The 60,948-nt window shown below is 36.5% G+C and overlaps 2 protein-coding genes and 1 non-coding gene across 7 annotated transcripts; 2 read left to right on the top strand and 1 right to left on the bottom strand.

Annotated features, from left to right (window-relative positions):
• Positions 1–372: 372 nt before the first annotated feature.
• LOC126721045 (RCC1 domain-containing protein RUG3, mitochondrial) lies at positions 373–9,702 on the bottom strand. Of its 2 annotated transcripts, XM_050424010.1 has the most exons (6): positions 9,110–9,700; positions 7,876–8,015; positions 3,341–3,535; positions 1,824–1,952; positions 1,572–1,727; positions 373–909 (listed from the first exon to the last, which is right to left on the bottom strand). In XM_050424010.1, exons 1-6 carry the CDS (start codon positions 9,625–9,627, stop codon positions 716–718), a joined length of 1,332 nt encoding a protein of 443 aa, XP_050279967.1. In that variant the 5' UTR covers positions 9,628–9,700; the 3' UTR covers positions 373–715. The 2 variants fall into 2 exon arrangements, with proteins under 2 accessions (XP_050279967.1, XP_050279968.1); XM_050424011.1 differs by lacking the exon at positions 3,341–3,535 and having other exon boundaries at positions 9,110–9,702.
• Positions 9,703–23,844: 14,142 nt separating this feature from the next.
• On the top strand, positions 23,845–53,978 carry LOC126721046 (WAT1-related protein At5g07050-like). Of its 4 annotated transcripts, none has more exons than XM_050424013.1 (8): positions 23,845–24,249; positions 24,972–25,089; positions 25,761–25,823; positions 25,949–26,065; positions 52,586–52,826; positions 53,177–53,335; positions 53,414–53,565; positions 53,683–53,978. In XM_050424013.1, the coding sequence occupies exons 1-8, from the start codon at positions 24,207–24,209 to the stop codon at positions 53,810–53,812; spliced, it is 1,023 nt and encodes a 340-aa protein (XP_050279970.1). In that variant the 5' UTR covers positions 23,845–24,206; the 3' UTR covers positions 53,813–53,978. The 4 variants fall into 4 exon arrangements, with proteins under 4 accessions (XP_050279970.1, XP_050279971.1, XP_050279972.1 ...); XM_050424014.1 differs by having other exon boundaries at positions 23,847–24,254; XM_050424012.1 differs by lacking the exon at positions 23,845–24,249 and having other exon boundaries at positions 24,510–25,089.
• On the top strand, positions 34,485–34,591 carry LOC126724643 (small nucleolar RNA R71). The gene has a single exon (XR_007655080.1). It is a non-coding gene; the product is annotated as a small nucleolar RNA R71 (small nucleolar RNA).
• Positions 53,979–60,948: the final 6,970 nt, after the last annotated feature.

Here is a 60,948-nt window from a genome sequence, read left to right as displayed (position 1 = left end):
TAGTATTTAAGATTAGGGTTTGAAATTCGAATAGTAATACCTCCATTCTATTCCATTCCAATATGAAAGACATAACCTTGATTTCATTCCATTCCATTATTGAATACCTCCATTCCATTATGGAAGCCTGGTTCCATTCCGTTCCATTATTGAAGACATTACCCTTTTTTGCTATAATTGAAGACATTACCTTGATAATAGTGGTAATCCCCAAAAATTGAAGACATTACCTTTTTTTTTTCTTCTTTTTTTTTTTTTTTTGACTTGCCATTGAAAGTTGAAGTTGACCATAACAAAAACATCCAATTCCGGGGAACCTTGAAAAATACCCAAGGAGAAACCCCATAGCAAAAACACCATATGCAAAGATAATGCCACAGAAAATATTTGGCAATAACATTAGATTTCTAATGTTTGCATCTCTTTGTGTGTCAGTTGCAGTGCAGCATAATTCTGAGACAGATGAGTTTCCATATCCTGTGATGCAGCTCAACATACAATTAGTAGGAGATGCAACCTCTTGCATTACGAAACCAATATCCACCTCAACTCGTCACGGTATTTCTCTCATTTGTAAAGCATTCTGAATTATCTCAACATTAGAAATCTACAAATACATTTCCACCCTTGCTTGCGCTCTGTTGCAAAAGGTTCTTTCCATATTTATTGAAACTTCATATTTTGAGAGAACCTCCCAGCCAAGAGACTATTGTTGTTACGAAGCTGACCTCATAACCAAACACATGGCATGTGATGCACCTACAGCAACAGATAGCACATTGGGGGGTCCCAAGCCATCATCCTCTGTTAAAAACTTAACTTCGACAGGAGATGGTTGTACCTCTGGAAGCCCAGGAACTCCTAACTGAGAATCTTTGGCATTCCCCCACATGTACAACTTCCCTTTATCTGTTCAAATAAACAATGACACCACTCTTATTCCAATATGGTACATAAATTAAAATAATACAACAAAAATAACAAATATAAAATAGTTCAATCCAAAGTCAAAACAATGTGCAATGAGAAACTACAATTTCATGCCCAAGGTACTGTGGACTGCTCCAAACTTAACAATTGGGTTCGGTTCTTTCTGCGTGGGTGTCAGCTCCAAAAAAAACTTCTTATTCTACTACTTTTTTTTGCATTGCACATCAAGCATATTACATGTCCAAAGATTCAGTTTTCAGACAGTTCTGTTATGTCTGTTTGATGTCAAAATTTTAAGTGGAGAATAAAAGACGAAATTTGATGGTAAGGAGACCTCCATAGGAGAGACAAAATGTGTTTTCCCAAATTCCCGGTTTCATTTATTGTGATACATCCTACTTTTACTTGGATTCTTCTACATATTAGTGAATTTTAGTGATTTGACTTAACTTTTTTTACCCAACTTTCGGGCCTGAGCTTATTCTTATTTCTCCTTTTTCTTTTTTCCTTATTTTTTGATGTGTTGTTTTTATATATTCCCTATGTACTTGGGGTTGTGCACCTTGTGGCACCTTTTAATAAATTTTACACTCATCGAAAGAAAGAGAAGATGCTACCAAAGAAGTCAAGCCTCGCCTTACCAGTTACAGCTGCTGAAGATGAACCTCCACAAGCAATATAGACAACATGCTCATCAGATAAAGCCTCTATCACTACAGGTATTTTTTGATTTAGGATAGAAGAATGACCCAACTGACCATGTCTACCATAGCCCCAAGAAAGTACTTTACCATCATCTGAAATTATGCAACATAAATCACTATTAATAGCAAGTAACATATAAAAAGATAAACACTTTCTGCAACAATCACGAGATTAAGTAATCACTTTACCAGTTAATGCAAGGGAGTGATATCCACCACTGGCTACCTGAATGACACAAACATCTTCAAGGCTAGGAATTGGTTTGGGTTTCCAACCACCAACCTTATCACCTCTTCCAAGCTCATAGTTGGAGTTTGCTGTGAGAACAACCAAAAGATGCTACTTATTTGAATAATTTTTATTCATGAAAGTGAATATATAATTTCAGGAAATCTTTTTCATACTCTCTCTCGTTCTCTCTCATATGAAGCAGCCATGGAAAATTAATTTTGTTACTTTGCAAAGTCATCCATCCAAGATTTATTTTATCAGATCAACATGTGGAATCCAATTAAACCAAAAAAGGTAAGGTTCTAAAGGTCAAGTTATAATTAGTCTAGGGTCAAAACAGTTTTTTGTTTAATTTTTATTTAATCGGTAATTTTCAGTTCTGTATTCAACAGAAGAACTGTAATTTTGACAATTCCAGTGAATTAGAGGTATTTTGGTGATTTACTTGAGTCTAGAATTATTTACTAGATTCTAAGTATCTTAGGTTTATTTTCTGTCAGTCCAAGTTATCGTTTTAGTTTATTACCTTATCATGCTTTCAGTTTACTAGTCTTCTTAGGAGTATAAATGGAGACAATGCCCCAGGTCAAGATGGGTTCACAATTGCTTTCTTTCAAACTTGCTGATGTTATTAATTCCATGAAAAATGTATGTTTAAAAAAATCTTAAATCCTACTTTCTTTTTCTGTGGCATTAATTCCTAAAAAAGTGGGAGCACTTGAAGTGAAAGATATTTGAGCAATTAGTCTTGTGGGCAGTGTCTATAAGATTTTGGCAAATGCGCTAGCAAACAGGTTAAAAGGTGTACTGGGCGAGATTGTGTCTAATACGTAGAACCCCTTCATTCAGGGGAGACAAATACTTGATTTATCCTTATAGCCAATAAGTAACAGGATAGTCGTTTGTGGTCTTGTAGGTTGGGGATCTTATGTAAACTTGGTGTGGAAAAGGCTTATGACAATGTTAATTGGGCTGCTTGATTATGTGGTTTCGGGGAAATATGGAAACAATGGATATATTTTTGTATCTTTATAGTCAAATATTTCATGCTAGTGTAGCACACCCACAGGTTTTTTTCTCTAGTAGTTGGAGGTTACATCAAGGGATCCACTTTTCCCTTTAACATTTGTGGTTGTTATGGAAGCACTGAGTAGAACTACATGGTGACAGAATGAAATATGTTAAACAAACACAGCTATAGACATGATTTCAATTCTTTGTGGTGCCCCATATCTGTGATTCAATCCCCAACTTCCCCTTCCCCACTATCTACCTATCAAAAGAAGAAGAAGAAGAAAAAAAAAAAAAAAAAAACCGCTGTAGGAATTAAGGCTTTGTTACGTTGAGATCACTACTTTTCGATCATTTATTTCACTACTTCTTTTAGAACCCAAAAGAACACACACACACATAAACCTAGAAGAATTGTCATAGAGAGAGTAAAAATACACAGAAAAAGAACTTATATTCTCACCTCCCCAATTCCAGAGTTGCCCCTGCTCGGTCAGCGCCATTGTGAAAAAACCCCCACAGAAAACGGCAGTCACAGGTATAGGTAACTCTTTTACTTTGGAAGGAATACTGAGTCCACCTCCTTCATTTGGGCCCCGGTTAGGACCAAGGCCCAATCTACCATCCCCTTCATCTCTACCCCAAGTATAGAGTTCCCCTAAATCCAAAAGAACATTAAATGGATATGTTACAAGTATATATATATAACAATAAAATCTACCAAAACCTCTTCTAATTCAAAACTAATTGATGCAGAGCATGTTTTCAAAAAAAGAAAGGGAAAAACAAAGATAACCCTAGCCTTCACCACCATTCAAAAGAGAAAAAATCTCATAAGAAAATTATCATTCCAAAACAGTTCATGGAGCATTTTTTTTATTGGGCTTCTAGGAAAACATCAAAAAGGAAAGTTTTCTGAGGGTTTCGGGTATGGGTGATCTGATCTTAGGTCAGGTTAACCTTACTGATGATGGGCCATTGACAAAGGGTTCCATGGTGGCTTATTTGATGCATTCAGGGTGCGGGCTTTCTGAGGAGTTTTTTCAGTGTGTATGTGTGTGTGTGTGTGTGTGTGTGTGTGTGTGTGTGGGTTGGGGGGTTGCTGGTTGATTTTGGAAGTTGTTTTTTGCTAAGATTCAGACCCAAAGAGGAGTGAGCTTCAAGGGGGTGGTGATGGACTCCTCTCTTTGTTTGGAGGCAGCAGTAGCTTTGGTGGTGGCAAATATTTTGTGTGGCATCAGGATGTGATATGGTTTTCTTGTGATTTCATAGGGTAAGTACTTCACTTTGAGCAAAGTCATCTAGTGGTCTGGATTTTTGTTTTCTTTCCTGATTGTGGTGGGATGGATTGGTGAGGGACTGACAACTGTGGAGAGCGGCAATTCTAGTGGTTTTGTTGGAAAATAGGACCAGATACCAAGTTCCTGCAAAATATGTTTGCAAAATAAATATGAAAGGAAACATCAAAGAAAATCCTATGGGTTAAGAGTGCCTCAAATTCCAGCAGATTTTTCCAAAGATTGCACAGATTTTTCTTTGAAAGATTTATCAAAGCCCTTATGTCTTATGCATGAGTACTCTACTGACTTTGTCAAAGGTACAAGTTGTCTAATGAGCAACATAGGAGATGCTGAGTTGAAGATAGATGCAAGTGATCCAGGGAAGCTTGAAGTAATGCAACAAGACTCGAAAGAGATGGAAACTGTTGATGAAGTAGTTGAAATTGAAAAGGCAGGGTATCAAAATTACAAGGCAGAAGTGAAGACTATGCGCTCGAAGCATCTTATTGCCAACTTCATGTTGCCTGCCAAAGCAGTTTTCTATTGCCTACACCAACTTTTCAAGATATTGATTTTGTCATTCCTGAAAAGTTTAATGGGTCAATAGAATTGGTGGGTGTATCATTATCATCATTGGTGCCACAAATGAAGAAACAAAAGAAAATGACGTACTTCAAGAATCCAAGATTCTTTTTACTTCAACACTTCAAAACTCGAGGTCGAGTTTTCTCCAACCAAGGGAGAATGATGCAGGAGGCAGTGAGAAGGATTTATTATATTTTATTTGATTTTATGTATCAAGGACAATTTTGTAATTTCTTAATATTTTGGAGTGGGCTGTGTTATTAGTCCATTGGGTTTTATTTAAGTTTAGTTATTTAATTTGGGTTTAGTATTAAAGCCCAAGGAGTCCAAGTCCAAGTCTTATTAGGGTTTTAAGAAATCCTAGTTCTAATAGGATTAGTTTTAGTCTTCTATTTAAAGAGTTGTAGTATTTTCTATTGAAGTGGAGATTAATAATATTTTCAGATTTTTAGAGCTATAAGCTTGTTACAGTTAGTGTGATGTAGAAGCACTGTTCACAGTAACCCAAATCTTAATTTTCACCTTTGTTTTCATTCCTAAAACCCTATTAAACCGTGTTTCCCTTGTCCTATGTCAGTTTGGTATTAGAGCAAGGATTTGCAACATGTTTACATGATAGAGCGTAGGTGATTATGAGCAAGAAAAAGATCATCAGGAGGATGCATTTGATTGTGGAGCTTTTGCTACGGATGACTTGGAGAAGGATGAGGAGGTTACTTCTCTTGTTTCTGTAGTGAGACGTATTTTAGCAGCCCCTAAAGTAGAGGAAGAGGATTGGGGGAGAACTTCAATTTTTTAGATGTTGATTCATTGTGGAAACCAAGCAAAGAAGCTTATTATTGATGGGGGAAGTTGCACGAATGTTGTGTCATCTTCCACGGTTGAACACCTTAAGCTTCCGGTTGAACCTCATCCTCAACCATACAAAGTGGCTTGGATAGATAACACCTCTATTCTAGTAACTTATAGATGCCTTGTTTCTTTTTCTTGTGGTATTTATAGTGATTCTATCATGCGTGATATAATTCCTATGCAAGTTACACATATCCTTCTTGGTTGACCTTGGCACTTCTTTTTCTTGTGGTATTTATAGTGATTCTATCATGTGTGATATAATTCCTATGCAAGTTACACATATCCTTCTTGGTTGACCTTGGCTCTTTGATCAAAATGTCCAACATAATGGGAAAGAAAACACCTATGCTCTAATGGTTGGTGAGAAGGAGGTTGTTTTGAAACCTATGACCTTAGGCAAGATGGATAAATATAAAGTATCAAAGCCAAAAGTTACTGAAGGAAAAGATCTAGAAGCTAAAAATTCTGGTGTAGCAACAATGGCTACCAAAATAAAACCTGGCTCTGATAGCAAGGTTTAATAGGGTTTTAGGAATGAAAACAAAGGTGAAAATCAAGATTTTGGTTGCTGTAAACACTGCTGTGAATGGTAACCATGAACAGTAAATAAATATAAATTCCTAAGAATCACTCCTAGGATTCCCTGGCTTCACACCTAGGAGTAGTCTGCATCACGCAAGCCGTAACAAGCTTATAACTCTAAAAATATGAAAATATTATTAAACTCCACCTCAATAGAAAATACTACAACTCTTTGAATAGAAGACTAAAACTAATCCTAGTAGAACTAAGATTTCTTAAAACCCTAATATGACTTAGACTTGGACTCCTTGGGCTTTAATACTAAACCCAAATTAAATAACTAAACTTAAATAAAACTAAAATAAAACCCAATGGACTAATAACACAGCCCATCCAGAAAACATAAAATTACTAAAATACCCCTAACAGTTAAAACTAATTAAAAGTCTTAGGACACCTTTTATATGTCTTCAATGGTTGCTGCCATGGTCCTCCATCAGCTTGTAATCATACTAAGCAAACAAGAAAAACTCTTATAAGAAAATTATCATTCCAAAATACTCTGCCTAAAACACTACCTGGAGACTTTGTTTTTATAGGGCTTACAAGAATACATCAAGAAAAATACATCCCATAAGATACTCAACAGAATTACATCTCATAAATTCAAATACAGTGTCCCAAAATGGAAAAATCTGAAATATTCCCTAGATAGGAAAATATCCTGGGGGAACCACTAATCCATCCATGTCAAAAAAGAGTATAATTAATGAATGGTACATCAATTTAACTGTCTGTGTTTGTTATCATGTGAGTGGGAATGACTTTGCACACAAAGTTTGTGATCCACCTAACAATAAATCAATGCTAGGCAATATATACAATTTCTTTTTACAAGTAAAATTTCATAAGAAAGCTAGAAGGGCACCAATCATGTACACAGGAAGTGTACAACAGAACACCAAAATTAAATGCTAAAAGTACATCAATCAATCAAATCAAGCAAAGCAGTAAAAGAAAACATCCCTGAAGCATTAATCCACTCAAACAGAGTCTTAAGGAACAAAAGCTTCAGTCAACCCTCTAAAGTCCAAGCATTCCTCTCCCGCCAAAGACCCCACATGAGGCAATGGGGAGCCATAAAATAATCCAAATCTCATTGTTAAAACACCAGCTGAACTTTCCTTATAAAAATAACTAGCTAAAAGCTCCACAACACCTTTAGGCATAACCCAATACACCCAAAGCAATGAAAAAACTACGTACCAAAGCTCTCTACCCACCGTGCAATGGAGAAGTAGATGATCAATGATCAATAGTTACCTAATCCCTCTTGCACACGCAGAACCAATCTAGGACAACCATTCTCTGGTTCCAAAAATTATCACTAGTAAGAATTTTCCCCAAAGCTGTTGTCCATACAAAAAAGCTGACTTTTGTTGGAAACTTGGAACTTTAGACTTTCACAGACTCTTCCAACGGTAGAAGTGATGAGAAGGTGAGCAACACATACATTGATTCAACATCGATTCTAGAAGGCAACCAAATTCAATTGACTTAAAGCTGTAATTCATACATATCCAACTATATTTAAATGGACTCAGTTTAAAGTTATATGGCTATGTTCTCAGCCATAAACTCCCAAATTATTAATTCCCTTAATTATCAAACCAGAACCTCAGATAATAAACTATTTTAATAAAAACATACAAATCACTAATTAATAATAGACAACCAAAGAATTGTTTCAGCTGACCTGATTCCGTGATAGCAGCAGTATGTGTCCCACTGGTTGCAATATGATGTATTTTCCCACTCCAAGAGCCTTCCACCAATCTAGGAAACAGTTCCCTATGATAAACAGAATGTCCAAGTGCACCAAAGCCGCCATAACCCCTGCAAACTTCATGTTTAAATGTAAAATCATCAAGTTACGTAGACCAATAGCAAGTTTAAGCCAAGAAAGCAATCCCAACATAGTCAAAGAGTATTCAAATTACAGTAATGACTACAAGTACAATATTATCATGTCAATCAGTTGCAGTGTTGTCAAACCTATGATGAACACAAACAACAACAGGAATAAAATAGAACATTTAAAGGTCACTGACCCTAATGTTAGTCGTGGAGCTTGTTAATGGTTGTCAGTAGTTGGATATCTGTTGCTGGTTAGTTACATTTCTGTTATAAAGCTGTTATAGCTGTTGGGTTCAGTTAGCTGTTAGAATTTTGTTCCAGATCTTCTTGCATATATAGCAATGCACTTCAGTCAGTCTAATACATTGAAATCAATTCCAATTCTTCAGTAACTTGGTTCATTGATTTCTCTGCATAATCTCTTCGTTAACAAATTTCTTTCAAAGTTTCTCCAATTTGATACTAAAGATTCACAATAAGCCCTTGTATTAGCCAACCATCTTTCACAATGCCTACACAACCACAAGTGCAATACAATTCTACACATTTCCATGATGCAGCCTTTCTGTATTATGCAAGGATTGAATCAGTAAGGTAGACTCATCAAATATCAGGGCAGTTTCAAATCTAATTTCCTAAAATCAAACACATTACTCACAATAACATAGGCAAAGTTTACGAATTGACCAAAATACACTGTTGATCCCTAAACTACTTTAGCACATGAGTGATTTAACCCCTGAAGTTTAAAGTGATCACTTTTAGTCCCTAACAAAGTTAAAGCAACAACATGTCAGTTTTGGCACTAGAATCGTGCTAAATTTTAGAGACCAACAGTGTATTAAAGCCATTTTAAGTTTTCATATGGTTCTCAAATAGTCTGCAATAACATTACCTAAACATGAAATTGCAAAGCCTTATACACCGGCCAATGTGTCAATCACTACCACATTACACTCATATAAACAGTATAGTCAAATCAACATCTAACGCAAACCCCACCAATAAAATCAGAACAGAAATGCCCAACAGTAATTCTAAGCAAAAGGGTATTTTTTTTTATCTGTACACACCAAGTGAAGACCTCTCCAAGGGAGGTGAGAGCAACAGAATGAACCCCACCAAGAGCAACAGACCGAACAGAATCCAAATGGGGGTTCAAAGTGGGCACAAAAAGCGGATTCTCGTGGCCAAACCCGAGGCGGCCACCGTCCCCTTTTCCCCAAATCCAGAGCTTGCCATTAACGAGCAATGACGAGTGGAACAGCCCACAAGAAAGACCCACTTCCCCTAATGGATTTGTGGAGGAGACACGGCGGCCCGGTGTTGGAGAGAGAGCGAATGAGGATTGAGAGACGATGAGATTGGCGACTGGAGTTGGGTACAGGCGTATTTCTTCGATGCCGCCGCCGAGTTGGCCGGAGGCGCCTTTGCCCCACGAGAGGAGCTGAAGGGTTACGGTGTCGGTTTGGTCGTCTTGTTCTGGTTTGTATAACAGAGGGACTTTGGTGGAAGAGGGTTTAGAGGAGAGGTGGCGAGTGAGGATGAAGGTTCTACTTCTGCTGTGACAGTGACGAAGTACGAGGGACATTATTCTAGCAAATGCAAATGCAAGTTAGTGAAACCTCTCACTGACTTCACTTCTCTTTTCAGGGTTTTACACTATTCCAAGTTGTTATAAGCAGTTGAGCTTAATTAGCATCTCGATTAGGAGTTCACAGTGGAATGAGTTTTTTTTTTTTTGAGAAACAAAAATTAGGAATGAATGAGTAAATTATAAAAGAATAGAATTGAATAAGTAAATCATTTAAGCAAAGGAAATGAATAGAAAATAAATTTAAAAAAAATTGAAGAAATTAATTACCTTTATTGGAAGTTTTAAAGAAATACAAGGGATGAAAATTCCGTCCTACTTATTCATTTAAAATTGTTGTTGATTTTGCCTAAACCAATTTTATTCTAATTTTTAATAAAATAAAACGTGCAGTGATTTTTGTTGAGTAAATATATGATTGATTTTTTTTATCTCTTCTCTATATATTAAGAGGATTCAAAAATTTAGTTATGATTTTGAAAAAGTCAAAAATACCCCTTATCTAATTAATAATATTTATTCTTAAAAAATAAAAATAAAAATAGGGTTAAAATTGTAATTCAACCCAAAAAAAAAAAAACTGCCAGAGAAACTTTTTTCCAAAAAATTAGCACACTTTCTATTTAAATATATCTCATGTACGTTTAATACATTTTTTTTTTTTCCCTAAAAACTAACACACACTAAACACAGTAGTTTACTCCATTTCAAATCCTAAATTTTAGTTTCTTAAAAATCCCTTCCTTTGTAACCTCACTAACAGTAGATAAATACAAATTGAAAAATTACATTAAATTCAAAATAAATAAAAAAGAGCAAAAATAAATCCTCACTAGTTAATTAATATTGGACTCTTAATATTTTACACTTATTAACTCACTTGGTACAAAAATTGAAAAACTCAAGTGGACACATGGCACAAAATTAGGCTAGAATTGAAATCTAATTGAATTTTCTCTGAGTTTTAACCTTATATATATATATATATATATATATATTAGTGTATAACCCATCCATATACACGTTACAATTAAAAACATTCATAGATACACACATTTATGTGTTCAAATTATACTTGGTGTAAGAGTTACACATTTTTTAAGTTATAGATGAGTCTCTCTCTCTCTCTCTCTCTCTCTCTCTCTCTCTCTCTCTCTTTTAGTTTTTTTCGAATATACACATGGGTTTACTCTTCTTCTTTTTTTTATTGGATTTTTTATGGCTTATTCATCTTTTGCACAATATTAACTTACCTAGTATAAAAATTAAATTTAAAAAAAAAAAAAAAAAAAAAAAAAAAAAAAAAAAAAAACAACAACAACAACAACAACAACTTATAGATAGAACACATGGTGAAAAACTAGATAACAATTGGAATCTAATTTAGAATCTAATTGGATGTTCTCTCAACTTTGACTTTAATTATATATAGACTAGCTTGTAACTCATTCATATGCATGGGTGTATTTAAAAAATAAACACATTTTTTATCATAAAAATTGTATGGGTTAAAAATTGAGCAACCGCCTTTAGGCTGGGCCTTTATCTGTAGCAATTAATTTGTAAAGGTGGTCCTTGGAGCTAATAGCTAAGAAATGAAAAGAAACTCAAATGAGGGAAAAAAAAAAAAAAAAAAAAAAAAAAAAAAAAAAAAAAAAAAACTTTGGAATTGAGACAGACATTAAGTAAACAATATCTTGATGTTTATTAACTCCCCTCGGGATGGTCGAGGAGTACGATTATAGTGATATGAAAACAAAATAAATTCTCAAGTGTTCACAATGATCTCTCTCTCTCTCTCTCTCTCTCTCTCTCTCTCTCTCTCTCTCTCTCTCTCTCTCTCTCTCTCTCTCTCTCTCTCTCTCTCTCTCTCTCTCTCTCTCTCTCTCTCAAGCTTGATAATTATCGATCCCACAATAAGTGGGATCTTTCCCTATTTGTAGTTCCAGTGCTACCATCCTAGATGTCCCCTTGTATAGTGGATGATCATTCTGGTAAGATACTTATCACATCACCCCCTTCCCTTTCTTTTGAGGTTGAGTTAAGGAGGTAATAGGTTGTTGGAGCACTATTTAGAAGGATCATTCAGCTATTAATGCGGCATGTCTGGCTGATACAATGCATTTAGTGCAGACGAGGCAGTGGCTTCACAAGGAAGCTTCTTCCAAATCTCATTTGGGCCAATTACGATTCCTTTTACCAGACATTGTCCTAACCACAACCTAACAATCTCCAAGCTTCTACTTGAGCCCTAGAACTTTTCCCCTTCCTTGGATTCTTACTCTCCTTAGATTACTTGGTTTTGGGCCTAGACCCCCTCTATGAGTGTTCCTATGGGCCATCTTTGGCTCCAATCCAGGCCTAATATTCCTCTAGCTCATCTTGGCCCACACAAAAATAATACTTAATTAGTTGAATTATTAGAAAAAATAAACAAAATTAGATGCATGTTAAAATTCATGCCTAGGTTTAATACTACTTATAATCATTATCATTCTAATTTTTTATAAGATAGAACGTATGGCGATTTTTGTTGAGTAGATGTATGTTTAAATTTTTTTTTTTTTTATAATAGTTAATTAATATAGGACTCTTAATATTTCACACTCATTAACTCACTTGGCACAAAAATTGAAAAGCTTAAGTAGACGCATAGTACAAAATTAACCTATAGTTGAAATCTAATTTGGAATCTAATTAAATTTTCTTTGAGCTTTGACTTAAATCTATGAGGTGATTTTTTTGAGTAGATATATGATTGGTTTTTTCTTTTTATGTAATTTATAGTTAATTAATATTGGACTTTTAGTATTTCTTAAGTAGACATTTGGCATAAAATTAGCTCAGAATTGAATTCTAATTTGAAATCTAAATGAATTTTCTTTTAACTTTAGCTTTATATATATCACCCTTGCTTTCCCCAGAGAATTCATTTAAAATCCATTTATATAAAATACAAATTCTAGTTTAGCTAACAAAAAAAAAAAAAAACTGCATAAACACAAAGGAGTCTCTAGTCTACCATTTGAAAATTTAACTAAAACAAACACACAAGTTTCACTTCAACAAAATAGTAACATCCCAAAACAAAGAAAAGAATTACAAATTCCTTTTTGGCAACTAATCTGACAAAGATTAAAGCAATATTAGAAATTCACAAATCTTGAAATTTTATTTCATAATCTAATATCTTGAAAAATAATCTAATAAATGTGTTTAATTTCAAATGCATGGTGATTAGCACTCAGTTTCATTTTAGAAATATACATCAAAGTTTGATTATTTACTTATTTATAGATGGTCTCTTTTATGAATATTATATCATTATTAAGCAACACCCTCCAAGGAACATCATCTTTTATTTTAGAAAACTTTTTTTTTTTTTGGCTATAGTTGTTAAAAAAATAGATCTAGGTATCCATAATATTAAGGTCATGTGTTTTGGTATTGTCAAACCATGCCAAATTATGTGTCTTTTATTGAGTTTTAATGTGTCCTAAAGTTGTAATTGAAGATCAAGTTAAAGACTCAAAGTTTGCTAAAAAAAAGCTCTAAAAAGCACATTTTCAACACATTTTCAGCATGTACCTCGATACCTCTCAATACTTGTCTCAATACCTCCTTGATACCTCTCAATCTATCAAGAAACCTTCTACCTTCTTGAGACCTTCTCGACACATCAAGCATTGTGGATCAGCAAAAATCAGCAACACAAAAAACTTCATAACTTATTTGTTTGAAATCCGAATTGAGATCCGTTTGAACAGTTATTTAAAGGATATTATGAGCCATCTATTAGAAGGCTTTTTAGAGAGAGAAACACTCTTTTTATATGGCTAGGGTTTTTGTAACTAAGTTTTCTCTATTTCACTATACCTAAGAGTTTCAAAGTAAATCTGAAGATCTATTGGTGAAAAAGCTGCAATCATAGCAACCACTACAAACTTACTTCTGTGGAGAAAACCTTCAAGAGGTTCTTGAATTCAATTGGAGGTTCCAATTGTGATTGTGAGTGGAGCGTTCATATATTGGAGAGTTCAAAGGTTTTGAAGTCATAGAAAGTTTCTACTATAAGTTCATCTACTGGAATTGTAGAGTCTAGGGATAAAGATTTTGTAATAGATCTTAAACTTCCATTTACTATAGTGAATTACTTTTTGGAACGTTTGCCCCTAAATTTTTTACTTTGAAACTAATTTGTTTTATTGGTTTTCCTAAGTCATCATATCTTGTCTTATTTAATATTCCGTTGTGCATGATATTGATGTTTGTTTGTTTAACCAAAAGCTATTCATAATAGATCTAATTAACAACTTAGTTTTAAAACTTGTTAATTCTGTCAACCGAGGTCTAAATTTCCCAACACATAATTTATGTCAATTTCATTAAGATACTTCGATTTCACCATTTTCACACTTGTGAATGTTTCTCATACACTTTGTCATTCAATATCCAAAAATTTTTACTTCTTGCATTATTCAAGTAAGAATAAAGCCTCAATTATTCATCTTTCAAATCTCATGCAAACAACCAAATAAAAGTTTCAATTGCTTTCTTGAGGCCATTGTATTCAAATGACATTAAATAAATAAATAAAATTTAATTTGAATGACGTTCAAATGTATATATTTGAACGGCATTTTTTTAAAAACATTAAATAATTTTTTTTAATAAAAATAATGGCTTGGCACTAACATTATAATTTTCAATTGAGTTTGAGTTATGCACTATAAAACCCAAAACAAACAAGTGAATTGACCAGGTCTTAATTTAATTTTTATTAAAAATAAAAGTTTTAAATAATGGGTTGAGTTATAGGTCAACCAGGTTGGGTCTGGTTGACTCGTAAAAATGGGTTAAGTCACAACTAAACCATTTTTTTACACCAAAATATAGAGTTTAGAAGGATTATTGAGTCAGGTCCAATTATGCCAGGTTTATTATTAGTGTCCAACCTAACCCTTTTCTCCACGTTGGTCCAAATCATGTTGTTAAGCCCTAAAAACAGTGTAGTTCAAGTTTTTATCATTTTTTTTTGAAATTAAAAGAAAAAAGGCAATAAAAACATTTTTGGTTCTATTTTTAATTTGGTTATCAAGTTTTCACAAGTTTCATTTTGGTCCTTATATTTTTAAACTTCTTGTCATTTTAGTCCCTATCTTTATCTAACTTATGGAAAATGCCTACATGGCTAATATACTAAACTGCTACTTAAAAGTATTGTTTTTCATTAATGAGATGATGGTAGGGACCAAAGAATCATAGGATTTTCTTCAAAATATTATTTTCCAAACAATCGTTGGATTTTCTTTCAAAATGATTTCCCGAATGAATTTGGTATATACTCTTGAGAATTCTTTTCTTAAACACATGGAATTTTTCCATTTTAGAAAATTTTTTACAAAGCCCTTTAAAATTTTTTTTTTCTTGAATACTATATAGAATTTTAATTTTTCATTGAAAATTTACTTTTCCAAAAAGCTCATGAGAATTTGTATTCTTCAAAAATGGCTTTCCAAAATCTCATGATATCACATTTATGGAAAATATATTTTCTAGAATATCTATATAATATTTGTAAGGACACAAAATCTGTGACGGCCCAGCGACGATGTTGGGCTCGCACACGGAAAGTCCCTCACAATAATATTTGTAGAGAGTGGGGTTAAAAAGCCAGCGTTGGATCACAGGATGACATTTTGAGCCGGACTTTGGATGAACCAACATGAGATAAAGCTTTGGGCTGGATATTCAGGCCCTTCGTCCTTGTATTAAGGAGGATCTGGCTCCTCGGATACTGTCCGAGGAGCGGTGGTGTTGTCCCCGAGTGCCCGTCGGCGGGTTTTTTAGGTGATGTCCGGCGTGTATTCTTCAGACATTCTCTTTCATCAAGTTCTTTTTTTAGGAGCTCCATCCGAGTCCCCCCTTTGGTCGCATAACATTCTCTTTTATACTAGCCTACGTTTGTTGTCCTTCGTCCACGTGTAGGGTCGATCTTTCCAGGGCAGATATCTGTCCCATCAGTCTAATCCCTGAATTGTGGGAGATGATCCATAAAGCCTAAAAATCTGGCTCTGTCTGGGGCGATGTCATGTCAATGAAGGATATTTAAAGACTATTTTCGTGAGATATTTTCTGATCTTTCAAGTCTGCCTGTATCCCATTCTTGTCAATGGGGTTCTGGGCTTTCCGAGGACTGAGCGGTCCTCGGACGTACCTTTGAACCACATTGGGCTCACTATTTTTGGGCTTGGGCCCTGGCCTCCTTTAGTTTGGTGACCTGTGGACTCCCCATAAGCGAGCGAGCCGGGCCCATAGACTGTTGGGCCCCATAATAGCCCCTCAAAACCCTGCTGTCCAATGTCTGGGTTGGAAAGGTGGGTTTTGGTAATACCGAGCCTTGACTGCGGCTCATTTAATTCGGCCCTTGATCAACGTTGATGACTCTTCACCTCCACGAGGGATGCGCCGGTCTACGAGCCGTTTTTCCTGGATTTACGTACGTGGCCGTTATGCCGCGTGGTTATCTGCAACGTGCCTTTAATCTCTTACCATTTACGAGACCTTCCAGATGCTACGGTTACTGATGGTGTGGGAGAACGAAACGGCGCGTCATACTCTGGATTTCCTTGAGGATTTGAATGTGTCTCATACCCTCTTCTTCGTCCCCTATATAAAGAGAGAAGACAGAGGGTGACCCTTTCATATCCGAATCCCTCACGTTCTTCCCAGAGTCCATTTCCTCCATCCGGTTACTCCCTATTCAATAATACTTATCTCATAATAATCCACCATGAACAAACCCTTCTTTTCCCAGAAATACCATGTCCTGATAAAACTTGAGATGGCTCGGTCGGGGCAAGGGTGGCGGAGGCTTAAGATTTGCCTCCCCATTCTTTTAGCCAAAATCCGAAGCAGGGACTCGTCATACCCCATTTCTGGTGTGACTGAGTCGAAAGCCTCCCTTGTCATCTCCATCCGCTCTCTCCTGAGCATACCTAATATGGCTCCCCTTCTCCCTCTTTTGCTCCTTTTACTTTCTTTTCATTGCTTCCCTCTTCTTCTCCTCCTTCCCGCTCATGTCCTCCATCTTCTTTTTCCCTTGCTTTTTTCAGCAACAAGAGCTTGCTGAAGTGCTTCCATGTGTTCCAATTCTTCTTCCTTGTCCTTCATTATTTTTGTATAAGGTTCTTCTCCTGATATGAGCAGTTCTGAGGCAGAGATTTCAGAGAGACTTTGAAGGCGAATTCAGAAGACACTTGGTGGTTTACTTAGTTATGTTACGGTTGTTGTTACTGTTTTAGCAGTTTATTTTTTGTATAGGCTTGTTTAAGCCCTTCCTTGTACGTTGTAACAATTTTTCATATTAATAAAAGTGATTGTTACTCTATTTCGTATGTATTGTTTATATATTCTAACGAATGTGAAAGCGCTGCTCGGCATGATAGTATAGCATTTCAATCAATAATATATAAGACTAAAGTAATCGTTGATAAAATGATGCCACGATGACTTTAACAAAATTATTATTCAACACAACAATCCGACCAGTGAGGAATGAGACTTATCTTAAAATGAGCCATGATGGGTATGAAATGCTTCGATAAGATGTAAGAAGTAGCTATCCGAGGACGTGTTACCCACCGGATGAATGGCCTCTTTAGGTTGACGATCATCAGGTTGTCCTGCCACTTTCATGATACGTGAGACTTAACCCTTTCACGTATTTAAGCTGAAAAAATTCCTTCATTAGGACAGTTGATTTCCCAAGAAGCCTGAGTCCGAGGACTTTGCAAAACCTGGGCTTTGTTCAGGACTTATACATTTTATCTTATGTACTTGATTCTTCCCTTAGGCTTGAGTCCGAGGCTTGTGTCTTTGTCGGTACTTGACTTTCCCTTTTAACTTGAGTCCGAGGACCATGCAAGCCTTAGGTTCTGTCCAAGACCAATGTCTGCGTCAGTACTTGGTTTTCCCTTTTAACTTGAGTCCGAGGACCATGCAAGCCTTAGGTTCTGTCCAAGACCAATGTCTGCGTCAGTACTTGGTTTTCCCTTTTAACTTGAGTCCGAGGACCATGCAAGCCTTAGGTTCTGTCCAAGACCAACGTCTGCATCAGTACTTGGTTTTCCCTTTTAACTTGAGTCCGAGGACCATGCAAGCCTTAGGTTCTGTCCAAGACCAATGTCTGCATCAGTACTTGGTTTTCCCTTTTAACTTGAGCATTTCTTGAGGTGCTAAATAGGGTGTCCCTGGGCCTTCACGCAAAGCGGGCCTGGGCCGTGAATTCAATGGACCCGCAGATTAAGAGATATTTCTGCAACCTCTGGCCATGCAGTACTTCTCTGACGCCCCAAGGATCGAGGCGCGCCTTTACGAGGCTCTTTGAATCTCTGGGCTGCAGTTGACGTTGGAAGTTGAGCCAAGACTACTTTGTCTGTAGTGCTCCTTGGGACGCCGCATGAGTTGACTGCCATCATCTTGTCTTTTCAAATAAATAGGAGGAAGAAAAGGTTGCTTTATATATATACACCCCTCCTTTTGGTTTTCTCTTACATCACGCCTTCCATATCCGGAGTCCTCCTTTCTTGGCATAACATGTTGAATACGAGGGTTGGGAAGAAAGAACTTCCTCCGCCGCAGAAGCGCTGTGTCTTCATGAGGTTTATATCAGTAAGGTATGGGCACAGGAAGCACAAGTTCAAAGGAGTACTCCATCTCCACCGAGAGGGAAAGGAATCTTCCCTTCTTTCAGTCAAAATCCGAAGCAGGTTCTGTCCTTGCCAGAGTTTTGGTGCGGCAGAAGAAGGGTTTTTCCCCATCAGCACCTCCGCTTTGCAGTAGGCGTATATTTAGAGAAAGCCCCACCACTTCCAACTCCCTACACCTTTTCTTCAACGGTGTCAGGTTCAAGTTGGGTTTCTTTGGCTGCCTGAGTTATGGGCAGGCAAAGATGCGAGGGAAGAATAAGGTCTCGGAGCTGTAGCCAACCTCTCCTCCGACATACCTCCTCGGCTTTCTACAGATTTCTTGTATTTTTCTTTTTCTTGCTTATGTAGTAGGCTTCGACGTAGGCTGATTCCAGCTTTTCATTGTACACTGTACTATCTCTTCTTCATAATAAGAATGGAAATTTCTTTACTTGTTTTGAGCACTGTTTCTTTGACAACACTGTTTCTTGAATGGGTGTGCCCTTTGTGTGCGTTTCTTCAAGAATATTTAGAGCCGAATGGCTTGAAGCATAATTCAACTAACTCCAATTTATCGACAACACCAGGCATTACATCGATAATTCATAATAAATGAAACTTAAGAAAACTAACCGAGATATCAGTTGGATATTCTGTGATAAGCGCGTGAATATCGTCCAAGGCTGATGATTTCTAAGCAATCCATCTGAGCAATCGACTGGGATATAGGGGGGGTTCCAGTGATGTCTTCATTGTACTTGGTTTCCCCATAGGCTTGGGTCCGAGGACCATGCAAGGCCTTGGTTCTGTCCATTACTTTTAAGATGTCTTCATCTTTGTACTTGGTTTCCCCATAGGCTTGGGTCCGAGGACCATGCAAGGCCTTGGTTCTGTCCATTACTTTTAAGATGTCTTCATCTTTGTACTTGGTTTCCCCATAGGCTTGGGTCCGAGGACCATGCAAGGCCTTGGTTCTGTCCATTACTTTTAAGATGTCTTCTTCTTTGTACTTGGTTTCCCCATAGGCTTGGGTCCGAGGACCATGCAAGGCCTTGGTTCTGTCCATTACTTTTAAGATGTCTTCATCTTTGTTCTTGGTTTCCCCATAGGCTTGGGTCCGAGGACCATGCAAGGCCTTGGTTCTGTCCATTACTTTTAAGATGTCTTCTTCTTTGTACTTGGTTTCCCCATAGGCTTGGGTCCGAGGACCATGCAAGGCCTTGGTTCTGTCCATTACTTTTAAGATGTCTTCATCTTTGTACTTGGTTTCCCCATAGGCTTGGGTCCGAGGACCATGCAAGGCCTTGGTTCTGTCCATTACTTTTAAGATGTCTTCATCTTTGTACTTGGTTTCCCCATAGGCTTGGGTCCGAGGACCATGCAAGGCCTTGGTTCTGTCCATTACTTTTAAGATGTCTTCTTCTTTGTACTTGGTTTCCCCATAAGCTTGGGTCCGAGGACCATGCAAGGCCTTGGTTCTGTCCATTACTTTTAAGATGTCTTCTTCTTTGTACTTGGTTTCCCCATAGGCTTGGGTCCGAGGACCATGCAAGGTTTTGGTTCTGTCCATTACTTTTAAGATGTCTTCATCTTTGTACTTGGTTTCCCCATAGGCTTGGGTCCGAGGACCATGCAAGGCCTTGGTTCTGTCCATTACTTTTAAGATGTCTTCTTCTTTGTACTTGGTTTCCCCATAGGCTTGGGTCCGAGGACCATGCAAGGCCTTGGTTCTGTCCATTACTTTTAAGATGTCTTCTTCTTTGTACTTGGTTTCCCCATAGGCTTGGGTCCGAGGACCATGCAAGGCCTTGGTTCTGTCCATTACTTTTAAGATATCAGCCCCTAGACCATGGCAGGGGGGATTTGGCCTGAAGCCGGGAGCCCCTAGAGCTGTCCACGCTGTTGACACTGCAGGGCGTAGCCCCTAGCAGAAATTCGGGTCGGAGCAACGACGGCATGTCGCCGGAGACAGAGGGGATTCCACAAACCTCAGTTGGCTAGAGAGTTGACTCAAACACCTCCTACGCCAACGCGCAAGCGATCCCCACAGACGGCGCCAATTGTAAGGACACAAAATCTGTGACGGCCCAGCGACGATGTTGGGCTCGCACACGGAAAGTCCCTCACAATAATATTTGTAGAGAGTGGGGTTAAAAAGCCAGCGTTGGATCACAGGATGACATTTTGAGCCGGACTTTGGATGAACCAACATGAGATAAAGCTTTGGGCTGGATATTCAGGCCCTTCGTCCTTGTATTAAGGAGGATCTGGCTCCTCGGATACTGTCCGAGGAGCGGTGGTGTTGTCCTCGAGTGCCCGTCGGCGGGTTTTTTAGGTGATGTCCGGCGTGTATTCTTCAGACATTCTCTTTCATCAAGTTCTTTTTTTAGGAGCTCCATCCGAGTCCCCCCTTTGGTCGCATAACATTCTCTTTTATACTAGCCTACGTTCGTTGTCCTTCGTCCACGTGTAGGGTCGATCTTTCCAGGGCAGATATCTGTCCCATCAGTCTAATCCCTGAATTGTGGGAGATGATCCATAAACCCTAAAAATCTGGCTCTGTCTGGGGCGATGTCATGTCAATAAAGGATATTTAAAGACTATTTTCGTGAGATATTTTCTGATCTTTCAAGTCTGCCTGTATCCCATTCTTGTCAATGGGGTTCTGGGCTTTCCGAGGACTGAGTGGTCCTCGGACGTACCTTTGAACCACATTGGGCTCACTATTTTTGGGCTTGGGCCCTGGCCTCCTTTAGTTTGGTGACCTGTGGACTCCCCATAAGCGAGCGAGCCGGGCCCATAGACTGTTGGGCCCCACAATATTCATTTTTCAAAATGAATCCTAAAAATGGGGTTTCTTCCAAAAATCCAAAAACAAATTTTTATTTTTTTTAAATAAAAGAAGTATTTTCAAAAATTCCAAAAAAGTGCATATTCATAATTTAGATTACTTAAACTTATACAAAGATAAATAAAAGAGACTCACTTATTTACACCCATTACCCTATGTGTCACACATTGCACACGTCATTACAAGATGTGATGCCACGGCCCCTGAAATTTGGCAGTTGACAATGTTAGTGGTGATCTAATGTGAAATTGATATTACACTAATCATAATTTTCTACTTTAATAAAATTTTAAATATACACACACATATTAGTGGCTCTACTTGTAAGTGAGGATGTTCACATGACTACCAAATATTATGAACAACAACAAATGAACTAAACATTAGATAAAAATGCCAAGAAAGATACTATGGTCGTGAGTTCTCCTTGATAGCACTGACAACTCTATTTACCTTAGCTTTGGAGTCGTAGTTGTAAGCGACTAGATTTCTAGTTTGAAATAAATCAAACAAGTAAAATAGTTTCACAATAAATCAAACAAGTAAAATAGTTTCACAAATGCGAATTTGTATTGATGATTGTGTGGTACAATTCTCTGAAATTACAAAAGAGTGATCCTCTGATTCAATCTCCTTGCAAGACTTATTGATTGGATTTGTGGTAATGTGGTTTTGACTTGAACACAAAATATCCTTCGATTTGGTTGAGGGATGGATCGAAGATTGCTAAAACGGAATTACAATGAATCCTGGCTATGAGCTTGTTAGAAATCCTTTGTTCTTCACATTCTTCGTGTTCTTCGTGTGTTCTTCGTCTTCGAAGGTTTGTGGTGAAAGTTCTTCGGGGCTTTAGAAGCTTGGATCCGTAGAGCTTTACTGATTTGTGATTTGTTGATGTTTTCGGACACTTGGAGCTTGATTCCCGCAAACTTTAGGATCTAGGCAGGTGGTTTGGATGATTCTGCTCCGAATGTTCTCCGATTTTGGGGTTGAAGTTCTTGAAGGCTTTGAGGCTTGATTCTTGCAGAACTTTTTCACTTCTGAATCTTGGTCCCCTTAAATGTCTTAGGAAGGCTTCTATTTATAGGAGTTTGGAGGTGGGTGAACAACACGTGGCCGAGTCTGATTGGTGACACATGTCACGGCCTGATTGGTCCGCTTATGTCATCGCTTACATGTGCTAGACTGCTTGTGTTATCGCTTACATGTGCTGGATTGATTAAGTCATCACTTACACATGCGAGGCTGGTTGTGTCATCACTTACACGTGCACTGATGCGTGATTGGTTTTTGCATGACACTTGGCAAATTTCCGTTGGTTTCTGAATAGTGATAGCAAAACCTAGCAGCAATACGTGGTGCTTTGTAATTGGCTGAATTTTGTGGACTTGGTAATATGACGTGTTAGCTTGTGATAGGTCAGGATTTTTCCCTCTCTACAGTAGTACCTCTGCTTTTCTCAACAGCTTGGCTCATAGTTGTAGCATATATTATTCATTGCCTTCTCTCTCTCTCTCTCTCTCTCTCTCTCTCTCTCTCTCTCTCTCTCTCTCTCTCTCTCTCTCTCTCTCTCTCTCTCTCTCTCTCTCTCTCTCTCTCTCTCTCTCTCTCATATTTTAGACCCTCTCTTACTTTAATTTATTAGTCTCATATCACCATTCTCAATTCTCTTTATACTTTTCATCAATTCCTTTTTACTTTTTCATTTTAATAGTATAAAAAAATTGTAAAATTTGATGTATTTGCTTTTTTTATTATTATTATTTGAATTATGTGATGTTGATATATTCAATTTTTTTAATATGATATTGCATGATTTAAATTTCTTAATTACCACTTTAAGAAATATTTCTAGAACTACCACAGTATATATATGAAATTTTTTGTATCTATAGCATTGTTGTAAATTATAAATTAAGATCATCATGATGTACACCTATAGTGTCATTAAGCACTTTTACATAAGACGCAAGGACGGAACTAGGATTTGAACCTGGGGGGGGGGGGGCAAAGCTTAAAAAAAAATTTTATTTTATTTTTATTTTTTTTATGAAAATAAAAACTAACACCTATTTCATATTCAACAAAATACTATATATTTCGTAGTTCTATACACCAACTAAAAAAAAAAGTTTCATTATTTCCATATTTCGTAGTTTTATACATCAACTAAAAAAAGGGACTTCTTAACCCAAAAAAAAAAATATATATATATATATATATCTAAAACCAAAATAATCACAAACAGACAAGCACAAGTTTATATATATTGCTAATATTAGCCACATCACACAAAGTGACAAAGACGAAATTCACAAGTTCATATATATATATATATTACTAATATTAGCCACATCACACAAAGTGACAAAGACAAAATTTTTGATAAAACCAAAACAATCAGACCAAAGACTTGGTCAATTGGTCTCACAAAAAAGTCACTTATGACTTACCAAAAACTAGTTTTCACAGTTAACAATACTCACAAATGACAGAACAGTGACTACCAAAGACTACTCTCACAAATTCACTATCACAATTCAATATTGACATCCTACTGTCATGGTCCCACTTTATTTCTTTATAGATAAAACCAAAAAAAAAAAGTTACACCAAAACCGCTCCACACAATCACAAAAAGCCACAAACAATTACACAGTAGTAAATACAAAGCCACAAACACAAACTAGTCTACGGTCCAGTGGTCCACACATGACATAACACACCAGTGACCAGTCCATGGAAAGCCACAGCTCACAAATACTGGAATACAACAGTGAACACATAACACATTCACCACAGTTCATAAAAAACGCAGAGCAAGAGGGCTAACCGGCTAAGGCAATGGCGCAAAGCAATATAGCAAAGACAAAAAAACAAAAATATGAACTTGAGAGAGGAGAGAAATTTCTTAGATTTACCGTGTGTGACTATGGTCAAGGATCTGAGGAGCGGAGGAGTAGCAGCAGCAGCCAGTAGCAACAGTCCAGATCTGATCTGAGGAAAAGAATAGCAGCAGTGCTGTAGCAGCAGTGATGGAGGAGGAGTTTATGCTTGATGAGATTGAGTGGAGAAAGAGTAAGGTTAGGGTAAAAATTTGAGAATTGTAATTTAGGTTTTCAGTTTATATTGATTTTTTATTTTGTAGTTTTTAGTTTGGCGGTTATTATTATTATTATTATTTTTTTGTATGAGAGTTTTTCGGTGATCTTTCAGATTGATTTGTATTAATCGTATACCAATTTTATTTATTATTTTATTTTATTTTAATTTGGGGGCTATTAGGACGAAAATTTAATATACTAGCTTGCTTTTTTTTGGGGGGGTGAGGTGGGTGGTGGGTGGTCCGTCCCTGATAAGACGTGACATAAAATGTCAGCTAAATAATGCGTTGTGGAATAACCATTATATTAAGGGTTTAATTGAGTGGTAGGATTAGTGCTTTTATCCAACAATTGGACACTAAACATGTTCGCAAGGTGAGACCGTAGGTACGCGCACTAAACATGTTCGCAAGGCATTCAGCAAAAAAAGACATATTCACTAGGCACTTTCAAATTTCACTGGTTGAAAGTGGAGTCCATGTGGGAATTAAAAAAAAAAAAAAAAAATTATAATTTGCATTGAGTCTCTCCAATTTTATAAAAATGTAGATGGTTCTTAGGAGGATGCAAATTCAAGCAAGATGGGAGAGCAAAGAGAGGGTATGAGAGAGGGAATAGGAAACATCGAGCAAGAGAAGTTGTCTGAAAAGTTGAAACCATATATCTATTGCATATTCGCTAATGTTTGCCTTGCAGGATTCAACATAATATCCAAGATCTATCTAAACAAAGGCATGAGTCTTTATGTGCTTGTTACATATGGACAAGCTATTGGAGCTTTAACTACTGCTCTTCCTGCATTTCTCTTTGAAAGGTTGTATACCCTTTTATCTTTTAGTGTCTTCTTTTATCTTGTTGCACTTCATAATGTGATTATGACTAACAAGGATAGGGGAGAAAAGATAAAAACAAAGAAAAATTGTATTTCACAAGTTATTTCTTTTTATAATTCCATAACAATGTTTTAGATGAGAAAATGGACATGAACATAAATATTGCATCATCAAAAAAAAAAAAAAAAACTTAATATGATATGAGTACTCATCACAATGTTTTAGATGAGTATTCTTCATATTTGCTTTTTAAACATAGTCTAAATATGATATGAAATTTATCAAATAATTTTAAAAAATCCTGATATAAGTACTGTGGGAGGGTTTCTTGTCTCAACCCCCAATTAGTAGGTATTGTCCGCTTTGGCTATGCCTCACGGTTTTGCTCAATCCCACATCAGAGAGAGACGCCTCTCACATGTGCCTTATAAGCTTAAGCCCAAGACACGTGTACCACTACTACACATGGGAGGCGTCTCTCCCCGATGTGGGATTGAGCAAAACCATGAGGCATAGCCAAAGCGGACAATATCTACTAATTGGGGGCTGAGACAAGAAACCATCCCATGTTAAAAGGCACCTTTCTTAATGAAATCATAGTATAAGAGAAATTAAATCCTCTAGATGATTAACTATTGAATATTCCTTGCAGGAAAAATGACTGCAAAATTAGCTTACCAATCGTGCGAAATCTCTTCTTCTTGGGTCTACTAGGGTGAGTAAAGCGTTTGCCAAATACACAAAGTCATTTCCTTATAATATTATCAAATGAGCATAACAAAAGTTTTGATTAGTTGCTAAATTTATTTATTTAGTTATTATTTTTTATTTTGTTTTAAGAGGTGTGTTAGGGAGGGCACTTTATTATGCCGGACTAGAAATAACTTCACCAGCTTTTGCATCTGCCTTGTGCAACCTAATTCCATCAATGACCTTTATCTTAGCAGTTTTGTTCAGGTATGTATGAATAAATCAAAATCTATCCTTTGAGTATTCTGATTCTTGTTTCATATTTAATTCTTTATATATATATATATATATATATATATATATATATCCCTCCAGTGAGATATGCTGTGTATCACTTTCATGTTCAATCCTAAATTGAAAAAAAGGTTTAAAAGAAAAAGAAGAAGAAAAAAAATGGTAAATTGCAAATTACATTCTTAAAGTTTAGGGGTGTTTGGATTTTACACCATGAAGATTCAGAATTTTAGATTTTACCATTTTACACCCTAACGTTTTAGAATTTAGATTTTACTCTCTAAAGTCTTGGAGGTATTTGGATTTTATACCCTAAAGTTTCAGACTTTGAGTGTTTTAAGATGTAAAATCTAAATATTCCAAACTTTAAGTAAAATCAAAATTCTAAAACATTAAGATATAAAATCCAAATACTTCCAAATTTTAGGAGGTAAATTCCAAAATATGAAATTGCAGGGTGTAAAATCTAAACACTTCCAAACTTTAGGGGTGTAATTTATAATTTACTTAAAAAAAAAAAAAAAAAAAAAAGAAGAAGGAAGAACTGACCATTTCTTTTTGAGAGGAGAGGTACCAATTTTCTATCTTCAATAGAATCTTGAATATTGTGATTGGAGGATGTTTTATGGAAAGTTATAATTTAGTTCTTAATTTTTTTTTTGGGTGTTTAAAAATAAAGGTGATTCAAAAATTATGGAGATCGAAGTTTTAATTTGATATTTTGAAGCATCTAAATTTCAAATTCGAATATTATAACTTGCAAGAGAATCTGCCATTTACCAATATTATCTATCATTATTATTCTTTATACTTTATCATCACTACCCCTCTACTACAGCGCCATTGCTACTATTGTTACCACTACCGTTGTCTTTGTCCACAACGTACACCATCGCTCTCGTTGCCATTGTTTACTATATTGTCGTTGCCATCGATGTTTTCACTACCCTTGTCACCGTTACTATGTCACATAAATTCTCATTAATTATTCTTTTTTGTATCCATATTTATGCATCAAGCCCACCTCTCCCCCACTATTTACCTATCTAAAAGAAAAAAAATCTAATTAATTTAAATCATCACAATCTTGGCCCAAATACAAGGTAAGCAATTAAGATTCTCTTTTTTTTTTAGATAAACGGTAGAAAATTTTAATGATAATAAGAAACCAGTATACAGAAGCCCAAGACACCTTGCCACCTTGGACTAAGGGGCACCCCCAACGCCTGTAGTGGTCCCAGGAAGCCATAAGAAAGACATCTAAATCAGACTAAATTGTGGGCTATCATAAGCCGTTGGTACTCTTCAAACACGCCACTGCCACTCTCGAGAATTGTCTTCGGATGGGTTTGAACTTGCTCAAAATAAAACCTGTTTCTTGCATTCCAAATCGCCCAAGCTGTAACAGCCCATCTTTCTAATTCCGGTTAGCTCAATTTCTGTTGCATCTGGTTGAACAGAGGAAGAAATCACATACCTCTGGGAGCCGCACCTGCGTCCGATGCGGCGCGACACAGTGACGTGCGAGGGACGCCGCTGCCCACGCGTCGGGCTGCATCCTGCCATTTTTTTTTTTTTTTTTCATGACTAACGTCGACGCGGCTTTAGACTTGGGCTGATTCGCGCCAACTTGGGCCGTATCGGGCGAAACCGCTGAAATGGCTGATTCAGGCCAAAACGGCCGATTTAGGATGGTGTGTTTTGACCGTTTGAACTTAATAACAAACCCAAAACTATCTCAGTTCTCAAAACGCACTTAAGCAACATTCTTCACTTCAATCTTTAGCTCTCTCTCACTCTCTGTGCTCCGTCTCTCCTCTCGGCTCTCTGCTCTCCGTTTCCCCTCTCTCACAGACGCACTCAAGCTCACCTCATTCTGGTTTCCTGAAGAACAATCCCAGCTCATCGCAGACAACGTAGATCTTCTTCTCTGTTTCCTCTTTACTCTTTTGTTCTTTGTTTTTAAGTCTTCTGACTTTCATCTGCAGCTCTTAGTTTATCTGCTTTGTTTCTCTTTTATCTTTCTTTTTAGTTTATGCACTATCTTCTTCTTCTTCTTCTTCTTCTTCTTTTTTTTTTTTTTTTTTTTTTTTTTTTTTTTTTTTTTTTTTTTTTTTTTTTTTTTTTTTTTTTCATTATATAGGTACATACTATATTACTGTTTTAAACTTTTAATATTCAAAAAAGTGATAGTTGTTATTAACTTATTATTATAATTATAATTTAGGTAGATATTTAGGCGTAATATTGATATACTAGTTGAAACATAGACTTATAATTTTAATATTTTCAATAAATTATATAAGAAATATATGTATACAAATAAAATAAAATAAAAAACTAGTAATATTGATTTTTTATTTGGTATATGTTTATATAATGTGAAAAAGTATGCTTAGCAATATATTAAAAATATAAATAAAAATATTTTAAATAATTTTTTAATCGCCGCACCCCGCCGCACTTGTACCCGCACTCGCATCCTACTTTTTCAAAAATTGCTAAGTTTTGCACCCACACTGCACCCACACCTGCACTCGCACCCGAATCCAGAAACGCACCCGTACTTCGTAGCCATTGTCTAGTGTCCTGGTCAATAAGTTCACAGACTTGCATATCCTAGAGACTTCATTTAGAGGTATAGGAGAATGAGACAGCTAACCATGTGTGAACACCCCAATCTTTCGCCCATCACCAACCTTCTAGCATGTGACTGCGTGTCCCCTCTTTGATGATATCCATTGCTGCTAGGATGCTACGCCAAATGAATGAAGGATTGTTTCCTAACTCAGCCATCATGAAAGAGCAGTTTGGAAAGTAGCGAGCTTTGTACACTGATAGCCCAAAAATGTATTGACTCATTTGGGAAATTAATTAATTAATTAGTCAAGTGAAATTAATTAGATTCAATTTCATGCAATAAGCGTGGTAGTATAAAAAAATTACCAAGTTAAATGTAGCGAAAAATAAATTTGACACAGATGATTTGTTTACGAATAAGGAAAACTACCGAGACAAAACTCCACTGGGTGAATTTAAGGTCACCACTTCTGAGAATTCACTATTATCAAAACAAGCGGTTACAAGTAAATGGAATTCTAGTACCTAATACCAACTTACAGTTGAACCCTTACCCCAATACCCAATTGGATTTGTGATGTAGCGGTAATCTCTCCTTTCAATGCATAAATCCCAGTACGTAACTAACCAATGATGCATGGATCCCAGTACGTGACTAACACACCAACTTGAGGAAGATGTTGGCTGCCAAGTTCTTCAGTTCATTTGACAATGAAGATCAAGAAGCTCCTTGGTTACAAAACCCTTGGCATAGAGACGTAGTAGCTTCTAGAGAGAATATGATGAACTAGGACAAATTCTGTCTCCAGTCACAATTTGCATGCACAATGACTTTGCATCAAGTTGCATCCCTTGCATCACCTTTGACAGCCTTTAAAATAATCCTTATATATGTCTAGGGTTATGAGAAAAGAAACCCTACACAAATACACATGGATATGCATGAATTCAGATTTGAAAATCTAAATTTTGTAATTCTCGATAGATACAACTTCTGTCGAGCTACTGTCGAGCATCAGCATTAAACCTCGTTATTTGTCGAGCTTTAATGAATAACACTTCTTCACTTGTTTCTTAGACAGATTTGTATGGCTTTAATACTAAACTTAGAAACCCTCATAGAAAGGCTTAACTCTATGGCCATTCACCTTGAACACTTTGGAAGTTGCTAAACTTTGAATTTCAACTGTACCATGAGGAAAAACATTAGTAACAACAAAAGATCCAATCCAACGAGAATGCAACTTACCCAAAAACAAACGAAGCCGTGAATGGTATAGGACTTTTTGACCAACTTTAAACTCCTTCCTAGAGATCATCTTGTCATGAAAAGCCTTCATCTTTTCCTTGTAAATCCTTGCATTTTCATAGGCATCATTTCGAATTTCCTCTAACTCTTGTAGTTGAAACTTCCTGTGTTCTCCACTTTCATCCATCTTCATGTTGAAACTCTTAATAGTCCAATAAGCCTTATGTTCTAACTTAACTAGAAGGTGGCATGGTTTTCCAAACTCCAATCGTTAAGGTGACATACCAATGGGCGTTTTATATGTAGTCCTATACGCCCACAAGGCATCATCCAAGTGCAAACTCCAATCTTTTCTACTTGGATTGACCATCTTTTCAATGATGGACTTGATCTCTCGATTTGACACTTCTACTTGTCCACTAGTTTGCGGATGATAGGTAGTTGACACCTTGTGGGTCACATTGTACTTTCTTAGCAAAGTCTCTATAGTTCGATTGCAAAAGTGGATGTCTCGATCACTTATTAGAGCTCTTGGAATTCCAAACCTGGAGAATATGTTAGACTTGATAAAATCTATAACAACTTTAGAATCATCAGTCCTGGTGGCTTTAACTTCTACCCATTTCAAGACATAGTCAACGGCAAGCAAAATATAAACATAACCAAAAGATAAAGGGAACGGTCCCATGAAATCGATGTGCCAAACATCAAAAATTTCGCAAAATATTATAGGGGTTTGTGGCATCTCATTCCTTTGGGATATATTACCTATATTTTGACAACGATCACAAGACTTACAAAAAGAATATGAGTCTCCGAATGAAGATGGCCAATAGAAACCACATTCTAGCACTTTTCTCGTAGTCCTCTTAGCTCCAAAGTAACCTCCACAAGCATAAGAATGACAAAAGGTGAGAATAGAAATAATTTCATTTTCAGGAACGCACCTTCTTATCACTTGATCTGCATAATGCTTCCATAAGTACAAGTCATCCCACATAAAGTATTTGGCTTCACTCTTGATCTTATCTCTTTGAGCCTTAGACAAACCAGGAGGTAACACATTAGTAACCAAATAATTTACAATATTTGCATACCAAGGTAATGTCACACTCACGGAGAACAATTGCTCGTTAGGGAACATTTCCTGCAAACAAAGTTCATCCTCCACATGAACTAAACAACTCAAATGATCCGCGACACAATTTTCTGTCCCTCTTTTGTCTTTGATCTCTAAATCAAATTCACTCAAGAGAAATATCCATCTTATTAATCTTGGTTTTGCCTCTTTCTTCGTCATCAAATAACGAAGAGCTGCATGATCAGAGTAAATAATGACTTTAGTACCAAGCAAATAAGATCAAAACTTTTCTAAAGCAAAAACAACAGCTAAAAGTTCTTTTTCAGTAGTAGAATAATTTCTCTAGGCATCATTCAAAGTCCTTGAAGCATAATAAATGGCATGAGACGCTTTTCCAATTCTTTGACCCAAAACAGGGCCTACTGCAAAATCACTTGCATCATACATAATCTCAAAAGGAATGTTCTAGTCAGGGGGCTAGATAACTGGGGTAGAAGTCAATAGTTCCTTCAGCTTATCAAATGCCTTTTTACATGCCTCATCGAACTCAAAAGCCACATCCTTTTGTAGCAACTTGCATAGGAGTAATGCTATTTTGGAGAAATCCTTGATGAATCTTCGATAAAAACCTGCATGTCCAAGAAAAGAACAAACTTCCCGCACACTAGTGGGATAAGGTAAAGATTGAATATTATCAACTTTAGCTTTATCTACCTCAATTCCCTTAGATGAAACAACATGAACCAAAACTATATCTTGTTCAACCATAAAATGACATTTTTCAAAATTTAACATAAGGTTAGTTTCTATGCATCTTTGAAGAACAAGTGTAAGGATACACGAACAAGTATCAAAGGAGTCTCCATAAATTGTGAAATCATCCATAAAGACTTCTATGATATGCTCAATATAATTTGAAAATATGCTAACCATACACCTTTGGAAGTGGATAGGGCGTTGCAAAGGCCAAAGGGCATGAGGTGATATGCAAAAGTCCTGAATGGGCATGTAAAAGTCATCTTTTCTTGATCCTCCGGAGCAATTGCAATATGAAAATAACCCGAATAACCATCAAGGAAACAATAGTAAGAATGACCAGCTAACCTTTCAAGCATTTGATCAATAAAAGGTAAAAGGAAGTGGTCCTTGTGGGTTACAGTATTTAGTTTTCTGTAATCTATACAAACCTACCACCCATTCTGAATATGGGTTGGAACTAACTCATCATTCTGATTTTTCACAACAGTTATTCCAGTCTTTTTAGGAACCACTTGAACTGGGCTAACCCAATTACTATCTGAAATAGGATAAATTACTCCAACTTCAAGAAGTTAGAGAATCTCCTTCTTCACTACATCCATCATGGGCGGGTTCAATTTTCTTTGTGGTTGACGGGAAGGTTTTGTTCCCTCTTCAAGTAAGATATGATGCATGCATGTAGACGGGATAATTCCTTTAATATCTGCAATTGTCCAACCAATAGCCGTCTTATGCTCCTTAAGGACCTGCACAAGCTTTTCTTCTTGCAATGCACTTAGTTTACTAGAAATGATCACTGGTAATGTTCCTCCGTCTCCAAGGAACACATACCTGAGGTGATTGGGGAGAGGCTTCAAATCTGGAATAGGGGCCTACAAAACAAAGGGTAAAGGTCTCTCATTAGAAACTGGTAACGCAATATAAGGAACGTTACTTGACTGCTGTAACTTTGGAAAATCATTCAATGCTGCAACAATTTCCTGCAAATCAGTACTCAAGGCTCACTCCTTATTCTCTTTCTCAAGATGCTTACTAATGGCAACTTCCAATCCATCTTTTCTATCAAGTTCAAAAACTTCCTGTGCTAAAGAATCAATAACGTCAATAGAATAAACAGGAATATCATCATCAGGATATTTCACGGCATCATAAATATTAAACTTAACAATTTCACCATCAAATTCCATGGTAAGTGTGCCACTATAAACATCTATCTTAGTCTTGGATGTCTTTAAGAATGGTCTTCCTAACAAAATAGGAGTATTTTGATCACCATTCTCCATATCAAGCACATAGAAATCAGTAGGGAAAACCAAATCATTAACTTGCACCAGAACATCCTCAACTACACCCTTAAGATAGGCAATAGATCAATCAGCCAATTGAATCACAAAACCAGTTTTATTCAAAGGTCCAAGTTTCAAAGAAGCATATATAGAATATGGCATGACATTGATAGAAGCTCCTAAATCTAGCATGGCCTTCTCATGTCTAATGTTACCTATCGTACAAGGGATAGTAAACATACCTGGATCTTTGTACTTTGCAGGGAGTTTTCTTTGAATAACTGCAGAAACATTCTCTCCTACTCTCACCTTCTCACATCCTTTTAAGTTTTTGTTTCCTCTTAATTGTACACAGTTCTTTCAGGAATTTAGCATAATGAGGTACTTGTTTTATAGCATCTAAAAGTGAAATATTTATCTCGCATCTACGAAAAGTCTCATATAAATCTTTATTTTGCTCATATTTTCTTGATTCTGCTAAAGCTTGAGGAAAATGAGGTACTGGTTTATAATAAAAAAAAGGCGGAAACTTACGCTTAAGTACCTCATCGTCATTGGTAACATTCCTGTCTGCAACAACGTTTTTCTCCTTTTCTTGTTTCGACGATGTAGGGGCTGCCTTTACTAGAATCTCAACCTCTTTACCACTTCTCAAAATGATTGCACTTGCATTTTCTCTTGGATTTACTACCATTTGAGAGGGTAATTTCCCCGAACTTTGTGCCTCTAGCCGACTAATTGTTGTTGCCATCTGGTCCATCTAATTGTCCAAACTTTGAATATTGGCCCTCGCCTCTTGTTGAAATTGTTTCGTCTCTTGTTGAAATTGCAAAGTATTAGTGGTAAGAGACTTAACAATATCTTCTAAAGACATACCAAAATTAGAAGTTTGGCCCGATTGTTGTCTAGGGGGGTATGGGTACTTATATTGTTGGCAACTTGGGTGGTTTTGAGTTGCAAGCTGATTTACTTGTGGATTTCCATAGCTAAGATTGGGGTGATCCCTCCATCCCAGGTTATACATGCTCGAATAAGGATCATACTTCCTTTGCGGTTGTCCAGGAAAACCACTTGCCACATTCACTTGCTCAATGGGCTCCTCTTGAAGAGTTGGGCACATATCGGTTGATGTCCTACTACCGAACAAATCCCACAAGCCTTCGCCGTTTCCGTATTACCTACAGCCATTTGACATACAAGAGAAGTTGGACTCGCAATTTTTGTTCAAGGGAGGAGATGTTTTTCTCATTAAGATGCTTTGATGTAGAGTCAAGCCTAGTGCCAAATTGTTGAGAATTGGCTGCCATATTTGCATTCAAGTTTCTCGTGGCCTTGGGAGTTTTATCCACCAAAGCTCCTCCCCTAGCAGCATCAATCATGCTCCTATCAATGGGTAGAAGACCCTCATAGAAATATTGGATAAGTAGCTGCTCACTAATTTGATGATGGGGGTAGCTTGCACATAATTTCTTGAAACGTTCCCAATATTCGTGTAGGGACTCTTCATTGTGCTGCCTTAATCCACAAATTTCTTTTCGAATGTTGGCCACCCTTGAAGCTAGGAAATATTTCTCCAAAAATTCCCTCTTCATCTCGTTCCATGTTTTAATACTCCCAAAGGGTAGATAATAGAGCCAATCCTTAGTTGAATCCTTTAAAGAAAATGGAAAGGCTTTTAATTTAATTTGATCTTTAGTCACCCCTGTGGGTTTCGTACTTGTGCACACCACATGAAGCTCCTTTAGATGCTTGTGAGAATCTTCACCTGCAAGGCCATGAAAAGTGGGCAAGAGATGTATTAGTCCAGATTTTAATTCAAAAGTAGTGGTAGTATCTAAAGTAGGGAACGTTATGCATAATGATTGTTGATTCAAATCAGGGGTGGCAAGCTCTTTCAAAGTTTGATTTCCTGCCATGACTTCCTCCTCTTCTAAATCAGAATTGCTAGAAAACAAGGAACCAAGAGCTAGATCATGCTCTTCAGGATTTCTCCGAACTTTCTTCCTTAACCTGCGCAAAGTTCTCTCTATTTCTAGATCGTACTGCACACCTTGATTAGAAGATCAAGTTATAGTCATAAACAATCAAGGAAACTCGAATAAACCATGAAAAACAAATTAGGAAAAATCTAGAGTAATGAAAAAAAAATAATTTCTACACTGAAACACAAACAATCAAAGTGATTTTTTTTTTGGTTGAAAATTTCAAGAATGAAATAAGGATCACAAGAAGCACAAAAATCAACTAGAATCGCTCCCTAGAAATGGCACCAAAATTTGGTGTGCTGTTGCAAGCAACCAAAAATAAAACCTATACTCCTAAAAATATATGTAGCGATGTGAGTAGGGATCGTTCCCACAAAGAATATCTAGCCTAGTTTTATGCTACGTGAACAAGGATGGGGGGGGGGGGGGTTTGAGAATAACAAAAACAATTTTAAGAAAAACAACTAAGGAACAATTCAAATTAAAATATCGAAATCAATCAAAAGAACAAACCTTGGTCTAAGTTAACATCCACCATCAGAATTTTACAACTGATCATTGATGCAAGTATATATCAATTCACACTTTGAATATTCACCATTGGAACTATTTTTCTATCTTTCCTTAGTCACAGTTAATTAGAAAACAAGTGATCTAATTAATACTAACAGCTAAACAACCCAAGACAAGCGCTAAAGGTTTAATCTAGTAGCAGCCTTAAGAATTAGAGAGACTGATAAAACAAAACAACAAAAGCACAAGCGGTAGTATTTAATTTAGTCGAGCATTCTTCCTAAGATCTAATAATTTCTGACGCAGCAAATCATTAAATCTTGGATGCTTCACAAATTAAAGAGATCAAACAATTACGGATTTGATATCTAACCTAGCAGTAGATTGCAACGAATAATAAACTAGCAGGCTTCCTAGTAATTAAACGAGACAATCATGAATATGGGTATAGAAGAACATCTGATATCAAAGCATAAAATTGAACAGTAAAAACAAATTAAATCTCACAATTTTATTGATTCTGAGGCTTCCATTTCCTTCGACCAAGTATAAAAGTTTAGCCACGCAGGGCCATGATGAAAACTCGAAGGAGAAGTTAGAGAAGAGGGGAGAGAGATGTCTGTGTCAAGTCTGATTTTTCCTCTCCCTTTTACACATATTCCCCAATTTCCAAGCCTACTAGATCTCCTAAAAATATTCTAAATATTATCCTAAAATAACAACATCCAAATATGACTAATTAAAGAAAAAAAAAAAAAAATAGAGTCCTAATATAACTAGGAAAGTGGTGTTTTCAGCTGGAAATTTTATGCACCAGATTTGGAAACTTCCGAAAATAAACCGCATTAGATCCGCGTATTAGAATTACAGGCTAAGGGATGTTCTAGAACATCAATAGTGCAGGTGTAGCAAATTCAATCTTGATTTCGACCTTGATGTGGCGAGTATCTCTCAAAACTTAAAACATGAAAGTTGTAGAGCTTTTTCTTGGTGTTCTATAGCATCTTGAATCATCTCAATCAGAGCTCGTGTGAGAGGGTTATGCCTAAATTACGAATCGATATTGAAATTGTCTAGAATCGCCCAATTAGCTTCGTTTTGCACTTAATGCCTCTATTTGCATCCTAAATCAAAATATAAGAATAATGAGTACATTTAGGCACCAAATAAGTATAAAAGACTAAACATTAAGGGAGAAAAATATGACATTTTGCATTTTCATCAAAAACCTTGACATCTGATGCACTTTGGTCCGGAGGGAATAGTGTACTGACCGCCATCCTTAGCATCCTTCTTTCCTTTGTTTTGGCTCTTGAAATGAGAAGAATTGGATTGCTTACAGTCCTTATCAAATCCTTTCGCATTGGCATTCTTCATGAACTTCTTGAATTGCCTAGTGATGTAGGATTTCATCTTGGAATCTTCATCATTGAAAGGCTCAGGTCTCATTGCTTTTGGCCTTCAATGCCATGCTCTTGCTTTTTTTTTTTTTTTCTTTTTTTTTTCCTTTTCCGATTCTAGTCAAACCTAATTCATAGTTTTGTAAGTTGCCAACCAACTTCGTCAAAGGAATAGAGTCAATATCCTTTGATTCTTCAATGGCAGTAATCTTGGCATGAAATCTATCAGGCAGAGACCTTAGCACCTTTCTTACAACCTTGGGTTTGAGAATGGTTTTTCCAAGATTAAAGGTTGAGTTGACTATGTTCTTCAGCTTGGCATAGAACTCATCAAAAGACTCATCCTTCTCAATTTTTATCTCCTCAAAGCTAGTAGTGAGCCTTTGAAGCTTTGAATCCTTGACAGCCTTAGTCCATTCATAGGTTGTCTAGAGGATAGTTCATGCTTCCTTAGTAGTTTCAGTAGAGGATATCTTCTTGAACTCCTCATTAGTGACTGCACTGAATAGAGCATTCAATGTTATGCTATTGAAGTTTATTGCTTTGATCTTGGCATCATCCTAATTAGCTGGCGCTTCCTTTGGCTTAGTCTAGCCAATCTCCACAGCTTGCCACACTTTTTCATCTAAAGACTGCAAGAAAACTCTCATGCGTACTTTCCAGTATGCATATTTAGTGCCATCAAACAAAGGAGGTATAATAAGTGATTGTCCTCTATTCATGACAAATAGGGGTCAATGGATCACATAATAAAGATTAATCCTAATCAGAGTGTGCCCACTTTGATACCACTTGATAGGCCAAAAATGTATTGACCGCTTTAGGAAATTAATCAATTAATTAGCCAAGTGAAATTAATTAGATTCAATTTCATGCAATAAGTGTGGTAGCACAAACAAATCACCAACTAAGTTAAATGCAGTGGAAAATAAATTTGACACAGGTGATTTGTTTATGAATGGGGAAAATCACCGAGGCAAAACCCCATTGGGTGAATCTAAGGTCACCACTCCCTAGAATCCACTATTATCAAAACAAGTGGTTACAAGTAAAAGGAATCCTAATACCTAATACCAACCTACAGTTGAACCTTTACTCCAATACCTAATTGGACTTGTGATGTAGTGGCAATCTCTCATTTCAATGCACGAATCCTAGTACGTGACTAACTAATGATGTACAGATCCCAGTACATGACTAACACACAAACTTGAGGAAGATGTTGGCTGCAAAGTTCTTCAGTTCATCCGACAATGAAGATCAAGAAGCTCCTTAGTTACAAAACTCTTGGCGCAAAGACGCAGTAGCTTCTAGAGAGAATATGATGAATTAGGATAAATTCTTTCTCCGGTCACAATTTGCGTGCACAATGACTTTGCATTAAGTTGCATCCCTTGCATCACCTTTGACGGCTCTTAAAATAATCCTTATATATGTCTAAGGTTGTGAGAAAAGATACCCTACACAAATACACTTGGATATGCATGAATTTCGATTTGGAAATCTGAATTTTGTAATTCTCGATAGATACAACTTTTGTCGAGCTGCTGTTGAGCATCAGCATTAAACCTCGATAGATATGATCTGTCAAGCTATATGTCGAGTTTTTATGAATAACACTTCTTCACTTGTTTCTTGGACAAATTTGCAAGGCTTTAATACTAAACTTGAATTCTTGTTCCTTGAAGTACTAAACCTATCCTAGATCTACCCAATTACAAGTAAAGTGCATTTTGTCAAAGGATTAGCCAATTTACATAACATATGTTTCTAACAAGTCTCACATATGTCCTAACATACACTATGTGGAAAAGTGATTGGGTATTTTCTAGTAGTCTCTAAGCTTGCTTTGTTAACATAATTCTCTATCCACAAAAAGTCCCAATAGCCCAACTAACACTTTCTCCTATTTCTTTTTTTGACTGAAAAGAGAAGTATATTAATACTATGAAGAAAATATGGTCCTAGGAATTAGTTTGGGAGTTAATCAAAAGAGCCAACATAGTGGCCATCAACACTAGGAACCAAGCCTTTGGTAGTCCTCTAACAAAGATGTTGCCCCTTTTAGAATTGTAGTGGGGTGATGGGACTTATCCTTTGGTAGAGCCAAAAATTTATCTTTGAGGGTCTTAATTTAAAATATACTTGTTGATTTTTTTCCGTTTCTACATACTACATATTATTTTATATATAGTAATATAAAAACAATTATAAACATAGTTTAAAATGTGTTGGGGACGTTTTGCAACAAGGGGGCAAAAATGCAGGATTAGCTCAAATCTCCCTTTAGGTTCTTTAGAAATGTTTATTTGTGGAGAATCAAGTCCAAAATGCATAATGTATAGAAAACAAAGGCTAATGGTGTTTTAACAAGAGAGAAATCAAAACACCAATAACAAAAATGCTGAAAATTGCATAAAAACACAACAAGTTCAAAACTACCCATAGTCAACAAGAAGAGGAAATTGACAGAGGCTGTGAGTAAAAGAGAGAAGGTTCCTCTGTACCCATATTTCCACCCCTAAGTTTCAAAATTGTGAGGGCGTTAACTGGTTGAATGAGCTTTTGTTCCAAAGTTTCAAATCTATGGGGCAAATCGTAGTTGGTCTATTTTTGAGTTGAAGAGAGAGTTTTATATTGAATTTAGGGTGTTGCTAATGGCTAGTTTTTGGACAGAGAGAGCAGCTTTGGTCCTCCTAAGTGCTATTTCCATGATTTGGTGTAGTTTGCTTTATGCTTAGTGAAAGTTCAATTAGTGTGTCAAACACTAATGAATGTTTAGACCCCCAAATTTAATAATACCAATATAAGCTTATACATAAACAATATATGTACGGAATGATGTATATAAGCTATAACCAAATAGGTACACTCTAAACCATAATTAATCACAAACATAATAGCAATTAAAAGGTAAAGAGTAAGGGAAGAGAGATGTAAACACAGAGATAACACTAGCACGTGTTATCGAAGAGGAAACTAAAGAACTCGGCAAAAAACCTCTCTGTCGCCCTCCAAGCGGTCAAATGATCTATTAAAGAATACAGTTGGGATACATGAATAGCAGAAGACCCTCTGAGCCTAATCTACCCAATGCACCTAAGCCTTCCAAACTTCTTGCTCCAACAGGGTTACGCCTAACCTTATCTTCTTTAGCTTCCCGGATCCCGCAATAAGCCCATTGCATCAACCAAGTAAATTGGTCATCTCTGAATTGCTTTCCAAGCACCAAAATACCTCCTTATTGATACGGGTATGATGAGATAAGGATTTGGCAAAATGTACCTTTCAAGGATATGTCAATAGAGAGGGTGAGAGTAGAGGAACTTGGAGAATCAAATGATGAAGAATGTGGATGAGTCAATCTTGTTTTTCTTTAGGGTTTCTCTCTAGAAGCTCTCTACATTTTGTGGGTATAAGGGAATTTATAGTAGTGTATGTGAGGAATGTGAAAAGTTAGTTTTCATCCAAACAAGGCATTCTGGCGACTTAGCCTCGCGACTGGAATGAGTTGCGAGTTTAAGTCATGAGTTAACTGCCTGGCTAGACTGTATATTTTTGTCCTGTAGTGCTCCAGCTATTGTGACCCTTTAGTTCCTTGCATGCTTCACACATATACCACTTTAGTGACTTGCCAGTCACAAGTCAATTGCGAGATCCAGTCGTGAGATTCCTTTGATTTGCACACATCTTGAGTTTTCTTCACACTCTCTCACACACAACCCTTACATGATTCTCACCTAAATATAGGGTATTTAATTGCTAAAATACAAGAAAATTTGGCACGGAATAAAGCCAACACATGATTGAATAAATTCAACCTTACAATCTCCGCCTTTGGCTATTCTGTGACAAAACCCTAAAACATACTCTAGACTTGAAATGTGAGTTGGGAATAGTTACCAAAACTCACTCACACCTAACCCTAGAAACTGAGAAGCTCTTGAACCAAATAGACAAGTTTTCCTGAAAACAATAACACAAGATGATCATTGTAATTAGAAATATTGAAATACATATAGAATAAGCACAATGCGATCAAGCAGTAACAACTATAGCAATAAAGCATGGCTTGACCAAACATGAACAATCATTATAAATAGTGATCACAATGACCATTCACACAAGGAATGAACATCCGGCCATGCAAGCAAATAAGCTCAATGCAAAGTGTTATTTGCATGTCTAACACACAACCGATACAAAAACACAAAGGTATTTGCATCAAGGATACAAGATCCAACAAGGGCACAAGTGTGGAGTACTAAAGAAAATGCATAACATTAACTAAAAGTACTAATAAGCTACAAAGCAAAGGTACAAATCTAAAGCATAGTTTAAATACATAACATAAACCATGATATAAGATAATATAAAGCAAAATATTAAGTATAGGCCTTTTCTTTCTCTTGTTCTTCGACTTCAATACTCCCCCTTTGATCAAGCTCTTTCTCCCTCTATCATGAACCATCTCTCCCTTTTTTTCATGGAATAGCTAGTCCTCATTTTCTTCTAGCTTTCTTTGGATTTGGTCTAATTGAGTTTGGTGAGAAGTGAACCTCGTATTACAATGGATGTGGTGAGAGTGCATGAGAGATGCAAGTCCGAACATCTTGGTGCTTATGTCTTGGACAGATGCCATAATGTTGTCTAACTTCTCATCATAGGAGTGTGAGCTAGAGTGTGAACCACCATGAGGAGCTAGACTCTCTGGCTTGACTCCCTTTCGGTTGTGACCTATGCTAGCATTGAGAGTACGAATGTTGATTGGACTTGGCTTAGGGTAGGGATACTCATCTTCCAGTGGATGAATGCCTTTGAGCTTCAAAATTTTTGAAATGAGGCAGCAGAAAGGAATGTAGTTCCTTGAGTCAATTCTCTCAACAATTTTACTCAAAATATGGAAGATATGATCGCAAATATCAATCTCTTCATCAGTAATCAGGTCATGAAGGAATAAAACTCTGTTGAGATTCATGTATCCGGTGCTTGATAGAGGATAGAGGTTATGGAACATGATTGTTGTAAGCACCCTCAATTTTGGAGATAGTGAGTAAACACTAATTGATTTCCCATTGGGAGAGAATTCCAGGTTAGCTCCAAGAGTTTCCCGAAGTAAATCTTCCTCCAAATTCAAGTCATCATACACCGGTGGCTTAGGAAATGTGGGCTGGTTGATGCACAGAATGTTAGCAAGATAGTAAGGTGTCACTGTGAAGTTCTATCCACTACCCAACATTTCAGCTCAACCCCTTCAGAAATGGCATTTGCATAGAATTCCTTCACCATATTTTCATATGGTTCTTCAAAGTTGTTTAGAAGGAAGTTCCAATTCTTGGATGCAAACCATTTTAGAATTTTTGTATAAAGAAGAAAAGCTTGCTCAACTACCCTTTCAACCAATATGGGAGCATCCTGGAAGTAGTTCTTATAGGCTTGAGATGTGGCATATGATCTGAACTTGTTAGCATCATAAAATCCTGTCAATGATCGAGTCTTCTTTGACTTAGGAGTGAAGCTATCAAGGTCAATCACTGGTTCCTATCCTTTGCTACTACTTCTTTTCACAACTGATTTCTTGAATGGAGACATTATCAAGCTGTATCTAGTCAAATCAAAGAGCACGATGAAATGCAAAGGGCAGCAAACTTGATTAGCAACAAGTTAATACCAGCACAATGGAAATTGAAATACAACACTAAAAACAGAAATTTAAAGTGTAATGCAACCAAAATTGACATGTATAGACATAATTCATCAATACATGATAGAATCATGACTTTAAGCATTCAAACATGTCAAATAGTGTGTGTGTGTGTGTGTGCATCAAATGCAAAGCGTGTGCAAATTAGGGCAAAGTGTAAAAACACATAATCATATGATGTTTCAAAATCAAAGAAACATGAATATCCCTACAGCCATTGTATTCCATGGAATCCACAGAAACACAAGAAAATGTCTAGAAGACATTTTATCATGGACATGATATGCACAACACAACACAAACATGGTATAATGCACAAAAGTAAGAAATATACATGAAAAAAAAAATATATATAAGGCATTATACTACCAAAACCAACAAAACTCATACATCAAACTCAACAAAATATCAACAAACCATATTCTAACGTCATATTTTCAAATCTCAACAAAAACACAAAATCCAAGAAATCAAGGGCTAGAAACATGAAATACTTTGAGAAAAAGAGAAAACCCATACCTTTTCTTAAAGATTGGTGAAGGATTGATGAAGAAAATGGAGGTTTTGTGAGTGAAAAGATTTCAGAAGAGGGAGAGGCGGACAAGACAATGAAACAGCACGTGATGCGAGGGAAAACTGAAAAAATTTTGAAAACTGTCTTGGATTTAACCCTATTTGTGCAAAACAAGCGTTTTTTGTGACTAGAATGAGTCGTGAGCAAGTCGCCAAGTCAAATCGCCAAAATCTTGTGTGAAAATTTTTGAAAAATTTGTCTAAGTGTTTTTCGCAACAGGAAGGTCCACTCGTGATTAAGTCGTGAAGGGAGTCGTGAAGCATTCTGAGTAAACTCGTGACTGGAGCTTCCACTTGCGAACTAGTCGCCAAAGTGAGTCGCGAAAATGCTAAAAACCTAGAAAATTTGAAATTTTTCTAAGTCTTTTTTGTGACTGGGGGCTTGACTCGCTAGAGAGTCACGAGAGCTTCTGAGTAAGCTTGAGACTGGGGTCTCGCAACTAGATTGACCCGCGAGAGTGAGTCGCCAAAACAGAGTTGCACAATTTTTGAAAAGTTTGAAATTTTTCAAAACAAAAACACTTTCCAAAAACAATTAAAATACTAAAAAATATTTTTGTGTTTGATCAATATATGATTGAGTAAGTGCAACACAATTAAATAAGTACAATCACACGAGTGAATAAGGCATTCATTGAACATAAACACGTGTGATGTGTGTGGGTATCAAAGATGAGATAGTTCTTAGTCTAATGTGAAGCTTCAATGATCAATTCAACCAAGACATACACAATTAGCACGAGGAAGAGTGAACAATCTCAATTATAGAAATATGCATATATGACCTCCCACAAAACTTGAATACATAATTGTGAAGCTTTTCATTTGGCTTCATACATTTCATAAATTTGATTATTTTGGAACAATACATCTCATTTTGAGATTGATGCTTGAAATTTTTGATATTTCAATTTGATTAGTAAGCCTTTGGCTTTTGGACACCATACATTTTCATAAAAGTCATTTTCCCTTTTTCCTAGTTAAATACTAGTATGTGCGACAACTTTTGCAACTCATTATCTCTTTTCATTTTGAGATTTACATTTGTTGAGCTCTTTAAGTAAAAAAATAAAAGTGTGGGAAGATATATAAGTACAAGTCTATGCAAGTCTCAAGATCAACAAAACCATTAACTAATCATTCACAACAAGTTTGAAGATTTATTTACAACAGTCACATAGATGTCAAGATTTTTCCCACAATGATATGGTGCATAGAGAACAAGCTATGCTTATAAATGCACAAAACCATTTGTACGAAGGTACAAGGCAAAACATGCATGTGACAAAACACAATAATGCTGATAAAACTTTTTGGATTTTCTACTTTTTATGTGTTTTTGGATTTTTTACACAAAAGAAAGTAATGATTGATAAAAAAGAAAACATTCAAAGCTTTTAAAAACAAACAAAAATTTGTCAAAATATGCTATACATGTGACCGATAAAGTGGTGTGTGCTATACACAAGTGAGATCAAATCAAGATAGATAAGTAAAGCACACATCACATATGAGATTCAGGGAATTGTATCAATGCCGATGGTCTTACGGAGTGATTCAAACCATGGACCATCGAGAGGTTTGGTGAAGATGTCTACCTTTTGGTTGTCCGTATTTATGAATTCAAGACACACGACTTTATCTTCCACCAGATCCCGGATGAAGTGATAACATATCTCTATGTGCTTTGAATTTGAATGCTGAACCGGATTCTTAAAGAGGTTTATAGCACTGGTGTTGTCACAGAACACATATATTGTATCTTGAGGAATCCCGTAGTCATGAAGCATCTTCTTCATCCAGAGAAGTTGTGTGTAGTAGCTCCCAGCAGCTATGTACTCTGCTTCCGCCTTAAAGAGAGACACTGAATTTTGTTTCTTGCTCTCCAAGAGACAAGGTTGTTGCCAAGATAGAAACAACCACCTAAGGTACTCTTCCAGTCATCCACACTTCCAGCCCAATTTGCATCTGAATACCTCGCAAGGCATGCATTGGAATCCTTTAAGTACCACAAGCCATAATTCCAGAGTGCCATTAACATATCGTATGATTCACTTCACAGTAGTCAAGTGGGATTCCTTCGGAGCGGCTTGATATCGAGCACAAACTCCCATGCTAAAAGCAATATTTGGTCTACTTGCCGTAAGATAGAGTAAACTCCCAATGATGCTCCTATACAAATTTGGACTCACTTTTACCCCAGAAGGATCAAGATTAAGCTTTGTGGTCATGGGAGTGGAGGCATGCTTTTTGGAATCTAATTCAAACTTCTTGACAAGATTTCTAGCATATTTTTCATGTGAAATGAATATACCCTCCTTCTTTTACTTGACTTGAAGTCCCAAGAAAAATGTAAGCTCCTTCACCTTACTCATCTCAAATTCTTTTTCATCTCTTTGGAGAACTCTATAGCTCGAGCATCAGTGGTAGCTCTAAATACAATGTCATCAACATATATTTGAGCCCCAAGAAGGTAGTCCTCATCAGTCTTGACAAATAGAGTCCGATCGGCATATCCTCTTTTGAATCCTCTGTCCAAGAGGTAATGTGTAAGCCAATCATACCAAGCTCTAGGAGCTTGTTTCAAACCATCAAGAGCCTTCTTCAATCTCAACACATGATCCGGGAAGTGAGGATCTTGGAAACCATTTGCTTGTTCGACAAACACTTCTTCATTTAGGCATCCATTGAGAAATGCACATTTCACATCCATTTGATAGAGTTTGAAGTTCATAGTGCATGCAATTGACAGAAGGATTCATCAAAATCTACTCCTTCCACTTAAGTGTATCCTTGAGCCACCAATCGAGACTTATTTCGTATAATCTCGCCATCTTCATTAGTCTTGTTTTGAAAATCCATTTGGTGCCGATGACATGAACATTTTTAGGCCTAGAAACAAGTTCCCATACATCATTTCTTACAAATTGATTTAGCTCTTCATGCATTGAGTCCACCCAATTTTCATCTTGAAGTGCTTCTTCTACATTTTTCGGCTCAAATTAGGCAAGGTGGCAATGGTACGTCACATGATTGGCAAGAAGTGTGTTTCCCTTTCTTAGATGAAAACCTTCATCTAGAGACCTAATGATGTTACTTTCTGGATGGTTTTTAACCATTCTTGATGATGGCTTCTTTGAGGTGGACACATCATTATTCCGAGAGATAAGAGGATGAACTTCTAGAGGGGTGAGAGGACTTAATGATCTAGACAATTGACCTTGTCTCCATTCTAGAGTGTAAGGTTGAATTTAATCAACCATTTTATTGGCTTTATTCCGTGCCAAATTTGCTTGTATTTCAGCATTTAGTAACCCTGTATTTAGGTGGGTTTGTTGTAAGGGTAGTGAGTGAGATAGAGTGTTGATTGCTCAAGAGTGTGCAAGAAAATAGAGACTCGCGGCTTGTTCTCGCGGGTGGCTCGCGGCTTCAAGCCGCCAGTCGCAGCACATGTGCCAAGCGTGCCAGAAGGTGAACAGTCATGCTAGCTGGAGCACTACAGGACAAAACAGGACAATTGGCCATACGGTTATCTCGCGACTGGATCTCGCGACTCAGTCAAGTCGCGAGGTCAAGCCGTGAGCCACCCCTGTTTTGTAAAACCTGACGTTTCACATTCCTCACTCACTCCAGTATAAATACCCCTTATATCCACAAATGAAAGAGAGCTTCCAGAGAAAATTTTGAGAGAGAAACCCTAAAGAAAAACAAGATTGATTCACCTACAATCTATACATTAGAGTATCTTCAAATTTCTCAACTCTCTTCCTCTCCATTGTCAAACCCTTGAGAGACATTTTACCAAAACCTTGTTCTCACCATATTCATCACTGTGAGAGGGCTGTTTGGTTTTCTGGGAAGCAGTTAGGAAGGAACCAATCTACATTGGTTGATGCTACGGTCTAGTAGCAGAATCCGGGAAGCTAGAAAAGAAAAAGGTCCGGCGCAACCTCGTTGGAGCAAGAAGCTTGGAGGGCTTAGGTGCACTGGGTAGATTAGGCTTGGAGGGTCTATTGCTGTCCATGTATCCCAACTACATTTTCTAGTGGATTGTTTATCGCTTGGAGGGCGGCGGAGAGGTTTTACGCTGAGGGCTTCGGTTTCCTCTTCGATAACACATCGCGTGTTGTCTTTGTGTTTGCATCTTCCTTTCCTTTTATCTTTGCCTTTTATTATCTGCTGTAGGTTGTGATTTTAATTTGGTTTAGATAGTTTTTCCAATTCTATATTATAGCTTATGTTCATTTTCCGCACACTAGTTGTTTGACATAATGCTTGAATTGGTTAAGTTGTAAATTGGGGGTCTAAACGTTCAAGGGTGTTTATACACATATTTGAACTTTCATAGAGTTCATGAGATTCGATTCCTTTTCCAGTGTAAGTCCTCCACTTCAATATCTTGTGCTTTAATCTCAACTGTGGATTCTTTGGAGCTTGGTCCTTCTACATCATCATCAATCTCTACTTTTGTTATGGTGTCATCAATCACCACATTGATGGACTCTATCACCGTCTTTTTTCTCTTGTTGAAGACTATATATGCCCAACTAGTGGTAGAATAACCAAGGAAAATGCCTTCATCACTTTTGGCATTGAATTTTCCAAGGTTCTCCCGATCATTTAGAATGTAACATTTGCTCCTAAAGACTCGGAAGTACTTCACTTTAGGCTTCTTTCCATTCCAAATTTCATTTGGTGGATTCTTTGTTCCCACTTGGAAGAATATTCTATTACCAATATGACAAGAAGTGTTCACAGCTTCTCTCCAAAACTTTTGAGGAATTTTCTTGTTGAGTAGCATAACTCTTGCCATTTCTTGAATCACCCAATTCTTCCTCTCAACTACCCCATTTTGTTGAGGAGTTTTAGGAGCTGAAAATTCCTTTTTAATCCCATTTTTCTCACAAAAAGACTCAAATCTTGTATTCTCAAACTCATTGCCATGATCACTCCTTATCTTGACAATAGGAACCCTTTTCTTGTTTTGAAGTCTTTTGCACAAAATTTCCATCTTCTCACTTGCTTCTAATTTTTCTCTAAGAAATTCCACCCAAGTGTATCTTGAGAAATCATCAACGATGACCATGATGTTCCTTTTTCCTCCTAGGCTTTCAGTTCTTGTGGGCCCCATTAGATCAACATGAATAAGCTCTAAACATCGTGAGGTAGAAATCACATTCACCTTGTGATGATTTGACTTTGTTTGCTTCCCTATTTGGCATCCACCACAAATAGTCTTCTCCACCTTTCCAAATTTTGGAAGCCCCACAACAGCTTCAAGTTTAGACACTTTAGCCACTTGTTTAAAGTTAGCATGCCTAAATCGTTGATGCCAAAGTTCCAACATGTCAACACGAGCACTTCTACAGGAAATCGTTGATGTTGGAACTACTCCGTAGCAATTGTCGGTAGTCCTATTTCCCTCCAATACTTGAATCCCTTCTTCATCAATGATTACACACCCTTTCTTTGAGAATTGAATAAGGAAGTCTTCATCACATATTTGAGTGATGCTTAAGAGATTTGCCTTAAGCCCTTTGATGTATAAGACATCCTTCAATAGAGGTAGCCTCGATATCTCAATAGTCCCTTTGCCAAGTACTTGAGCATGGCTTCCATTGCCAAATGTCACATAGTCACTGACCCTCTCTTTGAGTGACTTAAATAATGATTTATCTCCTGTCCTATGGCGAGAACAGCCACTGTCAAGATACCATAAACACAAATTAAATACCTTCAAGGAGGTGTGCACAAATAAGCAAGCATGGGACAAGCACTCTTGATCTTTAAACAAAAATTATCTTCATTTTCCACTCTCTTGTTAGATTGAATTTTCTTTTTAAGATCATCAACCTTATCACACAATATTCTATTCCTTCTATTATACTTCTTAATCAAGGAATTTGATTCACATAGACTATTGTGTAGTATTTGGTTCTCATTTTCAAAATATTTCAGCACGTGAACAAACATCCTAGCATGTTTCTTTGTTTTTAATAACTCTAGGAGTTCATTGTTAGGACAATCTTCAAACATACTCATAGAGTCATTATTACAAACATTTAAACCACAGTTCAACATAGCCTTATCCATAGTTTCATCCATAGCAAAGGGGTCTAGGATCACACTTAGGTAATGAAACCATAGCAAGTGCACTTGCTCTGATACCAATTGAAAGTTCAATTAATGTGTAAAACACTACTGAATGTTTAGACCCCCAAATTTAACAATACCAACACAAGCTTGTACATAAACAATATATGTTCGGAATGATGTATATAAGCTATAACCAAATAGGTAAAACACTCTAAACCATAATTAATCACAAACATAGCAGCAATTAAAAGGTAAAGAGTAAGGAAAGAGAGATGCAAATACAAAGATAACATCGGCACGTGTTATCGAAGAGGAAACGGAAGAACTTGGCGAAAAACCTCTCTGACGCACTCCAAGCAGTTAAATGATCCATTAAAGAATACAATTGGGATACATGAGTAGTAGAAGACCCTCCAAGCCTAATCTATCCAATGCACCTAAGCCCTTCAAGCTTATTGCTCCAACAGGGTTACGCCTAACCTTGTCTTCATTAGCTTCTCGGATCTCGCAATAAGCCCATTGCATCAACCAAGTAAATTGGTCATCTCTGAACTGCTTCCCAAGCACTAAAATACCTCCTCATTGATATGGGGATGGTGAGATAAGGATTTGGCAAAATATACCTCTCAAGGATATGTCAATAGAGAGGGTGAGAGTAGAGGAATTTAGAGAATCAAATGATGAAAATTGTGGATGTATTAATCTTGTTTTTCTCTAGGGTTTCTCTCTCAAAATTCTCTCTAGAAACTCTTTACCTTTCGTGGGTATAAGGGTATTTATAGTAATTTATGTGAGGAATGTGAAATGTCATTTTTCATCCAAATAGGGCATTCTGGTGACTCAGCCTTGCGATTGGAACGAGTCGCGAGTTTGAGTCGCGAGCTAACTGCCTAGCCAGATTGTATATTTTTGTCTTGTAGTGCTCTAATTATCGTGACCCTTCAGTTTCCTGCATGCTTCAGACGTGTGCCACTTTGGTGACTTGTCAGTCGCGAGACTCCTTTGATTTGTACACATTTTGAGTTTTCTTCACACTCTCTCACACATAACCCTTACATGATTCCCACCTAAATACTGGGTATCTAATTGCTAAAATACAAGTAAATTTGGCACGGAATAAAACCAACACATGATTGAATAAATTTAACCTTACACTTAGGAGATGAGTTGATTGCTTTCTACATAATTTTGGAAATAAAGGAGTTTGCTCTAATTGGCTACCTTTTGCCAGCTATTTCAGATTATTGGAATACTCACCTAAGTGATGACTAGCAGCTGGAGTTGGCCAATAAGAACCAACTATGTTTTAAAGACAAAAATGGGTTAAGACAAAAACTTTAGGTCACAGACAACTAGAGTATTAAAGATCTTTTAGGGTGGAAATTTTAGGTACAAAACCTCCTTCATGAGCTTGAGGTGCTACCCGCGTGCTTAACTCGCTTGGTAGCACACTTGAGATAGGCTCATGCAAAAGGTCCGAAAGGAATTGACCCATACCCTCCAAACTACACTTGCTCAATTTCCCGGACAAAATGGGCTTCTGCCCTTTTTGGGCAAAGTAATTAGCCTTTTGCCCTTCATCCCAAACTAAATAGGGAAATGCCCCTCTTTTGAAAATCGAGTTTCTCAAAATCGATTTAAGCCCTATAGTGACGTTTTCAAGGACCTATAGTGACGTTTATAAAGACCTATAGTGACGTTTTATAACTTGATATCCATGAAATCGAGTTATAGGCAATTAAATTGCCTATAACTCGATTTCATGGATATCAAGTTATAAAACGTCACTATAGGTTCTTAAAATGTCACTATAGATCCTTAAAAACGTCACTATAGGGCTCCATAATTTTTTTTTTTTTTTTTTAACTCGATTTTGAGAAACTCGATTTTCAAAAGAGGGCTATTTCCCTATTTAGTTTGGGAAGAAGGGCAAAAGGCTAATTACTTTGCCCAAATAGGGCAGAAGCCCATTTTGTCCCAATTTCCCCCAATGAGTCGCATGGGCTTGGGCCATGCTTAAATGAATAAAATATAATTTAATATATGAATTGGATCCACAAGGAAGTTGGGCTTAGTTAAATTAGGCTTGTGGAAAATGTGTTGTGAAAATGGGTATCAACAAAATGTAAAAGTATTTTATAAATCAATAGATATAAAACAAAATGTGTTTAATTAACAAATAAATATGTGCAAAGTTTATTAAAAAATATTAGATACAAACTAATCATTTTTCTTTATACCCTATTAATGGTGATAGAAGGGTGTAGACCCTTTGAGCCATAATTCAATCTAATAGTAATAAGATGACTCGAGAAATCCATAAGATTCGGGACATGCTCTTTCACGTTAGATTTGAATTGCCTAAAACAAAAAGGACAACAATCACAAAGATGTAACTCACAAGCAACCTTTGTCAATCACCATTCCTTTCATGACATTCATAAGGATTATACATTTTATGAAAGAGTTGAAAATTTTAATGGTTGTTCTTATAAGGAAGATTTTCTTGATTAGATACATGATTTATAGGATTTCTTTGATATATGGATATTCATGAGGAGAGATGTAAATTTTGTTTTGTATAAATTAGGATCAACTTAGAAATATTTTGACTTGCAAAATAAGTTTTCAAAAACCTTCAAATAGGACTGTAATATGTACAACTAAAATTACACTTTAGAATATTAATAATATTTTCTAAAGAGTTTTCTCCTTTTTTTTTTTTTTTTTCCCCTCTCTAGTCGACTCCAAGTTTTTCTTATGGATTCAAGGGCCTCCTTATGGACATAAGGATTTCCTTAAGCTAGAACAAGATATAGCCCTTCCAAATTTTCATTCTACATCAACCATGACCCCCTTGTACCTTTAGTGGTTGCGCCATTGCCCCTCCACCAACAATCAAATTATTAAAAAAAAAAAAAAAATCCTAAAATTGTCGACCACTGGAATTATCTTTTGTATGTGTGATATGTCATTCGACATTATATGAAAATGATTCCAAATGTTATTTGCTAAAACTATTGCTATTAGTTTTACAATAATAATAAAAAAATTACAAATCGATCTTACAAAGAATATGATTGATTTTATACACGTTAACAAGTACATAAGAATAAACTTTTAATTACTTTTGTGTGGGGTTGCTTAAACTTTAGTAAAACATATCACATTTGTAATTTTGTAGTATCCGTAACATTACACGATTCCAAATTATCCATTGATTATTGATTCGTGGATAGCTTAATAAGTTTTGTTTGGCATATTCAGGATGGAGAAGATAGAGATTTCCAAGCGCAGTTCTCAAGTGAAGATATTGGGAACTGTTGTTGCATTTTCTGGTGCAGCACTCATGACCCTATACAAGGGAATCACTGTGATTTCTTTACATATTCATCACTCGCATCAATCTGTGACCCGATCAAAAGTATTCTTAGACAAGGATTCAATAAAGGGCTCCCTCATGCTTGTTACTTCTTACGTTTCATTGTCAGCATTCTACATCTTACAGGTGATTCTTAGTTGTTATTTACATAAAACATGGTTTTTCTATACAGCCAAAAAGGGTTAGGCTAGCTACACATAAACTATCCTAATCTGGGTGCTTTAAGGAAAGCTAACAGAATGAGTCTCATTTGGTCTTACATAACAGCCAATATTGCTTCTTTGATCAGTTAAAAAACTTTATCATTATAAGAGTGATCATTGGAGGCCATCATGCATTACGTTCACTATGTTGTATACTTGTAATATAGTAACTAGAATTACAACTACACATATTGGAAACTAATGCTGTTTCAATTTAAATTTGGAAAAAGATGTATAAAATTATAAACTAATACGCATATATGACTATTGCAGACAGCTACAATTAAGATGTATCCAGCACCAATAGCACTTACATCATTAACGTGCTTATCAGGTGCTATACTCTCGACTATCATGACAGCAATTTTGGATCATAAAACTTCGTCATGGAAATTGTCATGGAACATCAGCCTTTTTGCTCCAATCTATAGTGTAAATTTTTGAATGCCACAGCCATATTTTCCTATTTAGATTTGAGAAAAGCTAATTATATAGTATTTCTTTTTTCAGGGAGTTGTGATTTTTGGAATTACAGTATATGTTCAAACATTGGCAATTAGGCTAAAAGGGCCAGTTTTCATGACAGCATTTAGACCATTGAGCACATTAATAGTAGCCATTATGGGACTACTCATTTTGGGAGATGCTTTATACATTGGAAGGTAAGTATATTGATTTTTGAGTTAGCTTTGGTGAAAAATGAATTTTCTAGGGGGAAAATAATGACAAAGGCATAAATTTAGAATTAGCAATTCTTATACTCTCCACTTTGATTCCAGTGTTATCGGAGCTATGTTGATAATTATTGGTCTGTACGCCACGCTTTGGGGGAAGGAAAAAGAGAAGGTGGAAAAACTGTTAGAGCAAACCACGTCCGAGCAAGGTATTGAAATCAAACAAGAGAAGTAATACAGGTAGATAAATTTGTATTGAAACTGTAACCTCATCGGTTAAGGATAATATAATCACTTTATTTTAAAATTTTGCCCAAATGCTTGCTAGTATCATACAAACCGTTGCATCAAAAGATGTATTGGAGTTTTTATCTAATTTTTTTTCATAAATCTATTATCCATGGGACAAATTTTGGCTCCAAACTGATTTGAAACTATTTTGTAAATTTATTAGACTATTTATTTATATTATTAAACAAATCACATGAATCATTAAAAAATTATGTGATTAAAACTATAAATAGATCATCTCTTCAATTGCCTCATCATGAGTTGGAGCAAGATAACTCCAAATGAGTTTGAACTTTTGGAGGCAAATGTATGTTTCCCATATATACCCGGTCTAATGGAAATATAATCAATGTGATGGACCTAAATATGGATGGGTGTCTGGTTAGGTTGTAATATGTATGCAGAGAGAATCAAGGGTCCAAAACTAAATGAGGGTCCATTTGTTTATAGTTACTTTGATGTCTCTTGGTAATAGACATATCCCTTCATGAAGCGATATTTATTATCCAAAAGACATAATTGTTCAGTAAAAATACTAATACATTGATCATATGATACATCATACATTTGTGAAGCAATACTATTTTCCTAGTGAGTGTAATTGTCTACACGAGAGTGCATCATAGTATGGTGTAATCATCCATCACGTGTACACTAACATGATGCAAAAAACATTTACATTGGTGATGCTAAAATAGCCAAAATGCTATTTTAGCATCCAAAACACTAAAAAGCTAAGCTACATTAGTGGCAGTAAAGTAAAAAAATTATACAAACTAGTTACAGTTTATCGTAGCACAAAGTGATAAAAAAAAGTTTATTCCGTGGGGGTCACATCTTCTCATTACTATAGCAAAAAGTGAATTTAAAAAAAATATATATATATTTAAATGGAGTGGTAAAAAAAGAAAAAGAATCTTTGATGTTGGGTTTATTGTAAAGTGAAGTGTTAAAATAAATAAAATAACTTTCTGAATTGTTAAAAGCTAAAATTTTTAGCACCACTAATGTGAATGTTATTAATTAGTCATATAACATTACAGTATGAACCTACATTTTTCTCTTATATTTATTTACCAAGTACATTTAATTAGTGATAATATTTTTTTTTAGGAAATCATTTGTGATAAGTTGTATATACTTAGGCAAATTAATTGAACATTCATAATTATAATGAATACTTATTAATTTTTCTAATAATTCTAGAAAAAATTAAATGGAAAAAAAAAATTTAACTCATTTTTCAAAATAATAATGATATTTTTTTTTTGAGAAAGAAATAATAATGATAATTGATTGAAGATAAGTGAAAGATATTAAAGAAAAAAATATTTAGTATTTCACCTGGTGTAAATCAACCATAAAGCAAAACGAAACAAAATTGAAAACCTAAATCAAGTCTGTTAGAGTTGCGTTTGGGTTGGATCGCTTTGATACCAAGTTAATAAAATATGAATACTTAGGGTTAAATAAGAATAGTGAGGAAGAGGTGAATAGAGAGAGACAAAGAGAATAGAAAAAAAAAAAAAAAAGGTTGAGGGCGTAACTAATCAAGCCCACACCTTAGTATATATATATATATATATATATATATATATTAGAGCACTAGCATTTGAGGATGCAAAAAAGTTCTATTTTACATTCTAGAGATCTACTTTATCTATTTTACCATCCCATTTTATAACTCACCCAACATCCTAGTTTCTATTTTTACATACAACTTATTAAAATAATATAAACTATATCAACAAATAATATAAACAAATCAATTCTCTCTTTTCTCTCCCATCTCTATCTTCCCTCTTTTCCTCTCTTCCTCTCACTCCATCAAACCCACATAGCCACATCTTGACCCACATAGCCAATCAAACTCACACAGCCACATTCTAATCCACACAGCCATATTTCGACCCATATAGCCAACATCAAACTCACACAATCACATTTCAGCCCACACAGCCAACATTAAACTCATATAGCCAACATCAAACTCACACAGCCAACATCACAGCCAAAACCCACACAACCACCACCACCGAACCACAACAACCTATAACCAAAATGCCTACTTGACTAACGGATGACATTATTAGTTAAAAATATTGTTTTCATTAGTGAAATACAAGGAATTTTTCAAGAAATCATTTGATTTTCATTTAATATTGTTTTTCAAAAAAAAAAGGGGATTTTCCTTTGAAAATATTTTTTCCCAAATGGATTTGGTATACTCTTTGAGAATGCTTTTCTAAAACACATGTAATTTTCCCATTTTGGACAATGTTTTCCAAAGTACTTGGAAATTTTCTCTTTTCTATAATAATACTATATAGAATTTCAATTTCTCATTGGAAAATTACTTTTCCAAAAATAAACTCATGATAATTTGTATTATTTGAAAATGGCTCTCCAAAATCTCATGAGATTTTCATATTTAAGAAAATTATCTACGGAATATTCATAAAAATGAATCCTAAAAATGGGTTTTCCTCCAATAATCCACAAACAATTTTTTTTTTTTAATAAAAGAAGTGTAGGGATGATAGGCCCAATAATATATATATTGGGCCAGGGGCTCGGTTCGAGGACGCCTAGTAGTCAGAGGACGAGTAAATGTTGTTATGGAAGTTGGTATTAGTGAATAAAGAAAGGGGTCTAGTCATGATGGTCCAAGAAAGTGGTCCGAGGAGGGATGCTTCCTTGGCTTAACCAAGCAGAGGTCAAAAAGTGTAGTTTGCCATCCAGAAGCAACGTTCTAGGAGATTCAATTGATAAGGATATACATCATGAAAGCACAGGACAAAGGAGAGTTATGAAATATCTAAGAGAAAGCTGCTACCACCGCATTGAATACTCTGTAGCTAACTCTCTAGCCGCATTAATGGAGGGTGGAGATGAAAGAAAGAAGATAGTATAAAATAGAAAGAAGACCCTGAGGGAAAGGGATCAAAGAATTAAGAGAAAAACACTGTAGGAACAAGAACTGGATTTGTAACCAAATTCAAAAGAGATATATACAAGAACTAATCTCCTCGGATTGTGCCGAGAACGATTTTCTTTGAATAAAACTAGTTTATCTTTACTTTCTTATCATCTAAGCCAACTATAATTGTTAAGAGTGGAATTGATGGATATGGTTTCTCTAGCTGAATTCGAGGTCAGCTCTTCCAATGGAAAAGAGAAAATAACAGAGAAGGAAACAGAGAAAAATAGAATGTAGATTAGGAACAATCTTCTTATTCATCTTTCTGTACAACCTTTTCCCTTTATACCCTTGACTAATGCCTTGCCTTCCAAACCCATGTCTAGAACTACTCCAACTAACCACTACTCCAACTAAACCCAATTTCCTAACTAACTTCTAACTCACTAACTTGCCACCCTATTATAACCACCCTGCCACTTGTCCTCACTAACTTATATACAACAATCTCAATACACTATACAATATCAACACTGAAACTACTAATACAATTGCATTACAATCATACAACAACCTAGCTTGTTATTTGCACTAACCCAAATATCCTTAACAAGTACCCTCCCCTTAAAGCACCCACAAGGTGAGGATACTGTTGTTGCTGCAAGTACAAGTCTTCCCAGGTGGCATCATCAACACTTTCCCTTTGCCATTGCACCAGGACTTGAGTAATAGTCCTACTTCTCAAATTATGAGTTCTAGTCTACAAGACAGCCACTGGTTCAGGACTAAGACTTCCAACTGCATCCACAGAAGGTAATGAAGGAACAGTAGCCACATGCTTGCCCAACTTCTCCTTAATACTGGAAACATGGAATGTAGGATGGATTCTAGAATCTGGTGGTAGATCCAACTTGTATGATACCTTGCCAACCCTATGTAAAATCTGAAAAGGTCCATAATATCTAGGTGCTAACTTGCCCAAATGCTTCTGCTTCATTGATTTTTGCTTGTAACGCATCAATTTGAGGTATACCCAATCACCTTCAGCAAATTCCCTTTTAGTCTTGTGCATATCAGCATTCCCCTTCATCCTTTCTTGAGCTGCTACCAAATTCTGCTTCAATAAGGCTAGAAGCTACTGTCTAGTCCTCAATTGCACTTCCGCACTATTAACCTTAGTGGTACCTGGAATAAAACCCAATAGCTTGGGGGGAGGATAGCCAAATAAAGCCTTAAAAGGAGTCAACTTGGTATAGGTATGAAAATTGGTATTTAACTAAAATTCAGCCAATGGTAGTTGGCATACCATGCAATTTAAACACATGTTGTAGATAGAGATTAGCCACCTTGGTAGCTGTATAAGGGTAAGACAAGGGAATAAAATGAACAAACTTGGTAAGCCTGTCCACTACTACTAGAACCACATCTTTGGATTGAGACTTAGGAAGGCCTTCAACAAAATCCATGCTTACATCAAGCAAAGGTTTGTTAGGTATAGGTAGGGGTTGTAACAATCTAGCCACATGACAAGTTTCATACTTAAGTCTTTGTCATATATCACATTCCCTAACGTGCTTCTTCACATCAGATCTCAAACCAGGCCAATAAAAATCTCTCTGCACCCTATGTAAGGTCTTGAGAAACCCTGAATGCCCTCCTAAAGGACTGTCATGGACTTGCTGTAGAAAAGCAGCCTTTAAAGCATCACATGACCCAAGATAAATCTTACCTTTATACAACAACAACCCATTCTACACAACATACCCTTTTGGAACCCCTTTTCCCAACTGAAAAGTTTGGAAAATATCTTGTACCTACTGCTTAGAAGCATAACTGGCCTTAAGATCAGTCAACCAAGCTAGAGAAGGAAATAAAACCATGCATAAGACCCCCTCATGAGCTTTTGAAACTCCCCAAGAAGTACAACCATCAAAATTAGCATTCCTAGACAATGCATCAGCCACTGAATTGTCTTTGCCTTTCTTGTACTCAACAACAAAGACATAGCCTAGCAATTTAGCAAACCATTTCTGCTAGGCTGGTGTGCCAATTTTCTGCTACAACAAATACTTCAAACTCTGCTGGTCAATTTTAACAGAAAAGGCCTGCCCACTAGATAAGCTCTCCACCTCTTGACATCAATGACTAAGGCTAGCAACTCTTTCTCATATGTTGACAAAGCCAAGTTTTTACCTTTAAGTGCCTGATTGTGGTAAGCTATTGGCCTGCCATGTTGCATTAGCACTGCACCAATCCCTCTTCCAGAAGCATCACACTCCACCATAAATGGATGTTCAAAGTTTGGCAAAGCTAACACTGGAGGTTTAACCATAGCATCCTTAAGTTGATGAAAAGCCAACTCAACCTCATTAGACCAATAAAAGGAATCTTTTTTTTTAATAGGGTTGTCAAGGGGGTTGCAATTTGGCCATACTCCTTGACAAACTTCCTATAATACCCAATGAACCCTAAAAACCCCCTCAAGGACTTAATATCCTTAGGAATAGGCCATTGCTGCATTGCAACAACTTTCCTAAGATCAGTATGAACCCCCTTAGCAGGAATAACATGCCCCAAATACTCTACTTCCTTACAAGCAAACATGGACTTTGACCTTTTAGCATACAACTTGTTAGTAGCTAAAATCTCCTAAACCTTTCTTAGATGGATTACATGATCAGCCATGGACTTGCTATAGACTAATATGTCATCAAAGAACACTAATACAAACTGTCTAAGAAAGGGTTTAAATACCTAGTTCATCAATGATTGGAAGGTGGAGGAAGCATTAGTTAAACCAAATGGCATCACCAAAAACTCATAATGGCCCTCATGTGTTCTAAAAGCTATTTTAGGTATGTCTTTTTCCCTCATTCTGATTTGATGATATCCAAACATCAAGTCCAGCTTGGAGAAAATGACAGCTCCACTCAATCCATCCAACAACTCATCAATAACTAGAATTGAGAATTTATCCTTGACAGTGTTATTGTTAAGTGCTCTATAATCAATGCACATCCTCCATGATCCATCAGCTTTCCTTACTAACAAAACAGGAAAGGCGAAGGGGCTGCTGTTGTTCCTAATTGACCCCATAGACAACAATTCTTTCACAATCTTCTCAATCTCATTGTTTTGGTAGAAGGGATACCTATAGGGTCTTTGGCACACAAGTTAAGCTCCTTCTTTAAGAACAATGGGATGCTCATGACCCCTAAGAGGAGGTAATCCTGTAGGAGTCTCAGAAACATGCTCAAACTCTTGTAACGATAATTCCACTTCAACAGGCAGCCTAACCTTTAATACAACAGCCTCCACACTAGCAATCTGTAACAGCAGTCCCTTCTTCACAGGTACCTTGAAAAATTGCTTACAATCCACAATGGAAGACCCCAAAGATGGAGTTAACCCTTGAAACAGTACTTTATGATCCTCATAGCAAAACCCATGGTTAAGAGTTTAAAATTCCATTGAATCTCACCTAAAGTGCTCAACCAATGGGTGCACAATACTGCATCACAACCCCCCAATGCTAAAACATGGAATTGAATGCAAACTTCACTCCCTGAATGCACACTGGCACATTACTACAAAATCCCTGAGTTTTAACCACACTACCATTGGCTACCTTAACCTCTAAAACCTTAGAAACATCTATCCTTAATTGCAACCTAGAAACCAAAGAAGCATCTACAAAATTATGGGAATTGCCAGTGTCTATTAGGATTACTATCCCACTCCCATTAACCTTACCCCTCACCCTTATAGTAGCAGGTGTAGGAGTTCCTATGAGTGCATACAGGGTAATCTCCACCTCTTCTTCCTGGCTAACTGCCTTAGTAGCAACCTCACTTTCCACTTCTTCCTCTAATTCAGTGATCTGTACCCCAAACTGCACCCCACAAGCTAATTCAATTCCCTTTAACAAAAACAGTTTAGCATTCTTACATTTGTGCCCAACCCCCACTTCTCATCACAATTATAGCAAAGCCCCCTCTTTCTTCTTTCATCCATCTAAGTAGGGGTTAGTCTCTTAATTGGTATCTTAGATTTAGATTCTCTTACTACATTATTCTCTGGTAAGCCCAAGATAGAACCCTTACTTGTTCCTTGTTGAAATCTGGAATTCTTCTTGCAACTGAACACATATTCCTCTTGAA

The sequence above is a fragment of the Quercus robur genome, chromosome 4 (assembly GCF_932294415.1).
Source record: "Quercus robur chromosome 4, dhQueRobu3.1, whole genome shotgun sequence".
Classification (NCBI taxonomy): domain Eukaryota; kingdom Viridiplantae; phylum Streptophyta; class Magnoliopsida; order Fagales; family Fagaceae; genus Quercus; species Quercus robur.
Note: the sequence above shows the minus strand (reverse complement) of the source record. Positions and strands in the feature narration are given on the sequence as shown.

Bases quoted from the DNA above. Each gene is read 5' to 3' on its own strand.
- LOC126721045 (XM_050424010.1), bottom strand. From the start codon at position 9,627: ATGTCCCTCGTACTTCGTCACTGTCACAGCAGAAGTAGAACCTTCATC. The intron at 1,953-3,340 runs GTGAGAATATAA...TTGTTCTCACAG, and splicing joins GCAACTCTGGAATTGGGGAG to CAAACTCCAACTATGAGCTT. The intron at 1,728-1,823 runs GTAAAGTGATTA...GCATAATTTCAG, and splicing joins TCACTCCCTTGCATTAACTG to ATGATGGTAAAGTACTTTCT.
- LOC126721046 (XM_050424012.1), top strand. From the start codon at position 24,857: ATGGGAGAGCAAAGAGAGGGTATGAGAGAGGGAATAGGAAACATCGAG. The intron at 25,090-25,760 runs GTTGTATACCCT...TATTCCTTGCAG, and splicing joins CCTGCATTTCTCTTTGAAAG to GAAAAATGACTGCAAAATTA. The intron at 53,566-53,682 runs GTAAGTATATTG...CTTTGATTCCAG, and splicing joins GATGCTTTATACATTGGAAG to TGTTATCGGAGCTATGTTGA.